The sequence below is a fragment of the Malaclemys terrapin genome, chromosome 23, assembly GCF_027887155.1.
Source record: "Malaclemys terrapin pileata isolate rMalTer1 chromosome 23, rMalTer1.hap1, whole genome shotgun sequence".
NCBI classification, from domain to species: domain Eukaryota; kingdom Metazoa; phylum Chordata; order Testudines; family Emydidae; genus Malaclemys; species Malaclemys terrapin.
Window position 1 is genome coordinate 15,880,628 of NC_071527.1, and position 71,412 is coordinate 15,952,039.

General features: G+C 48.1%; 1 protein-coding gene across 1 annotated transcript; it reads left to right on the plus strand.

Annotated features, from left to right (window-relative positions):
- Positions 1-3,938: 3,938 nt before the first annotated feature.
- On the plus strand, positions 3,939-59,297 carry LOC128828497 (venom factor-like). Its single transcript, XM_054013214.1, has 40 exons — positions 3,939-4,147; positions 6,522-6,714; positions 9,002-9,158; positions 10,931-11,001; positions 12,246-12,340; positions 13,591-13,673; positions 13,836-13,926; positions 14,580-14,682; positions 15,458-15,578; positions 15,797-15,912; positions 17,035-17,181; positions 18,364-18,576; positions 19,982-20,176; positions 20,604-20,765; positions 21,858-21,987; positions 22,785-22,856; positions 24,419-24,619; positions 24,997-25,108; positions 25,403-25,488; positions 25,677-25,816; positions 29,041-29,253; positions 31,264-31,324; positions 34,668-34,754; positions 35,396-35,599; positions 38,220-38,295; positions 39,444-39,603; positions 42,003-42,098; positions 42,784-42,934; positions 44,459-44,622; positions 46,435-46,593; positions 47,636-47,786; positions 50,269-50,320; positions 52,565-52,652; positions 53,375-53,464; positions 53,791-53,896; positions 55,245-55,334; positions 55,621-55,707; positions 57,735-57,818; positions 57,914-58,049; positions 58,972-59,297. Exons 1-40 carry the CDS (start codon positions 4,077-4,079, stop codon positions 59,111-59,113), a joined length of 4,956 nt encoding a protein of 1,651 aa, XP_053869189.1. The 5' UTR covers positions 3,939-4,076; the 3' UTR covers positions 59,114-59,297.
- Positions 59,298-71,412: the final 12,115 nt, after the last annotated feature.

Here is a 71,412-nt window from a genome sequence, read left to right on the forward strand (position 1 = left end):
TTTATTGTGTATATTTCTAGTTCCCCTGTTGGCGTTAATGCATTGCTTTAGGAATTTTGTCCATTGCCACATGCTTTTGATAGGTTTCCATTTTAACTTTGTATATCTTTTTTCCTGGTACTGGGGCTTAGACACGTCAAACCCTAAAACCCCAGGTTTAAGATTGCATTTCTTGCAAGGGTGCAGTACTCACAAACGAGACATATGTCCCCAATAAGTACAGGAAGGAACTGAAGAGAAACAGTCAAACAAAGAAGCCCCAGTTCCAGCCTCTGAAGGCAGACAATTAAAAATTGACACATTTTATAAGTATTTGTATTGAAGTGCAAGAAGTCTAGATACTAAGATAAGCAAAGTGGAATGCCTGGTATTAAATGAGGATATTGATATAATAGGCATTATAGAAACTGGAATGATAATCAATGGGGCACAGGAATACAGGATACAAATTGTGTAGGAATGACAGAGTAGGTTGTACTGGTGGAGGAGTGCACAGTATGTGATAGCAAGCATAAAGTCAAATATAGTAAAACTCTTAAATGAATCAAATAGTATCATAGGATCTCTGATAGAAATTCCTTGCTTGACCAGTAAGAGTGTACAGGAGGGAATATACTACTGACCATGATGGTGACGGTGATTGTGAAATGCTCAGGTTGGTTAGAGAGCTACAAAAACAGAAAACCCAATAATAATGGGGGATTTCAACTATCCCCCATATTGCCTGAGACCATGTCACCTTGGGACAGGATGCAGAGATAAAATATCTAGACATCATTAATGACTGCTTCTTAAAGCAGCTAGTCCTGGAACCCAGAAGGGGAGAGGCAAGTCTTGATTTAGACTGAAGTGTTGCACATAATCCGGTCTAAGAAGTGAATGTTGCTGAACCACTCGGTAATAGTGACCAGATGGGATAGCCTAATTTTGGCAATTAATTGATCCTTGATTATTAGCAGGTAAATATGCCCAATGATCTGTGATGGGGTGGGATCTGAGTTACTACAGAGAATTCTTTCCGGGTGCTGGCTGGTGAGTCTTGCCCACATGCTCAGGGTTTAACTGATTGCCATATTTGGGGTCAGGAAGGAATTTTTCTCCAGGGCAGATTGGCAGAGGCCCGGGAGGTTTTTCGCCTTCTTCTGCAGCGTGGGGCACGGGTCACTTGTTGGAGGATTTTCTGCACCTTGAGGTTTTTAAACCACGATTTGAGGACTTCAATAACTCAGACATAAGTTAGGGGTTTGTTACAGGAGTGGGTGGGTGAGATTCTGTGGCCTGCGTTGTGCAGGAGGTCGGACTAGATGATCATAATGGTCCCTTCTGACCTTAAAGTCTGAGTCTATAATGTAATTAAATTCAACATCCTTTTAGGGAGGAAAATTCCAAAGAAATGCTACTGTGGTGGGTTTAATTTTAAAAAGGGAGCTACATAAAAATGAGGCGGCTAATTAAACAGAAATTAAAAGGAACGGTCACAAAAGTGAAACGCCTGCAAGCTGCATGGAAACTTTAAAAAAAAACATAATAGAGGCATCGGTCTTCACTCCAAAGGATGTGAGGGAGATTCCCATACCTGAGCCATTCTGTTTAGGTGACAAATCTGAGGAATGGTCTCAGATCGAGATGTCAATCAAGAAGGTTTTGGAACAAATTGATAAGTGAAGCAGTAATAAGTCACCAGGACCAGGTGGTATTCACCCCAGCATTCTGAAGGAACTCAACTATAAATTGCAGAACTACTAACGGTGGTATGTCATGGGGGACATACCTACTGCTTGTATCATCCTCTGTTACCAGCTGACTGGTGAATGTTTAATATGATGCCGACTTTTAAAAAAGGCTCCAGAGATGTTCCTGACAAATACAGGCTGGTGAGCCTAACTTGGGTACCAGGCAAATTGATTGAAACTATAGTAAAGAGCAGAATTATGATCAGACACGTAGATGAACACGATTTGTTGGAAGAGTCAACACGGCTTTTGTAAAGGCAAATCATGCCTCATCGTATATTAGAATTCTTTGAGGGTGTCAACAAACATGTGGACAAGGGGGCTCCAGTTTATATAGTACATTTGGACTTTCAGAAAGCCTTTGACAAGGTCCCTCACCAAAGTCTCTTAAGCAAAGTAAGGGGTCATGGGATAAGACGGAAGATCTTCTCATGGATCGGTATCTGGTTATAAGATAAGAAACAAAGGGTAGGAATAAACTCAGTTTTCACAGTGGAGACAGGTACAAATAGTTGGGTCCCCCACTAAGTTGCTTCTAAGCTGCACAGCAGGCTACCAAGGGCCACACAGGCAGGGTGTGGCACCTCTCCCCCGATCCCAGCCCCAGAGCTGCCATAGCGAGCGAGAGCTGGGGAGAGTCCTATCTCCTGCCGCAACTTGCAGCCCAAACCCTCATCCCTGGCCCCACCCCAGAGCCTGCACCCCCAGACAGAGCCCTCATCCCCTTCCATACCACAACCCTGTGCCCTGTCCCACACTCCAAACCCTTTGGCCCCACCCCCACCACACATCACCTCCATATTAGTGCACATAACAAAATTCATTCTGCACATGGGTGTAAAAAATTAGAGGGAACATTGGTCCCCTAAGAATCTTGCAGCAACCTGTGCTGTTCAACATATTCATAAGTGATCTGGAAAAAAGGGGTAAACAGTGAGGTGACAAAGTTTGCAGACGATACAAATTTACTCAAGATAGTTAAGTCCAAAGCAGACTGTGAAGAGTTACTAAGGGAGCGCACAGAACTGTATGAATGGGCAAGAAAATGGCAGATGAAATTCAATGTTGATAAATGCAAAGTAATGCACATTGCAAAACATAATGCCAATTATGCATAGAAAACGATGGGGTTTAAATTAGCTGTTACCATCCAAGAAAGAGACCTTGGAGTCATTGTGGATTGTGCTATTAAAAACATCTGCTCAAGGTTCAGCGGCTGTCAAAAAATCGAACAGAATGTTAGAACTATTAGGAACTGGATGGATAAGACAACAGAAAATATCATAATGCCTCTGTATAAATCTATGGTACGCCCATTCCTTGAATGCTGCTTGCAGTTCTGGTCACCCCATCTCAAAAAAGATATATTAGAATTGGAAAGAAGAGGAACAGAAATGATTAGGAATATGGAACAGCTTCCGTATGAGACGAGATTAACAAGACTGGGACTGTTCATCTTAGAAAAGAGGTGACTGTGGGGTGGGGGGGAATATGATAAAGGCCTATAAAATCCTGACTGGGGTGGAGAAAGTGACTAAGGAAGTGTTATTTACCCCTTCACATAACAAAGGAACCAGGGGTCACCCAATGAAATTAAGAGGCAACAGGTTTAAAAGAAGGATAAGGAAGTATTTCTTCACACAATGCACAGTCAACCTGTGGAATTCATTACCAGAGGAGGTTGTGAAGGCCAAAAGTATAACTGGGCTCAAAAAAGAATGAGAGAACATGGAGGATATGTCCATCAATGGCTATTAGTGGCGCTTGGGGTGGGGGCAGCATGCAGAGCGGAGCCACCTGGCTGCCCTTACATCTAGGAGCAGAGCTGGGCCATGCCGCTGCTTCTGGGAGCTGTGTGGAGCAGCCCCTGACCCTGCTCCCAGGCTGGAGCGCCGGAGGGGGGCAGACCCTGCTCACCAGCGGGAGCTCGAGGGCTGACTTAAAACGGCTGGCGGGCTGCATCCGGCCTGCGGGCCATAGTTTGCTCACCCCCGTTCTATGATGAGGCAGTGGCAGAGACAGCGACGGCACTCAGGAGTCCTGACTCCTAATCCTTGTACTTGGTTCCCTGTGGAGATCTGAACAAGATGTGTTTTGATCAATTTCCCCATCCGTAGATTTGAGCCTGGCCATTCTTGGCTGTCACTAGCCTGAATAAATAACAGAACAAACATCAAACTAGCAGTCCAAATATCCCTCCTAGGTCTTCTATTAAGATGCAAAGCTGTCTTGGCTTCTTCCCAAAACTTAATAACTGCTCAGTGGTTTGCATAAGGGCTTGGTTTACATTGGACTCTGAATATAAATAACCCGGTAGGAGCTATTATTTCAACCCTCATCGCCATGGAGGGATGTATTCTCTACCTACTGGCCGTGTTTGGGTTCTGTTTCCCAGCCGTTTCTCACAGCCAACTGTAAGTACCTCCCGTGATTCTGAGCAGGTGAGGATATTAGCCTGGGGTTCGTTAGACTGTTCTGAGTGGAGCCTACCCTGAATTTTTCTTCCTTCGCTGAAATTCCGTGACAAGTGGAAGCCAGCTTCAGAAATTCTCTTTCCCGTTTGCTCTGATCTTTGTCAACCTCATTCATTTTCAAATTATTTCAGGATTGTAAAATTTGGAAGTGCTTTAACCTGAAAAGCAGAACTCTAGTGCCAAGTTTCTATAATCTGAGCATAAGGCAACCTTCCCATTGGGCAGAATTCTGCTCGCACTTCCAGCGTTGTAAATCAGGAATGACTGCATAGAAGTCAGCAGCGATGCACTGGTTTGAAACAGCTTTGAGATGAAAATCAGTGATTGAGACTTGGTAACAATTTTGCCTGTGGATTTGTACGTTCCTGTGAATTCAGATCTCAATAGTGAGATGTCTGCAGTAGGCATGGTTGGCTGCGTCTCTCCCGGTGAAGGGAGAACTTTGCTTGACCATGCTGTGTAAATCTTAGGGGTGGGCCAAGAGCTAGATTTCAAAAAACGATGTCCCATCCTGGAGATTTAGTTTGAGATTATTTCCAGTGAATGTGTTTATGGCTTGGCATCAACTTATGCAGCGTATCCAAAGGAGACTTCAGATATGACCCTTTGCTCCTTATTAGTAGCCACATAATATAGTTCCCAAATTCTGGTATTATGAAGCTACAAAAAGGCACCTTTAAACGAGTTAAAATTCCAACAGGCAAATAACACCCGAAGCAAAGCCACAAGCTAGGAAACATAGAGTTGTCCCATGGGAACCCTGTGAAGAAAGTTAAGTTAAGAAGAAAGAATTAGGTTGTCTAAGAATTAGGTTGCCTACCAGTGTCACATTTCTGACCTCGGTAGGCAACTGTTGACTTGCTAGAGGAATGGGGGGCGGTGTCTCAGAGAGACAGCAAGAGAGAAGGTGATTTATATGGGCCAATTGCATTCCTCTGTAATTCCTGGGCTTTGTGGTTTAGAGGTGGGCAGGGAGGGTATGACGCTCATTGGTGATGAAGAGGCAGGAGGCATGCTTGGGGAAGTGGGTGTCTCAGATGAAGTTTAAAATGTAGTACATAAGAACGGCCATACTGGGTCAGACCAAAGGTCCATCTAGCCCAGTATCCTATCTTCCAACAGTGGCCAATGCCAGGTGCCCCAGAGGAAATAAACAGCACAGGTAATCATCAAGTGATCCATCCCCTGTCGCTCATTCCCAGCTTCTGGCAAACAGAGGTTAGAGACAACATCCCTGCCCATCCTGGATAATAGCTATGGATGGACCTATCCTCCATGAACTTACCTAGTTCTTTTTTGAACACTGTTATAAACTTGGCCTTCACAACATCCTCTGGCAAAGAGTTCCACAGGTTGTCTGTGCGCTGTGTGAAAAAATACTTCCTTTTTGTTTGTTTTAAACCTGCTGCCTATTAATTTCATTTGGTGACCCCTAGTTCTTGTGTTATGAGAGAATAAATAACATTTCTTATTTACTTTCTCCACACCAGTCATGATTTTATAGACCTCTATCATATCTCCCTTTAGTCGTCTCTTTTCCAAGCTGACAAGGCCCAGTCTTATTAATCTCTTATTGCCGTTCCATACCCCTAGCCGTTTATGTTGCCCTTTTCTGAACCTTTTCCAAATCCTTTTCCAAGTCCCCTTGAGATGGGGCGACTACATCTGCATGCAGTAGTCAAGATATGAGCATACCATGGATTTATATACAGGCAATATGATATTTTCTGTCTTATTATCTATCCCTTTCTTAATGATTCCCAACATTGTTTGCTTTTTTGACTGCCGCTGCACATTGAGTGGATGTTTTCAGAGAACTATCCACAATGACTCCAAAATCTCTCTCTTGAGTGGTAACAGCTAACTTAGACCCCATCATTGTATATGTATAGTTGGGATTATGTTTTCCAATGTGCATTACAATATTGAATTTCATCTGCCATTTTGTTTGCCGGTCACCCAGTTTTGTGAGATCCTTCTGTAACTCTTCGCAGTCTGCTTGGGACTTAACTATCTTCAGTAGTTCTGTATCATCTGCAAATTTTGCCACCTCACTGTTTACCCCTTTTTCCAGATCATTTATGAATATGTTAAATAGGACTGGTCCCAGTACAGACCCTTTGGGGACACCACTATGTACCTCTCTCCATTCTGAAAACTGACCATTTATTCCTACCCTTTGTTTCCTATATTTTAACCAGTTACCAATCCATGAAAGGACCTTCCCTTTTATCCCATGACAGCTTACTTTGCTTAAGAACTTTGGTGAGGGACCTTGTCAAAGATTTTCTGTAAATGAATAAACATTTCATAGATACACTCTGATCACCCCTAATGTTCTGCGGGTGGAGAGCGAAGAGAATATCGTGGTAGAAGCACATGGCCTCACCACTCCAACCGAGGTGACAATCACCGTACAAGACTTCCCTCTGAAGAGGCTCATTTTATACCAAGTCAGAACCAACCTGAACGCTGACAATGGGATGATGGGCACAGCCATAATAAAGGTGCGTAAAACCCCAGCCTCGTATCGCTCAGCAAAACAAATGGTTAAACCATATCACAATATATATTTCAATGGTGCCAACCCCAGGTATTCAAAAACCATCAGTCAGGCATCAAAAAAATCACGAGATTGGCTTAAAAATCATGAGGGCTTTTTGCCTCTCCCCCTCTCCCCCCCCTCCCCGATCATTTTGTTTGTCTTCTGGCTTCTGGGCCGTTCGGGTGCACTTGGGTCATGTTTTCAAGCTTTTCTCTGCAACTATGAGAACTTCCTTGTTTAAAAACAGGAAAGCTGAGATTTGCACCTAATCACATGAATCCAGGAGCTGGAGCTTTGAGGAAAAATAATCACTATCGTGAGACTCTCAATAAAATCATGAGCGTTGGGAACACGGATGTTTTGGGGTAATTTCCACCAAAGAGGGAAAAAATAAATCACTTAGCCAGTTGGTTCAAATCCCCCAGTAGTCATTGTTCCTGTAGTCCTTTCTTTGCCTTTTGCATTGTCTAAATCAGGGGCAGGCCAACTTTTTGGGGCCGCATCGGGTTTCGGAAACTGTATGGAGGGCCGGTTAGGGGAGGGGGTCGTGGCCTGGACCCCCCCGGACTCCTGTCCCCTAAATTCATTATCATGGAAAGAGATGAGGGATGAGATCATCAGTTCTTTCACGGCCTCTTTACACCAGGTAAAAGGACCAAAGTGGCGTAAAGGGGCCCTAAAAGCCCCATATCTGGCCAGGGAGGATACCGTCAGGCCCAAGCACTGAGGGAATAACACTGCCTTCTGAGGATCCCTTCATTAGCCCAGGCATAGGAAGCACGCTGGAGTGGAGAGGCATATCTGGGCTGCAGCCCTAGTCAGGTCCCTGGGGCCGTCCAAATAAACTGGATGCCGGGGAGCAGCCCAGGATAAGGAGGGTGCAAAGGTGGTTTAAAGCTAAAACCCATTTGTGCCTTTGATACATGAAAAGGGAGATTTTACCTTTCACTGGCTCCCCCATCTACTTAGTTGTCAGAATTTCTGTTGTCTGGGTGGGATTTGCCCACCGCACCCAGGGAGAGGTTTTAAAAAAAATAGTAAAACATGATTGTAAATCACAAAAATTGGGAGGGGGCGAGGATCCAAGGCAGGGGTAGGAGCTGAAATTACTTTTAACTCATTCTTTTAATATCCGCTAGATTACACTTTCTTATGCCGGTGTCCAGAGGCCCTAAGCAAAGCCAAAGCTCCAATCTCTTAGGTATTGTACAAAGTCTACAAATCAGTCCCTGTCCTGAAGATCTTACCATTCAGACAGACCAGAAGTGAGCAAACTATGGCCCGCGGGCCACATCTGGCCTGCGGGACCCTGCTGCCCGGCCCTTGAGCTCCTGGCCTGGGAGGCTAGCCCCTGGCCCCTCCCCTGCTGTTCCCCCTCCCCTGCAGTCTCAGGGGGCAGGGAGCAGGGGGGTTGGATAGAGGGCAGGGGAGTTCGGGTTGGTGCAGTCAGGGGCAGGAGTCCCGGGGGCAGTTAGAGGACAGGGAGAAGGGGTGGTTGGATGGGGCAGGGGTCCCGGGGGGGAGTCAGGAAGGAGGGGGGGTTGGATGGGGCGATGGGGGGCAGTCAGGGGTTTCAGGGGACAGGGAGAAGGGCTGGCTGGCTGGGGCAGGGGTTCCGGGGGGGGAGTCAGGAAGGAGGGGGGGTTGGATGGGGCAGTGGGGCAGTCACGGGCAGGGGTTCCAGAGACAGGGAGAAGGGGTGGTTGGATGGGGCAGGGGTCCCAGGGGGCCATCAGGAATGAGAGGAGGGGTTGGATGGGGCAGTGGGGGGAAGGGGTTCTGGGGGCAGTTAGGGGACAGGGAGAAGGGGTGGTTGGATGGGGCAGGGGTCCGGGGGGGGAGTCGAGAAGGAAGGGGGGTTGGATGGGGTGGCGGGGGCAGTCAGGGGCGGGGGTGGTCAGGGGACAGGGAGCACGGGGGGGTGGATGGGGCAGGAGTCCCGGGGAGGGGCCGGGCTACCTAACCGACCCTCCATATTATTTCCATATAACCCTCCCCTAACCGGCCCTCCATATAATTTCCGAAACCCGATGCGGCCCTCAAGCCAAAAAGTTTGCCCGCCCCTGAGATAGATGGATCAAGGGGAAATTTATGACATAGGGTTTCTCATGGAGCTTTGTAACTTTTGTCAGGATTGCTAACATGATTTATGATTGAGTTTCACTGTTCCAGCATGGATACCTTATACATTGTGACTATTGACCTGGTGAACCAATAACTCCACACTGAATAATCTTATGTTCACTCAGGTTCCTACCAAAGACCTAAAGAAAGATGGCAAACAGTATGTGGCTATCCAAGCCAGAAGCCCACAATTCAACTTGGAGAAAGTGGTTCTGGTCACCTTCCACAGTGGCTACATCTTCATCCAGACAGATAAAACCATCTACACACCTGGATCTACAGGTACTGTCTTCTTCTGACCCCTTTTGGACATTGGGTGCACTGACTTCATTTTAGATCTACAGCAGGGCTGCAGGTTGCATAGTGTGGAGATTATTGTGTCTCTCATCTTCCGGTTTTAATTCTTCTGTATTTCATTAGTGGCTTCTTAAGTCTCCATCCCCAGGAGTATGTTACCATTCATTGGTACTTGACCATTTGCAGTACACTCCATGCAAGGGAACTGTCATATCTTCACACCTGATCATCTGCTGCCTTGCACCTTGGGTCAGCAGTCACACCTGTGCAAATCAGACCTAAATCGCTCCCAAAACAGAACTCTCCCCTCATGCCAGAGGTAGCATTTTACTCCACTCTGCCCTGGGGTAAATGATAACACAAATAGAGCTGCGTGAAATTTCTCAGACAAATAGTTTATGCTCCAAACAAATCAGTTTTGGGTTGACCAAAACTGTTCACAAATTCAGGTTGATTTTGGAGAATGGTTTTGACTGAAAAAAAGATGATTTTTTTAAAGTCAAAATGATTCATTTTGATGTTTTGGAAATACAACATTTTGACGTTTTGTTTGGAAATGATGTTCCATTTAGAAATTCAGCTAAATTTGCTTTTAAGTAAAAACCACCAGAAAACTCAACAAAATAAAACATTTTGTTTGACCTGAAACAAAATGTTTACCAATCATAATAGACTTCACGCAAGGGCATTGCCCTATCATAATAGATAATCATTTTTTGTTTTGGCAAGAAAAAACAAACAAACTTCTGTTTCGTGTTGATCCGGAACAAAAATTTGGGGGGGATTTTTCAGTTTGGCCGCTGAACCAAAAAAAAAAAAAATCATTCACTCAACTCTGGACACAAGGTACAAAACATTAGTGAATGATGCCTCAAGACGTTTCCATTGAGTGTTCAGAGCTTTAGATATCGATGGGGGAAGAGAGGAAGCATGGTCAAGTGGTTAGGGAACTAGTCTAAGTCTTGGAAGATTGGTGGTCAAGTTCCTGTTCTTCCACAAACTGTGTGTGACCTTGGGCAAGTTGCCTAGCCTCTCTGTACCTCAGTTCCCCTATCTGAACAATGGGGATAAAAGCACTGCCCTGCTTTGCAGATGTGTTGTGAAGATAAACACATTAAAGATTGTGAGGCACCCATATATTACAGAAAGGGGGGCCATATAAGCACCATAGACAGATTGGACCTGGATGGGAATGGGATATGGACCCCTTTCAGTTCCATTTTAGGTTGGTAGTGACACAGCCATTACATTTCACAGCTGTTATGTGGCCTATGGAAATAGAATCTTTTGATCTCCGCCTAACTCCTCATGGCGCAGACGCACGTAGTCACAAAGGCCTCATCAGAATGAACAGAACAGGGCAATTTCGAGTGATCCATCTTCCGTTGTCAAGTCCCAGCTCCTGGCAGTGAGAGTCTAGGGACACTTGAAGGAGATCCACCAATGGCTATTAGCCAAGATGGTCAATCTTCCATGAAATTAGCTCATTCTTTGTTGAAACCAGTTATACTTTTGGCCTTCACACAACATACCATGGCAATGAGTTCCACAAGTTGACTCTGTGTTGTGTGGCCAAGTTTTTCCTTTTGTTTGTTTTAAACACGCTGCCTATTAATTCCATCCTACCTTTTGTTTCCTATATTTTAACCTGTATACTCAGGATATCTCAGATTGCGCTCTGCTTAAAGTGAAATAAACCAACCAAAGGGCCTGGCAGAGCAATAAACCATTAATTTGCCTTCTGAATTTTTTTTCAGTCTATTGTCGAATCTTCTCTGTGGGTCATCAACTGGAACCAGTGTCGAAACCAGTTATCGTTGAATTTCATGTAAGACCATTTTCCTGTCCCTTCGTCACAATGGCTAGGTGTAAGAATTGAGTTTTGTAAACATAACTGTTTTAACTAGCATCACTGAATGTAAACACTCCAGCAGCAACATGAGACAGACAAGGTGGGTGGGATAATATCTTTTATTAGACCAACTTCTGTTGGTGGAAAGAGACGAGCTTTGAGCTCCACAGAGCTCTTCGTCAGGTCTGTGTGTCTGGAAAGTTCCTTTTCCATCAACAGAATAAAAGATATAACTTCACCCACCGTGTGTCTCATATCCTGGGACCAACACGGCTATAACAACACTGCAAACCTATAAAAACATGGTAAGGATAGGAGATGAGTTAATAGCTGATTGAAGCCTCACCTTGTAAACCTAATGCGTGGAAAGTTTCCTTCTGTCATTGACTAGGAAAGTTCTATGGTTCCGGAGGGGCAGCTGTGCTGTTTGGGAGGTTTCATGGTTCAGTTGGAGATGTTGTGTGTAGCATTGGAGCAAGGGTTTGGGAGCACTTTGGGAGGGTGGAAAGGTTATCGATAAGGGAGCTGTGCAGCCAGCATGGGTCTGAAGTGGAAGCTACGAATAGATCTGGTCTTTGGTGAAACAGTTTTCCACAAGAAAATGCCATTTTGACAAAGAGCAAAATTTTTCACAACGTTGATATGATTTTGATGAAATTTCTGCAAAAAAAATATTTTCAAAGTGGAAAAAGTTGTTTTGAGAAAGCATCCATGTTTTGTTTCAAATGTGTTTTTGTTTCAAAATATATTTATAATTATATTAGAATAATTATTTATATGTTATGTTTCTCTTATTTTTACATTATTTCATGACATGTCCATGAAGTGCATATTACGCCCTCCCCCAAACCTCCAGACATCTCTGGCTGGTGCGTGCTGAGCAATCTTGCAATGATTGAGTCTTGATAGGTTGCAAGCCTTGTAGATACCATACATGTTATCCCTCATGGATAAACACCCTGCAAGACGTGTGTTTGGTGTAGTAAGTTTGTCAGGTCTGAGGCAAGAGTTATTTGCAAAGAACAGGGGGTCCTTTTCCAAGGGGTCTCTGCATCACATCAACCAAAGCAGCCGAAGCAACTGACTGTTACATGCTGATTTATAAACCTCCGAATCTTTTATTAGGAAACCCACAAATTAAAACCACATGATCGTATTGGGCAGAACAATTCACGATGTTTTCTGACCTCTCTAAACTCTGACCTGATTTTACTTGCCAGACACCTGAGGGCATTATTGTGAAGAGGGAATCTGTATCGTCACCCAGCAAAGTCGGGATCTTCCCTATGAATCATCGCTTACCTGAAATTATCAGGTAAGTTGCCCTAAATGTCACCATATGCATATGTAATAAATAGGGCCCTACCAAAGTCATGGCTGTGAAAAACATGCCACGGACTGTGAAATAAGCCCTCCCCCATGAAATATAGCTATTGGAGGGGAAGGAGAGGGGCAGGGCAGGGGGCTCCCCAGGCTCCAGCTACTAGTCCCCAGGGCTGGGGAGGAACAGGACTTACACTTCTCCTGCCCAGCCACTCTCGGGGGGGGGGGGGGGGAAATCAGACCCACCTCCAGGTACCTCCTGAAGCTGCAGGAAGCCCAGCTATGAAGGCAGCATGGAAGTGAGGATGGCAATCCCACAACGCCCCTACAACAGCTTTGCAACCCCCACCCCCCACACAGCTGCCTTTTGGGTCGGGAACCCCATCGTTACAGCACTGTGAAATTTCAGATGTAAACATCTGAAAATGTGAAATTGACTAATTTTCAAATCCTATGGCTGAGAAATTGACCCGAATGGACCATGAATTTGGTAGGGCCTTAGTAATAAAGACCTACAGCGATCAGGCAGTGAAACGGAAGATTTATCTGTATGATTCATTAGCTGTTTCACCTTTCCTGGAGATAATAACCTCCTAAGCAGTGTTTAAAGCAGATGTGGACACATGGTGGCTGTTTTCCTATTGAGAGCGATCTATCCCCAGTAACACAGTGATTGTGACCTAGGAATTGCCAGAGTGGATCAGACTCAAGATCCATCTAGTCCAATGTTCTATGGCCAAAAGTGGTACCACCAGATGGTGCAGAGGACAGCGTAAGATCCTCTGAAGTAGGCAGATGTGGGATAATATCCCTATGACAGTGTCATCCTGATATTTAGAGACTGGCGTAAGCCCTGAAGCCTGAGGTTTAAGAACCCTTCCAGAATTGTCGTTAGCATTAACTGTTCTTATTCTTAGGAGCCATTTGAATGTCCAAACCCTTTTTGATTGGAGAACCCGTCCGAATTTGTCCTCCTACCCAACATGTTTCACTCCTGCCCCAAGGAGGGCAGATTTTGTTGGGCTCCCTATACCCCTCAAAATATGCAACCGTATGTTAGATTGCCAGAAGCTAAGATGGTGAACTGTCGTTTTTATTGACCTGAAGTCATCTTGGGATCAATGCATGGCTTAAATTTAGCATTACAGGCCAATAAAATTTCCTGGAGAAAGAAGAGGGAAAGTCAGACATAGCAAAATAAGTGCTAGGAGCATTCATTCGTCTTTTTATTTTCCCCTGTAGTTTGGGAACCTGGACTATTGTGGCTAAGTATGAAGATTCCCCAAAGCAGAGCTTCAGTGCGCAGTTTGACATTAAAGAGTATGGTAAGGATCCCCGCTATTGTCCTTCATCCATCCCAGAAAGCTCTCCTCTCTCTAATCTCCTGACCCCATCGTAGAGGAGACTTTTTATTCAATTTGGCTTTACAGACCGGCTGTACCATCCTATAAACTCAACGTTCTCTCCTTCCCCTCTCGTTTCTCCAGTGTTACCGAGTTTTGAAGTCACATTGGAGCCATCTGAGAAGTTTTTTTACATAGATGGCAATGAGGACCTCAGAATTCATATCAACGCGAGGTGAGTGTCTCTGTGAGCTGGTAGAGTGGAAGGAGAGGCGGTGCATCATGGGAGTCCCTGGCCATGGTGCATCATGGGAGATGCTGTGTGGCTGGGTGGCCTGGACCCAGAGAGGAGAATGGGCACATGAGACAACAGAACTACAACTCCCATGAGGCATTATGGCAGCATTCCCAAATTTAAATATTTTGGGCTTTCAGGCATTCCATTTTTTCAATTAAAAATAGATTTCTTTTTCCCCCCTATGGAAAGCAGACAGTTCTTACAGAAAAATTTGTTTGGTAAATAACCCAGTTTGCCATCGAAAAACAGTTTAGAGGGGAAACGTTCAGCAAGCTATTCTCCCAAAGTAAAGTTTCTTCTGGTGAGGAACTGAAACCTGGCTTGACCCATAAGCAAACTCCGTGGCTTCAGCTCAGTTCCTTCATCTACTATTTCTGCCATTACCTCCAGCTACCACATCAGAAAGAGGTTAATTGAAAACAAATGAGTTATTTTAGTTTGATCTGTGACTGGGCCACCTTCAACCAAGGGCACATGGTATCTTTCAAGAGACCACGATGGAAATTTCATTGGTATAACCCACAAGCCAGCACCACAGGTTCTCAGGAGGTTTCCGTGGGGCTTTTCTTACCCATCCCCTCCTCTTTCAGGTTCCTCTATGGGAAAGACTTACAGGGCACTGCCTTTGTCCTCTTTGGGGTGAAGATAGGCGATGAGAAGAAAAGCATCCCTCAGTCACTCAAGAGAATTGAGGTAACGTTCTCGGAGGGGAAATGCTGGGGAAGTGATGCGCCCTCACTAACGAAGTAGTTAAGAGCCTCCCCAAGTGTACATCACCTTAATCAGGCATTTACCTTCAATGCCACCAAGGGCTGTAGTCAAGGTCAGTGTGGGGTGGGGACAAGAGCTGGAGCAGAGCCAACTTGTGTGTCCCTACTAGATTCGCCCTATAATGCCGCACAAAGCCCCAATGTGCTCTTACGTATAAAGTGGTAGGTGGCTCCTTAAAAGCTGTCCACCTTCTCTCCCACCAGCTGGCTGTAGGTGCTACTCGCCTGTATAGGGCTTTGGGCTCAGGGAATAGTCCATTGGGTCAAGCTTCTCTGCTGCCATGACCCTCGCTGCCATGCCTGCTTCATGCAGCTCCCCCTGCAGCCACCGCAGAAGAGGAGTTAAAGGGACAGCATAGGGACTGCACCATTGCTCCCTATGGCGGGGTGGCCATATGTAGCTCTGCGATGGGTCACCCCACCACCCAAATACAGAGGGGCAGCAGCAGAGACTACAGAGCTCAGAGTTGTACGCTGGGACCTGTGGACACCAGGGCCTCCCCCCCCCCGACACTAATAACAAAGTGGGCTACAATCTATGCCATTCCGGGTGCAATCCTCTGACTCTGGGTAGAAGACCAACCTGAGGCATTCGGAGAAAGTTGCCCTCTGCTCTAAACCCATGGAAGTTTGGGAGCTGACGGCTGCACGCATACGTGTGTGCATGTGACATTAAGAAACCCTTTCTCTCTTTCTAGATAACTGACGGGAATGGGGAAGCGGAGCTAACCAGAGCAATGCTGCAAAGCCGTTTCGTCGACCTGAGGGAGCTCATCGGCCACTCAATCTATGTTACTGTGACGGTTTTGACGCAGTCTGGTGAGCAATTCAGGGCATAACTTTTGATCTATAAAGCCCTTTCATGGCTTAGGTCCCTTGTACCTTGGAAACACCAGGCCAGATCCTACTGTTAATTCCAATGGCATAAATATAGAGTGACCCCAGTAGATTTATTTCTGACTGACAGTGGGGAAGATGAGATCAGAATCTGTCCTGAAACAGCTTTTCTTAACCCATCCTGTGGCTTCTCTCTGCAGGCAGCGACATGGTGGAAGCAGAGAGAACCGGAATTAACATTGTGACCTCTCCCTATCAGATCCACTTCACAAAAACAGCCAAGTACTTCAAGCCGGGGATGCCCTTTGAACTCATGGTAATATCTCTTCTGCCCCTGGATCTAGGCCTTTTTTGGGGTATTAACGGGAGACAAAGGGCCGGGTTCTTATCTCAAGCCGGAGTCTCTCCATTGACATCAATTCATGCTGGGTGGTGAAACACTGGAATGCGTTACCTAGGGAGGTGGTGGAGTCTCCTTCCTTGGAGGTTTTTAAGGCCCGGCTTGACAAAGCCCTGGCTGGGATGATTTAGCTGGGAATTGGTCCTGCTTTGAGCAGGGGGTTGGACTAGATGACCTCTTGAGGTCCCTTCCAACTCTGATATTCTATGATTCTATGGTTCTATGATCTATGATCCTATGCTGATGTAACTGAGATCAGAATCTGGCTGACAGTCTATCTAGGAAGCGGTGCGGTGGCACTGGATACAAAATATGGCATGAGGTCACTCATACGCCTTAGGACAGTGCATGCTACTTCCTGGGCCTTGTACCAGTAACAAGCGCTTCGGGGTTCTAGACTCCTCCACTCTCCTAATGAGGCTGTATGCTGGGCCCGGTGCTCCAGGGCTGTTTGGCTCGGGTTACATGTCTACCCTGCAATCAGAGGTGTGACTGCAGCCCATGTAGACATACCTGAGCCAGCTTTGCTCTAGCTAGCTCCAATAGTGATAGCAGTGAAGCCACGGCAGGCTATATATTCCTGCCAGGGACCCTGGATGGGAACTCAAGCAACTAGCCCATGTTATTCCAGAGAGCTAAACCCAAGCTAGCTTGGGTATGTCTACACATGCTGTGGTCGCCCCTTTGATTGCAGTGTAGATATACCCTCAGTATGCAGCTAAATGTGTATTTGCTCCTGCATTGCAGCCTGAGGTTCAAATGCAGTAAGAAGAAAGGTTTGGGAGAGGCCAGGGTTGAGGGGTGGGGAGAGGTGGGGAATGGGTGAATGGTGGAGGAAGGGGAGAATTGGCAATCCACAGCCCTGGGGAGTAGGGGGCGCTAGTGTGGAACTGCAGAAGGCAGTGAAATTGGAGGGTGGGGCAGCCGTGGGATCATTCTCTCCTGTCTGTGTCTCCGTTGCTTAATGCACTCACAGAATCTCTAACCTAGTCCAACACCACGCTAGGCAGTAATCCCTTTGTCTCCCCTTGATCTCAGGTCTATGTTACAAACCCCGATGGCTCGCCAGCGGCCCGCGTTCCCGTTAAGGTGGATGGCTCCCAAGATTCTAGGCTGACTCAGGGAGATGGGACGGCAAAGCTGGTTATCAACACGCCTGGGGGGAAATCACAGTTAGACATCACTGTGAGTAACCTTCCGGTATCACGGGAGGCTGGGCACGAGGTGTGCACCCATTGGGCAGCTCCCTCTGGGCGACACCCTGGGCTTTGTACTGAGCCCTAAATCAGTCGTGGGAAACTCATGGATAATAGTGATGCAGTTTCAATATGACCATTATTTCCATCTCAGGCTGGCATAGCTCCTGAACACTCGTTGTGAGTTCAATCCTTGAGGGGGCCACTTAGGGATCTGGGGCAAAAATCAGTACTTGGTCCTGCTAGTGAAGGCAGGGGGCTGGACTCGATGACCTTTCAAGGTCCCATCCAGTTCTAGGAGATAGGATATCTCCATTAATTAAAAAAATTCTCCCTACGCTGGGTGAGATCAGGTCATTTCCAGCAGCCTGTGATTTGGATTTCACAAGGGGCAGAGTCTTGTGGGAAATGCACAGATAATCTGGCAAAGAGCTAAAGGAATTGACTGTATGGTTAATGAAAATGCAACAGCATGGAGGGCTGGCTGGTTGGGGGCTTGGAAAAGGGCACCAGAGAAGCCAATGATTGACTGAGCCGTAGAGACTAAACTTCCTTCTTAATACCAGAAGGGGCAGGGCTGAGATACAGTGATGTGGGGGCCAAGTGGGGAAGCTTCCCCTGCCAGAATCCATGCTGTGGTTGTCCTGTGGCTAGAGAGGCTTCAATCTCCTGGGCCTTTCAAAGCACTAAACTATATAAAGAAACTGAATGGACGCTTCTGAAACACTAAGAATACCTGAAGGGAAGCAATGCAGCTTTGTGCCTGGGGCTTAGGAGGCCTGGGTTCAAATCCTGGCTTTGCCACTGGTTTGCCATGCGATCTTCAGCATGTCACTTCCCCTCTCTGTGCCTCAGTTTCCACTGTGTAAACTAGGGAGCTCCTTTGTAGAGCTCTCGGAGAGCCAGGCATGAAAAGCACTAGTTGCTGCTATTAGAATAAGGACTGGAGGTCGTTAATTTTTCTTGGCTTAATGAACTAGTTTTTATTTATTTAAAGATTTAGGGTCCCGACTCTGCTTTTCATGAAAATGATGTAAATCTGAAGCAACGCTGAATTTACACCAGTGTAACTGAGAACAGAACCTGGCCCAGAGGGATGTGTTAAAGACTCTGTTTTCAGGCTCAAATTTAGTTTAACTGACACTGTTTTTTTTCCCCCTGAACCTTCCAGGTAAAAACTGACCGTAGGGACCTCCCAGAGAACCGCCAGGCCTGTAAGTCCATGGTGGCTGAAGCTTATCAGACCCAAGGAGGATCTAAAAATTATCTCCATCTGGCAGTCACTTCTACTGAAATCAAACCTGGAGACAACTTACTTGTGAACTTCCACCTGCAAACTAGTAGCCAAAGTATTGTGAACACGAACATGTACTTCACCTACCTGGTAAGTGTTGTGCTCCAAGGTAGTAGGTTCTCCTTTTACATCCAGGCACTGAAGACTCCAAAGTGACACAGAAGCAGGGCTTATATTCTTATAGAGTATTTCCCAGAGTCCCCCAGCCTGCTATAAAAACTCAAGGGAGGTTGAAAATATTTCCCGGAGAGCTCCGGCTGAATTTAAGCCCTGCATAGAAGCTTTATTACTCATGTCTATGTGGCCTGGAGTAGCCACCCAACACTGACTAAACCCCCAATGTCATCTTCTCAAGGTTGAACATAAACCGAGGCTGGATTATCTGGGAACAGGAGTCTGCTTTAGTTGCTCCCAAGTCCCGATTGGGAAATTGGAGGAGATTCAATGGCCGGTGACCCCACACCGCTCCAGGAAGCAGCCGGCTGCTGGCACGTCTCTGCGTGCCCCTGGCAGGGGTGGAGGTAGCTCCACACACTCCCTCTGCCCTGGGCAGTGCACGGAGACCCGCTGCCCCCCTCTCCCTAAGGGGTGCGCAGAGACGTGCCAGCAGCAGACCTGAAGTGGCTTCCTGCCCGCTCTGCCTCCCTCCCTCCTGGAAGTGGCTGGCATGTCCCTGCGGCCCCTGGCGGGAGTGGGGGGACAGAGGGTGTCTCTGCACTGATTCCACAGCTCCCATTGGCTGGAGGCAGCAGAGCACAGAGCTATCTTGGATAACCCCCCCTCCTCCCCCGCTTAGGAGCCGCTGTTGGAGGGGGGGGGTGTGCCGGTCGCTTTGGGAGCCGTGCTGCCCCCCTACCTGCCCCCCAACCCCAGCCCAGAGCCTGCACCCCACACCCAAACTTCCTCCCAGAGCCTGCACCCCTTCTCCCACACCCCTGCCCAGAGCCCACACCCTTCCTGCACCCCAACCCCCTGCCACAATCAAGGTACCTCACTTTATTTTCATTTACTTTATAATATAGGAGGAGGATGAAGAAAAAAAGAATGAAAAACAGGGGAGATAAGAGAATGTTCTTTTTCTTGGCTGGGTCCTGAAGGGGGGCCCCCCCGAAAATGAAGCCACTCACAGGGCCCCACTAACTCTAAATCCATCACTGACCCACAGTCCTTTGCTCTAACCGCTAGATCGCACTCCTACCAGAAGTAGAATCCAGGGGTCCAGACTCCCAGGCCTTTGCTCCAGCCAGTTCCTCGTCTAACCCATTCCAGTCATGAGGGATGGTCCTAAATTGGATGATGCTTGGATTTGGGAGTCTGAAGAGTATCTGAATACCAGACCCTCCATACCTCAGAGCCAGGTCCTGCAGTCCTCAACCAGTTCCATCAACTCTAGATCTTAATGCATATCTGAAACATTCCAAGTCTCTTGGTCTTGTCCAGGTGCATGATGAGGTTCATTGTCCTTCACAACCCATGTCTCATGTTTCCCTGTTAGATCCTGAATAAAGGGAAGATCATCCGTGCTGGAAGACAGGCCAAGCAGGCTGCACAAACTCTGGTGACCATGTCCATGCTCATCACTCCAGACCTCATCCCTTCATTCCGCATTGTGGCTTACTATCACATAGGAAATTCAGAGATTGTAGCAGACTCAGTCTGGGTGGACGTCCAGGACACCTGCATGGGAACGGTGGGTTGATTTTCTCTCTGGTCCTCTGGGTCTAGGCCTGTTAATACAAATTGACACTTGTCATAAAGCCATCACTATTATCCCCAATTTTCTTCTCGCTTCAAGGTTCAGACTTCTTTTTCCTCCTCCTTTAGCACAACGGAGACCAGGGCACCATTCAATCATGACTGGAGAGTCGAAACACACAAAAAGTCATTTTTAGGGATAATGGGACAGATGCAGCTCTCAGCATCTCCGGAGTCAATAGCACAATTAAGAGATTCCTTAGAGATGCAATAGAAAGATGGATAGAAATTAAGGTCTATAAATAGATTCCTTTGAAATCTAGAATCAGCTTCAGATTTACTCCTTTTTTTTCCTAAGAAAGGAAGTAAATGGCTTCCCTCTGCCACAAAATAATCCCCTTGCTTCGCCCTTTTCCAAATAGCTGGTGGTGAAAGGGGCCACCGAGGCGGACAATAGAATCCACAAGCCAGGGTCCTCAATGAAAATCAGAGTGGAAGGAGATGCTGGAGCGCGTGTCGGGCTGGTGGCTGTGGACAAGGGCGTCTACGTTCTGAACAAGAAACACAAGATTTCGCAAACAAAGGTGGGCCGTGAAAACATCGGGACATTGGCGGTGGCTGGTGGTGTTTTACGGGGTGGAAGGTACCGAGCTGAGATTTTGTTTGGTAATAGCAAGAATTTTTCGCTTGCGAGCATACTCCTTGGGGTGGGCTCTTCCTCGGACTCAATCAAAGCAGGGGTGGGCCAGTTCAGTCCTTGAATGGGAGACTTTAAAGGAAACCCAGGGAGCTGCAAGAAGTAGTTTTGGTGATTCAGAAGGAGGCCTTCCTCCATAGCCACGGGAACTAGGCGTGTGAGGGGTGCTGCAGCACCCCCAGATTTTACATGAGGCGGGGCTCCAGGCCTGGAGACCCGGCTGCCAGCTCCGCGCCCAGCCCCCTGCTCCTGGCCCTGTGCCAAGTGTCCCGACTGCCAGACCTGCACCCAGGACTCCACATCTATCCCCAGCTGTGGCCCCAGCCTTGGCCTCCTTATCCCGTCCCGTCCCCCCGCTCCCGGAGCCATGGTCCTGCTCCCGGCCCCAGCTCTAGGAGGTGGCAGGGGGCATGGACGGGGAGGAAGGGACGCATCTCCCCCACTCTAAAAAGTGTTCCAGCACCACAGCCTTACTCCCTCTGAGTCAGTTCTCACTCCAACACAATGCTAGAGGTGGCTCTGATCTTACATGGTACGTCTACACAGCATTTTGGAGCAAGCGGGAGCGAGCTTCCCAGCCCTAGTCGACACATGTGGACTAATGGGGCTCCTGCTAGCACTCTAAATATATAGATGGCGCCGAGGAAGGGGGGTGGGCTTCAGAGCCTGAGCTCCAACCTAAGCCACCACTTCACGGCACTGTCCATGCGGCTATTTGCAGAGGGCTAGCACACGCCCTGTTAGCTCAAGTCTGTCGACCTGCACCAGACACAAAACACTGTGTAGATTGAATGCTATGGATTAAAAATGCTCTAAGCGCAAAATCTAGTCTTCTGCTGGTAAAGTGCTTTGAGACCCTTCTGGCTGGGAGTCCAAAGGGACCAAGGGGAATTAGACCTCTGTGGAAGTCCAGGCCTATATAGGTGCAAAATTCCATGATTCATAATGATTTCCTATCATCTGTGCCCACTCGTCACAGATCTGGGACACCGTGGAGAAGAGCGACAGTGGGTGCACACCTGGCAGTGGCAAGGACAATAAGGGTGTGTTTGCAGATGCTGGACTGAGCCTGGAGACCAGCATTAAGATTTCAACACCCCCGAGATCAGGTATCACTGCATGGATCTGAAACTCCTTGCTTACCTCCCCATTCCACAACTTGCTTCACAGACTGGCTGATCTCTGGGTGGCTCGAGGTATTGATAACAGGGTTTCAAAACCATCCACCTCCAAGTCTTTGTTTGCCTGCCCCGGGACAGTGGCAATTGAAAGCCGGCCTCTTGGTGGTCTGTGCTGTGATGGTTTCAATCTGCCTCCCAGTGGACAAGCGTCCAGAGAAGACGGCTTGGCCTAGAACGGGGTAGTCAATAGGCGGACCACAGGCCAAATCCGGACTGCCAGATGCTTTTGAATGAACCCCGAAATCTTTCTATTTAGTCTGAGTCTGAACCCTGACTACACCTTGACTCAGAAATTTGGACCTTGGCAAAAAATAATTGACGACCCTTGGCCTAGAGTTTAGAGGGGGACAGGGAATCAGGACTCCTGGGTTCTGTTCCCAGCTCTTGGAGGTAGTGGGGTAGGTTAGGTGGTTGCAGTAGGATGTAGGATTCAGGAAGCCTAGATTCCATTTCGGACTCTGCCATTGGCGTGATTTTTTGGCGGACGTCATTTCACCTCTGCGTGTCTCAGCTTTGCCATCTACCAATTGGGGATAATGATATTTGCCTTTGTAACGTGTGTTGAGGTTCTTGGATTAAAGGGGCATAGACGTGCAGTGTGTGATTGTTACATCACAAAAGCCATCCCCACCCACTCAGCAGGGAGGCTAAGGACTGGTTGGGTCACAGAGACTCAGCTCCCCTCTGTCCAGGGCTTCATTTCTGTTTCTCTGCTCTTTCTGCAGATCCAGAGTGTCCCCGGCCCGCAAAACGCCGACGTCGCTCCGTTCAGCTCATTGAGTTTAAGGCAAACAAAAGTAGGTACCAGTGAGACTGGGGGAAAGGGTTTGTCATCCCTGGTCAAACCATCTGTCCAGCAAGGTGGATATCCTGCTTCCCAAGAGTGACCGACATCCGACGCTTTAGAGGAAGGCAAAATTCCCTCCCATGCCAATGCACCTGACCCCCTACTGCAGCATTTCTCAAACTGGGGTCTGCAAGGGTACTCCAAGGGGTCCATGAGCCCCACTGATCAACTCCTTCCCCTCCCTCCTCAGCAGGAGGCGCTGGGAGGGAGGGGAAGGAGTGAGGACAGGGTGTGCTCAGGGGAGGGGGCGGAAAGAACAGGGGGAAAGGAAGGGCAGGGGTGGGAAGAGGTGGGGTGGAGCGTTGGGGGAAGGGGTAGAGTGGGGGCGGGGCCTGGGGCTGAGCAGGGGGTTTGGGGGTCCACGAAAAATTTTAAATCAAAATGGGGGTCCTCAGGTTGCTAACGTTTGAGAAGCGCTGCCTCTGTACCGGAGAGATGAGGATGATGCCTGGGTGACTCAGTGGTGTCATGGAGGGTGGTGAAGCACTGGAACGGGTTCCCTAGGGAGGAGGTGGAGGAATCTCCTTCCTTAGAGATTTTTAAGGTCAGGCTTGATAAAGCCCTGGCTGGGATGATTTAGTTGGTGTTGGTCCTGCTTTGAGCAGGGGGTTGGACTAGATGACCTCCTGAGGTCCCTTCCAACCTTGAGATTCTATGATTCTATGTCCATAGTGGACAACTCCCCTGGTGGATGGGAATTCCCCATTAAATCAGCAAAGGCACATTTTGTGCCAGCCCCCCTGCTCCATCTCCAGTGTAGTCAGCTGCTCAAGGGGGGGAGGGAAGGACAACAAGGCAAGGAGAGACTGAAAGGGGGTATTCTGCTTTGCCAATCCTCTTCTGGGGTAAGGCCCGTCGGAACAATGGACCTAATGCTAGAAGCATAGGTTAGAACAACCCATAGGCTGCTGTATGCATCACTGGGAAAGATCCACCTACAGGATAAGGGCAGGGCCGGCTCCAGGCACCATGCAAGCAGGTGCTTGGGGCTGCCAAGGGGAAGGGGCAGCATGTCGGGCTCTTCCGCGGCGGGTCCCTCGGTCCCTCTTGGAGGGAAGGACCTGCCACCAAATTGCCACCAAAGAAGAAAGCGGCGCGGTGGAGCTTCCACCGAAGTGCCCCCGATCGTGGTGGTGGCGGCTTTTTTTTTTTTTTTTTTTCCCCCCCCTCGCCGCTTGGGGCGGCAAAAACCCTGGAGCCAGCCCTGGATAAGGGCACTGTAACTGAATCCCCGTTCAGATGCAGGGGAAAATCTGGACCCCAGTTTCAGGGGACCTAATTCAGGTGTGATGCGCAAGGGGGGGATGTGAGACGCACTGGTAGGTGAGTGTGAGCGTAAGGATGTCTATGTTGGGGTAACATACACTCTGTGCGGGCTGGGAGAAGGGGCAAGTTTCACCAGTTTGACTCTCCTCTGCCTTTCGCCCATCTCTACTAGAGAGTAAAGAGGACTGAGACATTGTGCGACACAACAGGCTCAGTAGGAGAGACCTTGTGGTTTGTACGTTTCAGCGGCAGATTACCAGGACCAGGCAGTGAAGAAATGCTGTGAAGACGGGATGTACGAGAACCCCATGGGGCACAGCTGCGAGAAGCGGGCCGGGTACATCCTGGATACAGCCGAGTGCAAGAAGGCCTTCCTCGACTGCTGCAACTATATCAAAACTCTACGGGACGAGCGGCAGCGGGAGCTCCACCTGGAACTGTCACGAAGCAAGTACCGGGGTTTTAATATCACTCAGAGGAGGGATGGTGGAAGAATATTGGACCACACGAGCCGGTGCTGCTCACGTTCCCTGGGTGAGATCCGTGTCCCAGAGTATGGACAGCTGGAAGAGGCTCACCATATGCAGAAGCAGCCAAAGAAGAAGAGCACGTCACTCTGGGATGTTGTGGGGGAGAGAGGCAACCAAATGTGGGTGGCTGGCACCTTCCCCCATCTAGCCACCCATCTGTGCTCCAACCCCAGAACATGGTGGCATCAAAACATAACAGTTTATGCCACGACATCACTGCCATCTCATTGAGTCTCAATGCAGGGCATTGAGGATGTCACAGCTCGGCTAACTACCTCTGATTTAACCTCCCAGGTGACATTGATGAAGGGTTCTTACAAGATGAAGATATTACCTCGAGGAGCCACTTTCCAGAGAGTTGGTTATGGCAAGTGGAACAGCTGCCCCAGCTGCCAAACAAAGATGGGTAAGAGCGTGTAGCTCTGCGGTTCTCACGGGACCAGATCCACAACGGGTGTAAATCAATAAATCTCTACTGACCTAGCCCATTGTTCCGTGCTATATTTTTACCCCAAAACCAAAGGGATGGCATAAGTGGGTCCAACCACTGCTGAAGTCAGTGTCTATAACTGGTTAGGATCTCACTGTCCGATCTCATTTAAGGATGGGTGGATTTGGGATTTAGACCCTTGGATTGAGAATGCCCGTGAGATCTAGCTTCTTCCTTCTGTCAATTAAAACTGCCTCTCTCTCCTTGTAGAGTTTCTTCCAAGACGCTGAATTTTTACCTGAAAGATTCCATCACTACCTGGGAGGTGCTGGCTGTGAGCCTCTCCGAGACCAAAGGTGAGGAACTCAGCCAGCTTGCTGAAGTGAGCCAATAGAAAATCAAATGTGGGGGGAAAGGGGCTCCAGGCAGCAACGGACCTTAAAAACCTCACCGTGAGATGGAACAATCCAGGCGATAACAAACAGGTTTCGATATTCAAGCGTAAACCCCATTGATCCTGACCCGGGGTCCTTTCCCACTGCAGGGATCTGTGTGGCTGACCCCTATGAGATAACAGTGATGAAGGACTTTTTCATCGACCTCCGGCTACCCTACTCGGTCGTGAGGAATGAGCAGGTGGAGATCCGGGCTATTCTCTACAACTATCAGAATGACAAACTCAAGGTAAACTCCCATCTAGCACCTAGATATTGCATTGCTAGTTACACTTCAGACAGGCCACTAGATCCAGGAGTGGCCAACTCGAGATCGCCATTCCACACAGAAAACTACAGCCCCAAGTTGCATGAGCAGTGGGTATAATAGGCCTGGGGAGGCGAAGCCCAAAACACGATGCGGCCCACCAACGCTCCGCCCTGAGGCCCGTTCCTGCGTTCCGCTCTTCCCCCGGGCCTTACCTACACTGCTCCTCTTCCCCCGAGGCCGCCCTGCCCGCCTCTCGTGCTGCCTTTTAATGGCTACTAGCCAGGATGGGTAAGGAATGGTGTCCCTAGCCTCTGTTTGTCAGAGGGTGGAGATGGATGGCAGGAGAGAGATCACTTGATCATTACCTGTTAGGTTCACTCCCTCTGGGGCACCTGGCATTGGTCACTGTTGGCAGACAGGATACTGGGCTGGATGGACCTTTGGTCTGACCCAGTACGGCCGTTCTTATGTTCTTATGTTCCCCCACGACCTCCCCACCCACCTGTCATGCCTCTCCGCACCCCCCTAAGTGTCCCCCACCCGCCTCTCGTGCCTTTTTACCCCCTCCCACACCCGCCACTTACACCTCTTCTAGAGAGACGAGGGTGGCAGGTGGGGGAGGAAGCAGAGAGAGGCGTGAGCAGTGGGGGGGCCCTCGGGGGAGGGGGCTGAGCAGGAGTGGGGCCTGGGGCGGAGTGGCAGTGGAGCATAGGTGGGGCCTCGGGGGGAGCAGGGGGCGGGGCCACAGTCCGGGTGCTGGTGGGCCCCCCTCCCACACACACACACACACACACTTCTAGGGAGCTTCCAACACTCAGGCCCCCACCCTTCCCCATCATGGGAGTCATGCATCACCCATGCCAAGCTGATTCTGTCCTGAAATAGACAAATCAAAGTGATCAGGTCAAACAGAACCCATTCCCAGTGTGTATTTACAGAAGGTCATTCCCAAAATGAGGGCTGCTTGTTGGTTACCATCTGACTAAAATGAGTTCACGGTTTCACTTCCGAATGGGACATATGTTTGTAATGTGGGCTTGAGTGTCCTCTAGTGGTAGTTCTGAATATACAGCCATGTTGGGTCAGAGCAGTGGGACAGCTAGCCCAGTACCCTGTCTTCCGACAGTGGCCGGTGCCTGGTGATTCAGAGGGCATGAACAGAACAGGGCAATTATCGAGTGATCCCTCCCCTGTCATCCAGTCCCGACTTCTGGCTGTCAGAGTTTTAGGGACACCCAGAGCATTGGTTTGCACCTGACCATGTTGGCTAATTCCATTGATGAACCGGTCCTCCATAAACTTAGCTAATGCTTTTTTGAACCCAATTATACTTTTGGATTTTACAAGATCCCCTGGCAAGGAGTTCCACAGGTTGACTGTGCAGTGCGTGAAGAAATACTTCCTTACATTTGTTTTAAATTTGCTGCCTATTAATTTTAATTGGATGACCCCTGGTTCCTGTGTTATGTGAAGGAGTAAATGACACTTCCTTATTCACTTTCCTGACACCATTCATAATTTTATAAATCTCTATTATACCCTTCCCACAGTCATCTAAGATTAACATTCCTAGTCTTTTTAATCTCTCCTCATATGGAAGTTGTTCCATCCCCTTAATCATTTTTGTTGCCCTTCTCTGTAGTTTTTCCAATTCTTGTACACCTCTACCCCGATATAACGCTGTCCTCCGGAGCCAAAAAATCTTACCACGTTATAGGTGAACCCGCGTTATATTGAACTTGTTTTGATCCGGCGTGCACAGCCCCGTCCCCCCCACCCCCCGGAGCGCTGCTTTACCGCGTTATATCCGAATTTGTGTTATATTGGGTCGCCTTATATCGGGGTAGAGGTGTATATGTTTTTTCAGATGGAGTGACCAGAACTGCAAGCGGTATTCAAGGTGTGGGCATACCATGGACTTATATAGAAAATATCATAATGCCACTGTCTCGTTATCTATCTAATTCCTAATTGTTCCAAACATTCTGTTCCCTTTTTTGACTGCTGCTGCACATTGATCAGATATTTTCAGAGAACTCTCCACAGTGACTCCAAGATCTCTATCTTGACTGGAAACAACTAATTTAGACCCATCATTTTATGCGTCTAGTTAGCATTATGTTGTCCAATATGCACTGCTTTGTACTTATCAACATTAAATTTCATCTGCCATTTTCTTGCCCAGTCACACAGGTTTGCAAGATCCCTTGGTAACTCTTTGCAGTCTGCTTTGGACTTCGCTATCTTGAGTAAATTTATGTTGTCTGCAAACTTTGTCACCTCATTGTTTATCCCCTTTTGCAGATCATTTATGATGATGTTGAAGAGAACAGGTCCCAATACAGATCCTTGGGGAACCCCGCTATTTACTTCTCAGCTGTGAAAACTGATCATTTATTAAAAAGAACAGGAATACTTGTGGCACCTTAGAGACTAACAGATTTATTAGAGCATAAGCTTTCGTGGACTACAGCCCACTTCTTCGGATGCATATCCATGAAAGCTTATGCTCTACTAAATCTGTTAGTCTCTAAGGTGCCACAAGTACTCCTATTCTTTTTGCGGATACAGACTAACACGGCTGCTACTCTGAAACCTGATCATTTATTGCTACCCTTGGTTTCCTATCTTTTATCCAGTTACTGATCCAGGAGAGGACCTTTCATCTTATCCCACGACTGCTTACTTTCCTCAAGAGCCTTTGGTTTGTGATCGTGTCAAAGCTTTTCTGAAAGTCCAAGTACGCTATATCCTCTGGATCACCCGTGTCCACATGCTTGCTGACCTCCTCCCCCCAGTTTCCTCATCACAAAGCCACGGTCCCGGTTAACGTTCATTGGCCTTCTTCCTGTCCATCTCAGCCGTCAGTCTAAAGATTCAATAGAGATGAATAGGCAGGCTTGCCCGCTTACTGCGTGTGCTGTCCCTGATCTGTGGACAAATGTGGTACTTGCGTTTCTAGAGGCTGCCAGTCTGGATCCTTCGGCTTCATTACTCATCAACCAGTGCTTTTTAGCCTCGTTATAGGACTTGTTTTTGGAGAAACGCTGCAAAACCTTGAGCTTGCTGGAGGCATTCAGCACCGGGCGGGACCGGACTCGCAGACCCCAGCCAGCAAAGCGGCCGTTTGTAACAGAGAGAACAGCTCCCCTCTGGTTACCGTATTTCTCTGGTTAAAAGCTGCCCCTGTGCTCTCTTCCCAGGTCCGATTGGAGCTGTTACACAATCCAGCTTTCTGCAGCGCGTCCTCTTCCAAAGCAAAATACCGGCAGATCCTGGAAATTGCGCCCATGTCTTCCAGGGCGGTGCCACTCGTGATCGTCCCGCTGGAGCTAGGGTTGCACGACGTTGAGGTGAAAGCAGCTGTGTGGGACTCGTACGTGTCCGACGGTGTGAAGAAGAAGCTGAAGGTCGTGGTACGTATCGGGTCACAGGCCCATCCCGTCTGGTCACAGGACAAGCAGCCAGTGGCCTGGCTAGGTTGTCTTTGGAATCTGGCCTTTACCTTACCTCAGAAGTTAGCACCTATGTCCTCGGCCCACTTCCTTCCCTCCACTGTGGTGACCACAGCAGCCTTGTTAATGGCCTCGTTGCTGCACGTAACTCTGCAAGGTGTCCCATGAGAGACCCGAGCTCAGGTGCTAAGCCCCCTAGTGTCTTGCTCCTTGGACCAGCACCCTCAGCGGGCTCCGTTTCTGCCGTAAAATTGTGGGAGGACATTTTAAAGATATTCTCGCACACTTCATGGAAAACGTTGCTGGTGTATCTCAAAGAATCATCTCACGAGCCCTCACTACACACGAAGGATGGTCCAGTGGTTAAAGTATTGACGTAGGAGACTTGGGTTTGATTCCCTGCTGTGCCACAGACGCCCTGTGTGACCTTGGGCAAGTCACTTAGTCTCTCTGCACTTCAATTATCCGTCTGTAAAATGGGGATGTTAGCGCTGCCCTACGTCCCGGGGGGGGTTGTGGGGATAGATCCATACAAGATCATGAAGCACTCAGATACTACAGTGATGAGGGCCAAGATAAACCCTCCTAAACTTCTTTAGGCTGACCCTGTGAACTGTGGTCTGATATTGGAGGACATGAGTCAGTTATATTTGAGAGCGAGGTGGGTCCAGAAGTACCAGAAGTGCCATTTGGCCTCTTAACGGGAGACTTCACTTGGGGATCAGGAGTCCTTCACTGAGAACTGCAAGAACATATAGCCGTGAGAACACGGATTCCTTACCCTGCTTGGTTCTAGGGGACGGATTCATTCCTGGTAGCGCTCCAGTGAAGTCAGTAGATGTACACCAGGGTGGCATTTGGCGCTGTGAATGGGGCTTCCCCCTTTTCTGTCCGAGATGCAGCCAGACCAGAAGGAAACATTCCTTCTCCAGTTTCTTTCTCCAGATCTGAGGGAGAGCTCTGAAGCTCGAAAGGCTTGTCCCTTCCACCAACAGAAGTTGGTCAATAAAAGATATTACCTGACCCCCTGCCCTTGTCTCTCTCTCTCTTATCCTGGGATGGGGGGGCCAAGGGATCATGGCCCTCCCACTTTTGCCATGGGACAAGCCCCCAGCCCTTCCTCTTCTCCCCCCCCCCCCCCCCAAGGCCCTGCCCCCTAGCCAGGCCGGAAGCTGGAGCCCGGCCCAGGTAAGAGTGGCCCAGGGAGCCTGGGCTGCTGTGGGGAGCCGCAGATCCTCCATCTGCCTGGGGGAGGGGCTGAGAGCAGCCCCTGGCCCATGTCCCCACCCCCTGGGGTTGGGGTAAGAGCTGCACGGGCAACTGTGGGGAGCCGCAGACCCTCCACCTGCCCTAGGTAGGGACGCGGGCTGGGAGCTGCTCTTAGGCCCTCTGACCCCGGGCAGGTGGTGCGCCCAGGGCTCCCCAGCTGGGCTCCAGCTGTCAGCTTGGCTGGGGGGGGGGTGGGACTTTGGGGGAAGAGGAGGGGCAGGGCCACAGAGGGCATGGGGCCTCATGGGCCCCCCACTTTTGAGAAGAATCCATTGCCCACAGGAGCCAACTTTTCAAAGAGCCGGGGGGTGCTCGACCCCAGGCCCCGCCCCCACTCCATCCTTTCTCCCAAGGCTCCACCCCCTCCCTGCCTCTTCCTGCCCCCTCCCCCGAGCGTGCCGTGTCCTCACTCATCCTCCCAGCCTCCTGCACGCCACGAAACAGCTGTTTGCAGTGAGCAAGAGGCGTGGGAAGGAGGGGGAGGCGCTGATCCGCGGGGCCAACCGGTGGGTGACAAACACTGGGAGGGACTACCGGTGGGAGCTCCGCCCCCACCATTTTTGTCCCGTGGGTGCTCCAGCCCCAGAGGACCCACGGAGTCGGTGCCTATGCCGTCACCCCTGTCCTGGGACCAACCCGCCTACAACACTGCAAATAACTTTTGTTACGCTTTGATCATGTGTTCTTGTTCTTCCCTCCTAGCCTGAAGGGATGAGAATATCACAGACTGTTCTATCCACTGTGCTGGATCCAGCTGCAGCAGGTGAGCAACCACAATGATTTGTCTTTACATAGCACCTTTCCTTCTGCAAGAGCCCAGTGAACACACAATGTGTAGACAAGTGAGGGTCTCATTTTTGGAGCCCTCGTATCTTTCACACACTTTGCCCAGTTTGCCTCAAACTCGCCAGAAAAATTCTGCACCTAGCATACGATCGTGCCTGCGGATTTTCAAATGGATTGCTTCAATTTGTGGTGACATGTGAGGCTGCCAGTGTCAAGCTGTCAATGGAAGACTTGCATCAGTTCCATGGAATGCCCCACACTTGTTTAAAATTTGTGTGAAATATTGACATTTCTTTGGTCCCTGTGTCTGCCTTACACAATCATGTAACACCACAGCATTATATCTGTCTGCGGTACTTACACATACCGTAGTAACTGAGTGTGACAGGTTAGACCCCCCACGTCCAGGGTGCCACCTGATGCACAGGGGTCCCACTGCATCTGTCCGTTCCACCAGCCTGGGCTTCCTCACCCTGCCCTTGCTGTGCCAGGCCCTCAAGCCTTCTCTGGCCCAGACACAGGTAAGACCACACCCAGCGGCAGACACAGACTGAAATCAGCTCTGTGTGGGAAGATTCAGCTCGGGGAGTTACCCAGCACTCCCACGCACACCTCATTTGGGGTGTGAACCCAAATTAATATTGTCTTGCTCTATATAGAGAGATAGATACAATGCAAGCTCATAAAAATCGCCCCCTTCCTCAATGTGGAGGGAGATATGCACAGCTTTTTGCCCACCCCTTCCCCCCAGATATGAATTGCACAAATTGGGTTTTGGAATGAACTAAAAACAATTTTATTAACTATAAAAAGGTAAATTTTAAGTGATTATAAGGGATAGCAAACAGAACAAAGCAGATTACTGAGTAAATAAAACAAAACATGCAAACTAAGCTTAATATACTAAAGAAACAGGTCACACATTGTAATTTCTCACCCTACATGTTGTTTTGGGCAGGTTGCCGAGTTTCTGCAGGTCAGAGTTCCAGTTATGTCTCTTTACAGGGTAAACCCCTGTTCTCAGCCTGGACTCAGCCCTTGCTTAGTTCCTTTTCCTTCAGATGTTTTTAGCAGTCTTTCTTCCTTGTACGGGAGGCAATGGAGAAAAGATCTGATTGTCTTACTTCCCAGCCTTAAACAGAATATACATAAGGCAGGAATCTTTTGTTTCCCAGTCTGACCCCCCCCAACCACCACCTCTTAATGGAAAAACACTGAAAGCCCAAGATGGGGATCTAGTACCAGGTGAGGTGATCACTTGACCCTGTAGTCTCAAAGCAGCAACCCCAGGAGTTTCTCAGGAAGGCGCTGAGATTAGTATCTTCTAAATCTTATTGTTCTTCCTAATGGCCCATTGAGGCTGATGGCCTATTGTCTGGTGGGCGTTCCCCCAAATACACACAGTTGTAATTGTTACATAGTCAATATTCCTAACCTCAGATACAGAAATGATACATGCATACAAATTGGATAAACACATTCAGTAGATCATAACCTTTCCAATGATACCTCACATGACCCATCTTACATAAAACATATCTTAGTTGTGCCATATTCAAATCATAACAATATTTCTATGAAGAATATGGGGTGCAGTGTCACACTGCGCTCCTCATGATCTTTAATGTACTTATCCTCACAACACACTTATGAGATAGGGAAATGTTTTTATCCCCATTTTACAGCTGGGGAAACTGAGGCACCAAGCTATTAACTACTAACCCAAAGGCATACAGGGAGTCTGCACCAGAGTAAGGAATGAGTCCAGGTTCTCAGTCCAAGGATAATGTCTTAGCCGGTGGACTAATGTTCTTCTCAAAGGAGAGAGACAGAAATCAAAACAGATTTTGGTCACACAATGTTGAGTACATTTATAAGCAGTGTGACAAAGCTCTGTCCTTGTCTCCGTGGGTCCTGCGTTTCCTGACGGATTTTGCTAGACTCAGGGGCTCACTGGGACCTTCCCCTTAACCCTTCTCTCTCTAGAGACAAGGGTCACAGTCTACGGAGCCATTTTCATCATAAGCCAGGGAGGAAGGGGAGGAGAAGCTATCCTCCCGCGCACAATCTCTGTTGTCTCCCAGTTTCAGTGATTAATCAGGGGGCAAAAGGGGGGGAGCCTGGGCCCGCCCTCTACTCCGGGCTCCAGCCCAGGGACCCTAATAGTATCAGCTTTGGTAGCTGACCTTTTAGGAAGAGGACACATACAATTCCCTGAACTACTTCCCCACAGCAACCCCCACTTCCTCAAGCTCCACTTCACCCCTTACCTCAGGGCCTCCTTCCTTGTGCCTGATATGGTATGTACTGCTCAGTCTCTCCAACAGCACGGCTTCCTCCTACTGCTCCTAACACACACGCCCACCTGACTAACTGGGAGGCTTTTTAACTAGTTTAAGCCAATCAGGAGCCCCAATCAACCTAGCAATCTCCACTGCCTTCTGGAAAGATCTTAATTGGCCCCAGGTGTCTTAATTGACCTGGAGCAGCTGCCATTTACTTATCCTGGTACCAGGGATTTGTTTAACCTGGGGCTAATATATCTGGCACCCACTACTTTTCTATAGCCCTCTGGCCTTGCCCCGTCACAGCAGTTAATAAAGGGTTTAAAATATTACTATATGTTATAAGTGGGGTGCAGACATGAGCAGTATATGTTGCAGATATCAATAGAAGGCGTTGTAGATGCTTATAAGCAACTTATTGATCTGCTGAACTCTAACAATCTATAACAATTGATTAGCCATCTATTAAAACATGTATTAAGAAGTTGTCAATCCTTTTATAAACTCTGTATAATCATACTTTTGAATATAAAGTGTGACACAGATTTTGCTGTTAGCTGATGCAACAGGGTAGAAGAGGAGAACATTTTAGAAAATGTTTGATTCCAAAACTAGACATGAATCTCCATCACTGGAGGCAACAGAGGAAAAACGGAGGCCCGGCCCTGGACTGGTGCCTCTGGGAACTACTGCAGTACAAATAATCATAATTAATAATAAGGTGAAAAGTAGTGGAGAATCAGGCCACTAATATTAATGTCTTTACCGTCACTTTAAATCAGCCGAATTCATGCCTGTGATCACACAGCTGGTTTGGCTTATTCGGAAGTCAGCAGTATGAATCCTGGGACACTCAGTTTGTACTGCAATGTCACCACCCCCCTCTCATCTTGGTACCTTCCTCCATCTCCCTCCACAAGACATCATTTCAGGTTCTGTTTGAAGGCAGGGATCCTGTAACCCTGGAGAAATAGCATCTGCAAAGCCCACAGGACGCTCATATTTTCACTGTGGATTCTTTTCTCCTTTTCACAGGTGGGGAACAGATAACAAAGGTGAAAGCTCCAGATATAAACGATATCGTTCCAAATACTGAACCAGAAACCAAAGTCTCCATCAGTGGTAAGTAAGAGCCTGTGATTGTGAAGTGCTTAGAAATCATACTGAGTGAAACTCAGAAGTTTGTAAGACTGTTAGGCCAGAGGTCAACAAATGGACCAAATGTTACACAGTCTTACAAGTTTTTTCCTAATGTGCGAGCGAGTTTTTAGTCGAGGAAGAAATATGGTGGTTGTGTTCTTTTTGTGAATTTTCTTTGGGGGAGCTATGGAAAGCAGCAGGAGCATTTGCTTTCATCTCTGTTACTAGAGTTGTTCCCTGGGATCTGAGAATTAGTGTTTGCGGCCAAGATCCCGGAGAGAGGGGACTGACCTGCATGCAGTATGCAACTCCCTCTGCTCCAGGACTGGTGTGCATAGTAAATGAAGTGCAGTGTAAATGAAACAAGTTGCACTGAAAATATACCCAGACTCAACGTCATTGATTTCTCTTCCAACCTGCAAGGTCCCAGCAGGGGTTTGGATCAACTGATCCAGTCTTAGGACCCAGTTCTACAGGGCAGTGGGTGCCCCAGACTTCAGGGTACATTGAGGCACATTTCAGAGTGTTAAGTCTACAGAACCCATTGATGGGTCACTTTCTCCCCATTCCCACAGGCCACCACTCCCATGCTTGAATTCACACCAGGTTCTTCTCTTGGCCAGGAAACCCCGTGGCTCAGATTATAGAAAACTCTATCGACGGGGCCAAGCTGGGGCATCTTATCGTGGTGCCTTATGGCTGTGTGGAACAGAACATGATCAGTTTGACCCCAACGGTCATTTCCACCTACTTCTTGGACAGCACCAACCAGTGGGAGAAGATGGGGGTGGATCGCCGGGCTGAAGCCATCAACCTGATCAGGAGAGGTAAGAAGCTTTCCTGGGTGACAACAGGTCCTTCTCCAGATTCCTGTTCATTAGTAGGTTATTCCTACATATGGCTATTGGGTGGGGGCCAGGATGGCTAAGGTGAGTGGTGTCAACCTATAGAATACTCCCGGGGGAATTCTGTGCACAAAACTTAAAAATTCTGCCACCATATTTTAAAATTCTGCAAAATTCAACATATTTGATTTGTCAAAATAACACAATATAATCACACCGGTTTCAATTATTTTGGTAGTTTATTGCAAAATACCTGTCAGCAAGTTTGTCTGTAACAATACAGACAACAAAAAAGATTCAGGAAATGTTTTTTGGCAAATAGATTCCTTACTAGGCATATTCCTACAAAACTCTGAGTAATAATTCATTTAAATTACAATACAGAAATTTATTTCCCACACCCCTCAGAAGCAGTGCAAAGGCTTGAGGGAGCCAGGGGTGAAGTCGAAGCTGAGGGAGAGGGTAGTAATGGCTGGGAAGGAGCCTTCATGTGAACTTGGAGGGTTGTTGGGTGTGGGTGGGAGAAGTATGGAATGTGGGGTTTTTTGGGTGGGGGGGATTGTTAGGAAGCCTCCCCCATACAGACCCTGGCTGACCTCTAGCCTTTCTCATTCAGTCAGGCACATCTGCCCCGTCCCCAAGTGTCCCTGTACCCCCAGTTCCCATGTGTCCCTGCACTTCCACTCAGCTCCTCCCCCTGTCCCCATATGGCCCTGCATCCCCACTCAGCCACCCCCTCCTGCCTCCCCCATGTGTCACTGCAACCCCCTCCCCGGTCCCCATGTGACCCTGCACCCCCTCTCAGCCATCCCTCCTCCCCCTGTGCCCCATGTCCCTTAACCCCCACTCAACCGCCCCTTTTCTGCCTGTCCCCATGTATCCCTGCACCTCCACTCCCATTCAGCCCCCACCCCAGTCTGTCCCTCCCACTAGCGGTCTTTGACACACACACCCAGCAGCCCCATGTACCCATGCTGTCCATCCCCCCATATCCCATGCCTCCTGACCTGGCCCCATGGGCAGAGCACTGAGGAACGCAGCCTCTTCTCTTCCCCTATCTGCAGCTGGGGCTGCACCCACCCAGAAGCAGCTACCCTCTGTTCTGGTGCCACTGCAGCCCCTGGTGGGTGAAAGGTGTAATTGCAGAACCTCTCTGGCTGAATGTTTTTTATGCAGACAAAAAAAATTCTGCATGGGACATGAATTCTGCCCATGCGCAGTGGCACAGAATTCCCCCAGGATTATAATAGAACCATTTTCCCATATGCTTCCAGCTCAGATCTGTTTCACCTCAACAATTAAATTGTTATTTTCTGGACTGGTAAGTCTTAGCCTACTTCCTAGTGGGAAAGATGTACATAGTTGATGGTTAAAATCTGTTCCATCTTGATAACAGCAAAAAAATTACTTAGGGACTGCTGTTTGGGGGTCTTTGTGAGCTCAATTGATGGATCTCAAGTCAGTTCCTAGCGGAACACATCAGTGTTACCAAAATCCAATCTGGGGGCGCCAGCAGGAGTGCCGGAACCTGGTTAGAAGTGTAGGGGGCACTGGCACCAGAACTGTGTCCCTGCCCCCTGCTCCTCCTCTTCCCCTTGGGGCCCCGCCTCCTGGCCAGGCCAGAAGCCAGAGCCAGGCAATGCTAAGAGCTGCCTATGGAGCCTGAGCTGCTGTGGGAAGCCCCGGACCTTCCACCTGCCCTGAGGAGAGGGCCTGGGTGCCCGAGAACAGCTCCCAGCCCATGTCCCCACCACCTGGGGCACACCACTGCTGGTGGGACCCAGGGGCAGGGGCTCCAGTCCAGCCTCCTGCCCCCTCCAGGGGCAGGGCCTCAGGTGGAAGGGATGAGTGGGGGGTTGGCCTCCCCGAGCTGGTGGTTCACCCACCGCCTGTGACACCACTCCTCCTGTCGCCCCTGGCCCTAAGCTTGCAGTTTGAGGGGGCAACGCCTCCCCTGTTCTCCCAAATTACGCCCATGCCACTGCTCCACGCCTGACCGAGGCTACTCCACCCATGTTAAAAACTGGGTGGGCATGACCTTGCACTTTTAAAAGTGGGGGGGGGGCTGGCCTCCCTAGCCCCCCCCCTGTTCTGGCACCCCTGGGCCCACGAGGTGTGGTGGGCCCAAATGTTCTTTGTGCCCAGGGCCCCAACAAATCTTAATCTGCTTCTGCCAAAATCCTCGCCACATCTGACCCAGGACATCTTGCAGCTGTCTCTATAGAGTGGCCAAAGTATGAATGTGTCAATTACCTGTGCTGCCTCTTCGGTTTCCTCCTATCTGATATCTGTGCCGTGCTCGGCTCACGGCTCTGTGTGCGCTAGGAGCAGCATTTAGATGTGATGAGCGCATTAGCCTGAGCCAGCATGAAAGTGACTTGGATCCTGGTCTCTGGAGTGCTCAGTTTAGTTGCTTCAATGGCCAGTCAAACTGACTGCTGCTAACAAACACAGAATGGAGGCAGGCAGGTAGCTGAGGGTAGAGATGGTGCTTTGCAAAGAGGAAGGAGAGAAGGAGAAAGGGGAGAGGGATAACAGGTGGGAGGGATAAGGCAGGAGAAGTGCACAACACATTTCAAAGACCTTTCTTTCTCCTTTTCAGGTTACACACAGCAACTGGCATATAAGAAACCCAACCACTCCTATGCAGCCTATTCAAGGTCACTCTCAAGCACATGGTAAAGGCAGCTTTTCTATAACGCTCTGCTGAGTTGTGTTGAGCTTCCCCTTTGTAAACCAGTCCTCTGGAAGACATGAGCCAGACCAATCTAGTCCCCTGGCTACACTGAATGGACAAAGTTAATGTGTAGAACTGGATATTTAGAAAAATACACCAGGGGAGTAAAAACAGAGGGGACTTGACAGCATCAGAGATTGGTAATGGAACACAGATCCTTGCCTGGTTGCTGACACCAAGTGGCCTAGATCAGTAGAGGTCTAACACATGTTCGTTAGATCATGATGGCATGTGTGAAATGAATTTGGTGGGTTTCAGGCCAGTTCCCAGTGGGAAGGTGTCCATGGCACACAAAAATTCTATAATCACAGCTCTACTGGTCATGATCCCAACACATTTCACGCTAAGCAAAGTAAGACTCAGGGGCGCCGGTGGGTGCTCGACACCCCCTCTCCCCCATCCCGACTCCCCCCCTGCCCCGCCCCCATTCCAACCCATTCCCCAAAGTCTCCGCCCCTCCCTGCCCCTATTGGACTCCTTCCCCAAATCCCCGGCCCCGCCTTTTCCCTGCCGAGCGCGCTGCGTTCCCGCTCTTCCTCCCTCCCTCCCACAGCTTGTTACACCTCACGCTGGGAGGAGAAGCAGGGATGTGGCGCGCTCAGGGGAGGAGGCAGAGCGGAGGCAGAGGTGAGCTGGAGCAGGGCGGGGAACTTGGCTACCGGTGGGTGAAAAGCACCCACCAATTTTTCTAGCCCTGGAGCACCCACAGAGTCGGCGCCTATGGTAAGACTTGGTTAGTACTTGGATGGTGGAATGCCAGTGAAAACCCAGTTACTGCAGGAAGTTTGCACCATACACTCAAGGATTTCTAAGCATTCATGTGTTTCTAAGCTCACCCCTCTCTCTCTCTCTCTCTCTCTCTCCTCTGCTTATTTGTGGGCACGGTAATCAAGTTACTACAACTGATTTACTAGCTTGATCCACACAAAACCTGTCCCGACACCAATTATTGGTGAAGTTTTCATACACGTTTAACTCATCCATCAGCACAGATGGTAACACTTTGGCTCAAACATCTGTGTCAAGGAGAATTTCAGGAAGGCAGGAGTGACCTTCTGACCTGATTGATTCTGCGTGTTAACCCCTCAGGCTGACGGCATACATAGCGAAGGTCTTTGCCCTGGCTAGCAAGCTAGTGCCCATAGAATCTCAAGTTATCTGCGGAGCTGTGAAATGGCTGATCCTAGAAAAGCAGAAACCTGATGGTGTCTTTCAGGAAAATGCTCCTGTGATAGCTAAAAGTATGATGGTAAGTTTAACCTTAGTTCCCATAATACCTCAGACCGTCCCCATTCTATTCAGCCTAGCAGCTTGACACTTCCTAAATCAGCACTTTGACTCACTAAGCCAGATCCCAAAGTCTTTACTCTTTCTCACTGGATCCTTACCCAGGCAAAACCTCTGTTGAAGTCAATGGGAATTTTATCTGAAGCAGAAGTGAGTAAAATATTTGGTTTGGCCCAGTGTCTGTGTAATTGCGTCCCCCTGAGTAAGCATGGGTTATATTTATAGCTACCTCTGGCATTTCTGAGCCTGCTTAAACAGGGACATAACATACTTCTGGGGGAATTCTGTGCCAAAAAATTAAGAATTCTGCGCACAAAATTCTGCATATTTTATTTGTCAAAATAACACAATATAATCATGCCAGTTTAAATTATTTTGGTAATTTATTTCAAAATTTCTGTCAGCAAGTATGTCTATAACAATATAGACCAAAAAAAAGATTCTTGCAATGTTTTTTGACACATAGATTCCTTACTAGGCATATTAATACAGAACTTTGAGTAATTTGTTTAAATGACAATAGAGAACTATATTTCTTGCACCTGTCAGAAGCAGTGCAAAGGCTTGGGGAAGTCAGGGGTAATGGAGGAGCTGAAGGAGAGGGAAGGAGCTTAGAGTGAACCAGGCTGGAGGGCTGTTGGATATGGGTGGGAGAAACATGGAACAGGTTTTTTCGGGGGGCGGGGCAGGATTGCTAAGGAGTTGGGGAGCCTCCCCCATGTAGATCCTGGTCCAAGCCCTCTCCCATTCAGTCAGGCACATCTGCCCCTGTCCCTACACCTCCCATCCCCATGGGTTTCTGCAGCCTCCTCGCCCATCCCCATGAAGGATGTGGAAAAATTGGAAAGAGTCCAGCAGAGAGCAACAAAAATGACTAGGGGGCTGGAGCACATGACTTATGAGGAGAGGCTGAGGCAACTGGGATTGTTTAGTCTGCAGAAGAGAAGAATGAGGGGGGATTTGATAGCTGCTTTCAACTACCTGAAAGGGGGTTCCAAAGAGGATCGCTCTAGACTGTTCTCAGTGGTACTAGATGACAGAACAAGGAGTAATGGTCTCAGGTTGCAGTGAGGGAGGTTTAGGTTGGATATTAGGAAAAACTTTTTCACTAGAAGGGTGGTGAAGCACTGGAATGGGTTCCCTAGGGAGGTGGTGGAATCTCCTTCCTTAGAGGTTTTTAAGGTCAGGCTTGACAAAGCCCTGGCTGGGATGATTTAGTTGGGGATTGGCCCTGCTTTGAGCAGGGGGTTGGACTAGATACCTCCTGAGGTCCCTTCCAACCCTGATATTCCATGATTCTGTGTCCCTGCAGCTCCCCTCCCCCATCCCCAGGCTCAACAATGTCAGCCCACTAGTTCCTGCCCCAGTCTGTCCCCCAGTAGCTATTCTGAACCCCAGCCTGTGTACCCCCCCCCAGCAGCCCTGTGTGCCCCACTCTGTCCTAACCTGGCTCCACAGGCAGGTACTGTGATCATTTCTACTCCTGGGGGACCACTGGGCATGCACAGAATTTTTTCCCCCACCGAAAATACATTCTGCCCCAAAAAGAAGAACAGGAGTACTTGTGGCACCTTAGAGACTAACAAATTTATTAGAGCATAAGCTTTCGTGGACTACAGCCCACTTCTTCGGATGCATCCGAAGAAGTGGGCTGTAGTCCACGAAAGCTTATGCTCTAATAAATTTGTTAGTCTCTAAGGTGCCACAAGTACTCCTGTTCTTTTTGCGGATACAGACTAACACGGCTGTTACTCTGAAATCTGAATTCTGCCCCAGAAGCGCTGCAGTTCTGCCTTTTGCCCACCAGAGGCTGCTGTGGCACCCGAACAACCAACTGCATTCATGCTGCGGGCTGTTCTGGTGCCATAGTGGCCTCTAGTGAGCGAAAGGTGGAACTGCAGCACTTCTTGCGCAGAAATGTATTTTCTCCAGGGAAAAAAATTCTGCAGGACACATTAATTCTGCGCATCTGCAGCGGCACAGAATTTCCCCAGGAGTAATAACATTTGACACTGCCATGGAGATAGCGGCTGTAAGCTGGACCATGGAGGATGTAGGAAGCAGATAAATAAACAGAGAGGGTGTGTACGGGGATGGATGGATGGTGTTTATGTGGGGATAGGTAGATAGATCATTTCTTTTTGGGGCTGGCACACTGTGACATTGCATTTGATGCAGGACCGTGACGGTGTGACATCAGAACATTGCAATACTATTACTGTAATTGGTGCCCTGATACTGTAGTGATGAGGGGATTAAGAATGCAGAGCTAAATCTTGTCAATAGATTCGGTAGAATAGAGAGGTAGGTAGATAATGTCATGAATCTGTTCCTGAGGTTTGTTCTTTGTTTCCCCCTTAGGGAGGGTACCAGGGTGCTGAGCCTGAGGCATCTCTAACGGCTTTCGTTCTTGTTGCCTTGCTGGAGTCTAAAGACATTTGTGACAATCATGTCCCGGTGAGTATGTCTGTCATGTATCTTCATCTAGTCGCATGATTTGCCTTTCCAGATGTGGTGCCTGAACATGTGGTGGAAAGAATTTGGCCTAAAGGAATGAATAGAGTTGCCAGATTTGAGTACACATGTCAAACTGGGCTGTGGGGCCAGACTCCACGTCCTCCAGAGATCTCAGCACAATCCTCCAGGAGCTTAGATTTATATTGTAATAACAAAAAGAAGAACAGGAGTACTTGTGGCACCTTAGAGACTAACAAATTTATTAGAGCATAAGCTTTCGTGGACTACAGCCCACTTCAAAAGTTTTTTAGTTCTCCTATGGGAAGTGAATTGTGGAAGGAGAGTGTGTCTGTACAGTTCTTGACAGACAGGTGTCTAGATCACAAAACCCACCCTCCTGGTTGGTCCCCATGTTAGTAGTTTCACCAGGGGAACCAAGGCTCAAGTGGTCCATGGAGGATGCACTCCCCTCTCTAACCTCTAGGGGAGCCCCTCTAGGTCAAAGGTAAGGCACAGTGGTGGAAGGGTGTGTGCGGAGAGAATGAAATTCACCCACAATACAATTCAATGAATTGTGGGTTTTTTTTAAAACTATGTAATGTAAAAATATATAAATTAATAGCATTTCAGCCTGATCTGTGGGTTTGGTTTCTTGATGTGTTTTTGGGTTTTTTTGACCTCCCAGAGTCTGAAGAATGGCATTAACAAAGCTGGGGAATACTTAGCCAGAAGGTATCCATCTCTGAGAAGACCTTACACGGTGGCTCTCACATCCTATGCCTTAGCCCTGATGGGGGAACTGGACAGCGAGAAAGTGCTTATGAGTGCTTCAACAGGTAGATTATTGGCAGGTACTCAGTACCAGAAAGATGTGGCCAACTTGGGAGGGAGCTCATGGGGAGTAGGGGAGGAGGGAAGTGATCAAAGGGCTAGCGAGATCTACAACAGCTGAGAGTTTGGTGTGGTTTTGTTTAACAGTGAGTATTGTCTAGTTGGCCTGATATTATTCTAATCTGTTCTACAATGACATCCAACCCAGATCAGGGCCCCTTTTTGCTAGGCACATGGCAAGAGACAGTCCCTATCCCACAATGCTTAAAGTCTAGTTCAAAGGCGCCTATTCAAATTCATTAGGCCCAACGGGAGTGGGTTGCTTACTTCTTTCAGGCTGCTTTGAAAAATCACAGTTTACATAGACAAGGCAGACTGATGGGGAAACTAAGACCCAGAGTGTCTACACTGCCATAAAAGACAGCCTGGCTCAGCTGATCTGGGCTTGCAGGGCTTGGGGAATGGGGCTAGAAACCTGCAGCATGGTCACTCAAACTTGGGCTCTGAGACCCTGCTGGGACTTCCCAGAGTGGGGGCTTCAGCCCAAGCTCAAATGTATACTGCAATTTTATAGTCCCACAGCCCGATCCCCAGGAGCTCAAGTCAGCTGACCCGGGCCAGCTGCAGCTGTGCCATGGGTCTTTTATCGCAGTAGACATGTACCCTATGCAACTTGTGTCATGGACTTGGGGGCAATTCGGTGGCGGGGGTTCCTTCTGCCCCGGGACTCGCTGCTGAAGACCCCAGGCCCCCTGAATCCTCTGGGCGGCCCTAATACCCCGTGACTCTCAGCCAACCAGTAAAACAGAAGGTTTATTTAGATGACAGGAACACAGTCCCAGACAGGTCTTGCAGGTACAGACAACAGAACACCCCTCAGTTAAGTCCATCTTGGGGGGGGGCCCAGGGAGGCCAGAGCCCCATCTGGGCTCCTCCCCTTTTTCACAGCCAGCTCCAAACGGAAACTCTCCAGCCCCGCCTCTCTGGCCTTTGTCTCTTTCCCGGGCCAGGAGGTCACCTGATCTCTTTGTTCTCCAACACCTTCAGTTGGCATCTTTGCAGAGGAGGGGCCCAGGCCATTAGTTGCCAGGAGACAGAGTGCCGGCCATTCTCTGTGCAGACAGTATCACAGGGGCCTTCTTGGGCTCTGCAACAATCATACACCCTGATCCCCCCCCCACCTACATACCTAAGAAATGCATAGGGGAAACTGAGGCACCCACATAGTATTCAGAGAAAACATTAAGAACATTCCCACTTCGTCACAACTTGTCCAAAATAGCTTGTTGCAGAGCTGGGAACTGAGCCCCGATCCGAGTCCTAAGCCAGCATCTGAACCGCAAGACCAGTCATCCTTTCTGTAGCACTTAGATATTTTCTGTGGGAAGATCTATGTAGCTATGGATTTGCATCACACTGACCATTCTTCCCATGGGTATGGTTCAAGAGGTGGGATTTTCCATTTGGAGCTGTGCTGTTCGGTGTCCTGGTGAAGATTATTCTAGTTCTCGTTCTTTTATGGCATTTAGAGGGAAATCGCTGGGAAGACACGAACGCCCTCACCTACAGCATTGAGGCCACCTCGTACGCTTTGCTGGCCTTGCTGCGCGCGAAGAAGTACGAATTGGTCAGACCCATAGTCAGATGGCTGTCAGAGCAGAAATTCTATGAAGGGGGGTATGGATCTACCCAAGTGAGTATAATCTTTGGCAGACATAATATGTTTTGTAGGAAGGTCTCCCAGTAGAAGGAATGGAAACCCCATCACTTGATCCACTGAGATGGAGACTCCACCGTAGGGAACAACCGTGTGTTGGTCCAGGAGGTGGACATGATAACCTAATATAAATTCATAGTTTCCAAGATCAGAAGGGACTGTTGTGAGCATCCGTTCTCACCTCATGTATAACACAGCCCATAGAGCTTCCCCAGTCTAATTCCTTTTTTAACAATATCAGAGCTTTTAGAAAAACATCCAATCTCGATTTTAAAAATTGCCCGGGCTGGAGAATCCACCATGACTCTTCCCAAATTGTTCCAACGGTTAATGATCCTCACTGTTACACAGACTTCATATGTAACTTTTTATGTGTATAAATTGCCACTAATTTTATGCCCCATACAGTTGAGACATGGCTCCTGTTAATCCTAGAATTATAAAAATATAGTGCACGATGGGCCCTCACTAGGTCATCTAGTCCAGTGGCTCTCAACCTTTCCAGGCGACTGTACCCCTTCCAGGAGTCTGATTTATCTTGTGTACCCCCACGTTTCACCTCGCTTAAAAACGACTTGCTTACAAACCCAGACATAAAAATACAAATTTCACATAAACTATCACTAAAAAATTGCTGAGTTTCTCATTTTTACCATACAATTATAATAATAAATGGAGATATCCCATCTCCTAGAACTGGAAGGGACCTTGAAAGGTCATTGAGTCCAGCCCCCTGCCTTCACAAGCAGGACCAAGTACTGATTTTGCCCCAGATCCCCAAGTGGCCCCCTCAAGGATTTAACTCACAAGGCTGGGTTTAGCAGGCCAATGCTCAAACCACTGAGCTATCCCTCCCCCCGTATATTTTATTGATATAAAATTAATCAATTGGATTATAAACATTGTACTTACATTTCAGTGTATAGAATATAGATCACTGTAACCAGGTCATGGTATGAAATTTGAGTTTGTCCGGACTTCGCTAGTTCTTTTTATGTCGCCTGTTGTAAAACTATCAAGATGAGTTGATGTAACCCCTGAAAGACCCCGTGTATCCACAGGGTAACATATACCCCTGGTTGAGAACCACTGATCTAGTCCAGTCCCCTGCACTGAGGTAGGACAAAGTATTACCTAAATCATCCCTGACAGGGTTTGTCTAACCTGTTCTTAAGAAACACCAATGACGGAGATTCCACAACCTCCCTAGGTAATTTGTTCCAGTACTTAACTATCGGTACAGTTAAAAAGTTTTTCCTAATGTGTAACCTAAACATAAGGCCTATAGTGGTCTATAGCGGATGGATAACCCTTTCCCCATGAGCCTCTGCTACTGGGCTGGCTCATATCTGTGTTAATGACTATATGTTAATCACCGCACAAAAATATACCTCCTGCTATCCTGTGTAACATCTAACGCTGAGAGTTAACTGTTGTATTTTCAGTTCCTGTTCATTAAACAGTCAGGGTTGGATTCTGATCTCATTCACGGGCCACTGGGGTAATTCAGGAGCAAAAAGGATGCAGGCCCTTGGTTTGTGGCAATAGGACAATCTTTTTGCCGCCCCAAACACGGCAGGCAGGCTGCCTTTGGCGGGAGGTCCCTGGTCCCGCGGATTCGGCGGCCTGCCTGCGGGAGGTCCGCCGGTCCCGCGGCTTTGGCGTACCCGCCGCCGAATTGCCGCCGAATCCACGGGACCAAGCGCCCCACGCTTGGAGTGCTGGTGCCTGGAACCGCTGCTGAGGACAATAAGGTGTAACACTCTTGTCTTTTTCCTGGTCTTCCAGGCTATCGTCATGGCATTCCAGGCTCTTGCGCAGTACCAGATAGACATCCCCCAACACGAGGAGCTGAATTTAGATGTTTCTGTTCTTCTGCCTGGCCGGACTAAACCCGTCACTTACAGGATTGAGTATGAGACTGCTATGGTGCTCAGAACGGCAGAGGTACTGTTTTTCCTGCTGCCACAGATCCTACTGTGTGCCCCTTCCTGACCATGCGCTAGGACGGCTGTGAGGGAAATCCAAGCGTCTCTGCTCTGGATGCCCAGGGTGCTTCATGCTCCTGCAGTCTGAAAGGAGTCCAGCCACTGCACAATCTCGGGGTCCTTAGGCACCACAGACGCTGACTTCTTTCTTTTTCCCAGCCCCGCCCTCGCTCCATTTACATTTGCTCCAGTGAGAGTCGTCATTTATGAAAAGTGGAACCACTCGAACTGGAAAGCTTGAGAAAGCCCTTTAGGAGAATATCCCATAGCCCAGTGGCTAGGACACCCTGGTGCAATATGGGAGACCCCAACGCAAAACCCTTCACCACAGGCCGAGGGGAATTGAACAAGGGTCTCCGATATCCCAGGCCACTGATCTAAGGGTCACAAGCAGAGCACTACCTTTTCCTGCTGCTCTTTTGTGAAGCTACCTCTTAACAAAGGCTTCTTTCCACCCAAAATGGATTATTATTTTTTTTTTTGATTTGCCAAAATTTTTTGTAATTTTAAGATTTGGTTTGGGTTGAACCTTTTTTTTTTTTTTTTGCCAATTTTTTGGACCTGCCAGCAAACCGAAAGATCAGTTATTCACCCAGCTCTGTAGTTATTTGCCCTTAGTTATTTGCCCAGCTCTGATGGCATTACCATCAGATGGTTGTTTACTGTCCTGCATGAGATGAGTTGAGAGGTCTCCGTTCACTGATGGTGAATCCCCATCACGCTGGTTGACAGGCTCAGCAGAGACACTAACGGCTGAAGGGGTGAATGAGAGTGAACTCCCTTCTGTAATAAGACTTAGCATTTATATACTGCTTTATAAGAACAAATGAAAGCCCATTAAGGGGCAGTAGGCGTGTATGAAGCTCGCCCTTCACCTGTTTGGCATATAGAGAACATCAGAAATCTTGCAGGCTATCAGTCTGGCAGGTTTCATCGGCACTGGCCTATTTTAAAATTAAGAAATGTAAGAGTCACCCAATCTGACTGAGGATTCTTTACAGACTAGGCTGAATAAAGACTTCGTTGTGAGCGCGAGAGGCACCGGACAAGGAACCTTGACCGTGGTAACTGTTTACAATGCAAAGATACCGGAGGATACATCTCAATGTAAGAACTTTGACTTGAAGGTGTCTGTCAGGGAAGCCCAGAATGGTAAGTTCCCTTCTGACCGGTTAAATTAAGTTTGCTGTCGCTACCCAAACACCTACACAAGTATTTAACTTTACACACATGAGAAGTCCCACTGAAGTTAAAGAAGCATAAAATCAAAGATGTGCATAAATGTTTTCAGAATTGCAGCCTAAATTAAGACCAGGAGAACAGGATGCACAGAGTGGAAGGACCAGAATAGAAATATTAGTATTAGAGCAGGACCTAGAGACTTCAACCGAGATCAAGGACATATTGTGCCAGGTGCTGTACATACAAATGGTAAGAGACAGTCCCTGCCCCAAAGAGCTTCCAATCTAACCAGCCAAAGGGAGGCGTCTTATTCCCATTTTACACAGGGGAAACAGAGCATTTCAGTTACTTTCCTCTGGAGTTTGGGTCAAAGCCAGGAACTGTGTGTGAACCACCGGACCAGTGCAGAGTTGAGTGGAGTGTAAAGTAATAATGAGGTCAGGGCAGGTAGATTAGCAAATGCAGCAATGTTTATTAGTGGACAGAGCATTGGCCTGGTACTCAGGACATCCGGGTTCTGTTCCCTTTTTGCCACTGGCCTGCTGGGTGACCTTGGACAACTTGCTTCACCTTTCTGTATCTCAGTCTCCCCAGCTGTAAAATGGGGATAATGACACTGTAAAATGAAAAATACTATTGAGCTAGGTATTATTAATAATAATAATAATTAATAAGTCTTTTTTATTTTGCTACTATTACTGTTCTCACTAGGCACTACATGTTCCGACACAGGGTCAGTCCAGCTGAAGGACAGCATGCTGTCATCATGACACCTGTGATCAGCAGGCTTAGAACGCCTCATGATCCTACAATCCAATATGGATGAAAAGTCAGGCACGGGACTCGCTCCCTCTAAAGGAGAGATGAGTCTGAACCAAGTTTAGAACCGGGTCTACACTTCTCCCAAGGGTTGGGGGCTCAGATCTAGGGCTCAGTTCAGCTTGCTAGAGATATAAGGGTCTAAAGTTTGGGAGCATTCGTGTCGCCTCGTAGGTAGAATCATCACACTTGTCAGAGGGCTCGGACTTACAGCCAGGGCCGACGAGAGGTGAGGGAAGCCGGTACAAATTATAGGGGCCCGGCGGTCGGGAAGGGGGCCCAGCTTCCCCGTCCCTCCCTCCCCCCCACCCCCATTGGCCCTGTTTAGCCGGTCCGCCCTTGCTGGGGGGGTCTGAAAAGAAATTTTCACCGGGGCCCGAATCCACTCTCGGCGGCCCTGCTTCCAGCCATCAGCACTGAAAAATGTGACCTGTTGCTTCTTTAGCTAATAACTTGGCTGACTAAACTGGCTGCTGTTCTTGATATGAGCCACTAGATGGAGACATGAGCACACACACTTAGGTTATGTCAGTGGTTCACAAACTTTTGTACTGGTGACCCCTTTTCACATAGCAAACCTCTGAGTGCGACCCCCCCCCTTATAAATTAAAAACACTTTTTATCTATTTAACACCATTATAAATGCTGGATGCATCAGGGTTTGGGATGGAGGCTGACAGCTCGCGACTCCCCATGTAATAAAATGGTAAACATCCCCCCCCCCGGGGTCCTGCCCCAGTTTGAGAACCCCTGGGCCATGTGCACACTGAAGGCTAGGGGTTCTCACTTACCCACGCAAGCACACATCTAGCTAGCATGAGTATAAATAGTGATGTCGCTGCCGTGCCATGGGTAAGGCAACAGAGGCACGGCTTAGCCCCGCTGAGTACTGATTGCATCAACACTACTGTTTATACCCTTGATGAGAGCTAGCATGAGCCGGGGAATCACACCCTAGCGCGTCGTGTAGATGTAACCTGTAACAGAGCCAGGATCTTGTCTTGGCCTGTTGGAGAGATCAAGGCCAGCCAGGAGTTTTGGATCAAGTTCTGAACTTTCCAAAGTTCAAGGGAGTTCAGATCCGAGATTCTGATTCAGGCCTCTCTCTCCTGCTAACACAAAACCACATTTCTGTGGGAGAGGCTTTTTTACTATTGCCAAACTCGAGCATTCAAAACCCATTAGTCATGTCCCCAAAAAACAATGACATCCGCTTAAAATCATGAGATTTAAAAAAATAATATATTTGGGGTTCGTTTTCTTAGCCTTCTGATTTCTGAGTCTTTCAGTTGCTCCCACTTCACGAAAGCTTTTCTCCACAAGCTCAAGGCCTAGAAAAGGACTTTTGTGCTAAGTGAAAGCTGAGATTCTCGTGTGATCTTTTGGTTCCAGGAGCTGGGGCATAAAGAAACACATCAAAAATCTTAAGACTTACCACAAGAGTTGGCAATGCTGTTTTTTAGCTTGTGTGTCAGGTATCCTTCAGGGTGGCTGGTTCCTTTGGGGGGGGTTTCACCCCAGTTCTAGGATCTATTTGATTAAAGTGCTGAGTTTCCAAGTTTTGGGGCTTGCTACAAAACAAAAATGAAACTTACACCAAAAAATATTTTTTCCTCTTTTGAAACATTTCTAGCTAAGAAGCCGGAAGGAGCCCTGCGTTCAGTCTTCATCAAAATCTGCACCAGGTGACAACACTGACCTTTAATGATAATGTTGGAGTTGAAGCTAGACAAATTCAAATTTACAAATACGGTGTAAATTTTTAACAGCCAGGGTAACTAACCATCGGAACAATTTACCAAGGAGTGTGGCAGATTCTCCATCACAGGCCATTTTAAAATCAAAATGGGGAGGTTTTCTGGAAGATATGTGCTAGCTCAAACAGGAATTATTTGGGGGCAGTTCTATGGCCCGTGTTATACACGAGGTCAGAGCAGATGATCACAATGGTTCCTTCTGGCCTTAGAACCTATGAATATTGCTACACAGGACACACTTCCATAGAATAAGGATCAGTATTACTGAATAACTATTATGAGCCCCAGCTCTTATCTAGCCCTTGTCATTAGGAGCTAACAAAGTGCTTTATAAAGGAAAACAGTATCATGACCCCGATTTTACAAGTGGGGAAACTGAGGCACAGAGCAGTGCTGTGACTTGCCTAACGTCACCCGGGAGGCTTGGGGCAGAGCTAGGAATAGAAGATAGGTCTCCTGAGTTCCAGTCCAGTGCTCTGTGCACTAGACCACACTGCAACACAGCTGGATTTGTTGCTGGTCTACATGGAAGGATCCTAGCCCAGCATGCACTGGTCTTGTATAAATCCTGTGATGGCATCCTCAAGGAAAGTCTCTGGTTGGCATGCTTTAAATAAAGACCTGGTCAGGAATAGGGGCTAGGCCCTGCTGTGATGACAGCCATATAAGTACCTTATGTAAGTTTCCACAAAGCTACCTCACTGCCCCTCTAATCTTGTCTTTAAACGCTCCTTTGCTTTGATGGCCACACAAAAAAATTGACAACGGTTAGGCAGCGGGTGAGCTGAGGCCAATGCCCATCATGTTGGCCAATATTGTCTCATTGTTTCTTTGGGCTCTCCCATCAGTCTGTATCCACCAGTTAGATCTGGCCTTCTCCTTAGACTGTAAGATCTTCGGGGCAGGGAACGTCTTTTGGGTCTATGTTTTTACAGTGCCCAGCACAATGCCTGGAGACCGAGGCACTACAATAATTAATAATACCTAGCGAGAGAGAGAGGCAGATAAATAGACTTTATAGCTAATTCCCAGCATTGCCGTGGAACCGTTCTGGCTAGAAACTTCCACGTAACTACTTCACCCTCTTAATCCAGGCTACTTCAACAAATGAGAACTTCCGTTGAATTTCTGTCCAAATGGCCAGTTCCACAAGCGAGATTTTTTCCCCAGTGCCTGTTGATTTTCAGCCCCGACGTGTTTGAAAAGGATGCATTTTCCACGCCGATAAGGAAGGAAGGCCCCTATTGGAGTGTAAAAATGCTACCCGTTGCCCTGTTTTCTTTCCCATGCAAATCGACTTGGGTTTTTTTTTTTAATTTTGAAAATTTGAATCAAATTGCAAAGACTATTCGGTTTTGAGGTTTTTCATTTTTTACTGTCCCTCATTGGGGGAGGGATAGCTCAGTGGTTTGAGCATTGGCCTACTAAACCCAGGGTTGTGAGTTCAATCCTTGAGGGGGCCACTTGGGAATCTGGGGCAAAATCAGTACTTGGTCCTGCTAGTGAAGGCAGGGGGCTGGACTCGATGACCTTTCAAGGTCCCTTCCAGTTCTAGGAGATGGGATATCTCCATTACAACTAGAGCATCTAAGCAAGGAAAAGGCCCCAGAGCTACAAAAGTATTTAAATGGCCTAAAAATGCAGATAGGTGCCTAGTGGGGAGTTAAGTGAGATAAGTGACTAACTCTCATTGACGTTCAGTGGGAGTTAGGTACCTGATCTGCTTTGGTAAAACTCTTTCGGTGCTGAAATACCTTAGTAAATCTAGCCCTAAATGCCTCCGACAGATGTGCTTTACCGCTTAATACCATACAGTGTTGGTGGGAGCTTCAGAAATGTATGGATACTGTGGGGAGAGATAGAGGAATGTATGTAGGATGACCAGATGTCCCGATTTTATAGGGACAGTCCCGATTTTTGGGTCTTTTGCTTATATAGGCTCCTATTACCCCTCACGCCCTGTCCTGATTTTTCACATTTGCTGTCTGGTCACCCTAGGTGTATGTGGGGACAGAGAGATAGATAGATGGGGGTATATGGGGATGAATGCTCATGGGCTATAGATTTTCCTAGAGGACAGCAGAAAAAAATATTAAGAGCTGGCAAGTCAATATCAAAATGGGTTTCTCAGTGTTAAATTTTGATGCAAGGGCATTTTCTTTTCCTCGCTAGGTACCTCCGTGAAGTTGATGCCACAATGTCAATCCTCGATGTCTCCATGCTCACGGGCTTCTCGCCAGATGTGGAAGATCTGACCAGAGTACGTTGGCATCATCCGAACTATTCAGTAGAACATGAAGGCCCAGGCTAAACAGAGCTTAAAGCTCGAGCTGGGGGAGGTTCTTCCCACTGTCTGAGATGTGGAAGCTACACGAGGAGGTTAGAGGCTGGATGGCTCAAGGAATCAGGCCATGGAGCCTTCCAGTTGTAGGAGAGCAGGTCTCCTCTGGTCAGCAATGGAAACTCATTACCATCAGGCCTATGTGAAATAGGTCCCCATCCATACAGAAATCGTGATCGTCAGTGAGGATGGTACCTGGGACCTTTAGCCCTACCCTCTTGCACTTGACCTAAAGCAGGGGCTCTCAAACTGGAGGTTGGGACCCCTCAGGGGGTCGCGAGGTTATTACATGGGGGGGTCATGAACTGTCAACCTCCACCCCAAACCCCGCTTTGCCTCCAGCATTTATAATGGTATTAAATATATAAAAACGTGTTTTTAATTTCTAAGAGGGGTTGTACTCAGACTTGCTATGTGAAAGGGGTCACCAGTAAAAAAGTTTGAGAGCCACTGACCTAAAGCAATAACTCTTTCAGCTCGAAATAGGGTCAGGCTTTATACAGGCCTGCCACTAGAGGGAGTTATGATCACATCCATATTGTACGGCTTAGTAGTGGGGATTGACTCATTTGGGTGCAGCTTCAGGATTTTGCGTCCCTGCCTTACCGTGATGCCTCTTGCTTTTCCTTCGTTGTGTTTAGCTTTCCAAAGGGGTTGACAGATACATTTCCAAGTATGAAATTGACCGATCCCCTTCGGACAGAAGCACCCTCATCATCTACCTGGACAAGGTAAGACTTTACAAGGGCGTTCTCTGATCTTGTGTTAAATTCAGGACCAACGGCTGCAGGCTCCCGCTTTAGCCAATTTGCACACCCAGGTGTCCCCAGAGATGCCCAGGTATAACTGGTGGCAGAATCGCCCGCAGGATAAATTGTGCACAGGTCCCATGGTCTTTAATGGGAGATGCCCCAGCTAACACCAACGGCTGAATCTGATCCCCCGTGTATCACTCTTTCTCCTTCAACCTTTCTCTCTTTCATGCCTTTTTGTCTCCTCTGCCATTTCTTCCTTTCCAAAGACCTAAGCATTCCTTTTCTGTTCTCTCCTCACCCAGGTGTCACATATGGAGGAGGAATGCCTGCAGTTTAAAGCTCACCAGTTTTTCGAAGTTGGTCTCATTCAGCCGGGCTCTGTCAAAGTCTATGAGTATTACTCTTTAGGTAATCTTTTCTCATCACTGGGGTCACCCCCAATATGTCCCTTTCTCCCAGACACTCAGAAGAGCTTTCTCAGGTGCATGAATAAGGAAAGCACCAGGAGTGACCGTAGCTAGAATGAAAGTGACAAGAGTTCTCATTCTTCATGCATCAAAGCATGAGCTGATCACCAGTCGGGAGCAGGAAAGAACAGACAAGCCATGTGGCACAATAAGGTGCATTTCATGCCTCCCTATGTAGTATCTGGCCTCGGTCTCTGTCTAAGAGAGGATACAAGAATCTAATAAAGGTGAGTCAGGAAATTTAGATCCAGATCCAAACTTCCACAGAGCTTGGCCTGCTCAGAAGTTGAGGGCAATAAATCATTGGAACGTGCGACCGCGGGAAATCTCTTGATGTCGTCATGGAATCAAAAAGACAAGGTGGGAGAGGGAATGTATGTTATGGGACCAACTTCTGCTGGTGAGAGAGACAAGCTTTCGAGACACACACAGCTCTTCTTCAGGCCTGGGAAAGGTACTCCGAGCGTCACAGCTAAAGGCAAGGTGGGACAGATTGGTCGGCATAAGTCGTTTAACATTTAGTTTGGCCTTAAAAGCTCTCAATCTATGAAAAGAAGATACAAGATTTGATTCAGGATCATCTCTAGATAAAATGGCCAGTTGGTCTCTTCTAGGGCCCAGCACCACCTAGGTCTCCCCAAGAGACTCAAGACATTAAAATCTCTCACTGCTCGAGTTGGTTCCAGATCTTAGTCGTGACTCTCACTTCGCTCAGTCAATGCTCTGGCAATGACCTCAGTGAGACTTTGGGTTGAGTAAGGACTTCAGGGTTGTCCCCTAGGAGCTCCAATTTGTTAATGGGTATCAATCTGCATGAAGGGTAATGCTTCCCATCAGGAGCGGCGGAAGCTTCCTGAAAGTGGGCTGACTGCCGGTGCCCGAACTGTGGCCCTGCCCCCTGAAGCCCTGACCCCGCGCTGCATCTTCTCCCCGAGCCTCCCGCCCTCAGCCCGCCCCTTCTCCCCGAGCCCTGCTTCCGCACCGCTTCTTCCCTCAAAGACCCTGCCCCTCCCTCCTTTCTGCCCCTCCTCCCTGTTGCTCACCCTTACGGCCGGTAAAAAGTGATGGGGCCACGGCCCCCCTGACCTCCCCAGTTCCGGCGCCCCTGCTTCCCATCTCTGGATGTCTTTCTAAACAACAGAGCCTGGCTCAATCACAAGATATGGGCTTGATGCGGGTATGGCGGGTGAAATTCTATAGTCTGTGTGATGCAAGGGGTCAGGCGAGATCCCAATGGTGCCTTGAGTCCTTAAAATCTACTAATCTGTGATTCTCTGCTCATTCTGTAGTTGACCAATGCACTATGTTCTACCGCCTGCCTAAAGAGAGCGGCTTTCTCAATAAGATCTGTCACGGGGACGTGTGTCGGTGTGCGGAGGGTAAGGATGGTCCTGTTTCTGCTTACACCAGGGCAGGCTAGGATACAGGTTCTTGGAGCATGTAATGACCCAGCCTAGCTCTCCTATAGAGCTTTTAATGTTTAGATATTTCAGAATTTGGGGAGGGGACGTTCATAAACAATTTGGCGAATTTGACACACATTCGCACAATGTTTCAGTATTGCTGATTCTGCCTTTTGTGCTGAATGAATTGTGGTTGAAAAATTTCACCCAGCTCTACTTGAATGTCTTCCCTGGTGACTCCCTCCTTCCTCTTCCCCTCCAGAAAACTGTTTCCTGCAGCACAAGATGACGGGTCCCATCAACCTGAACAGACGAATTGAGTTGGCATGTGAACCTGGAGTCGATTATGGTAAAACTGCTCTTTGGATCTGCAGAGTTTTACATTTTGAGAGTAGAGACACGGTCCAGATTTACAGCTGGATCTGAGCTTGAACTAAGGGTAGGTTTTGGATTTATCAGTACAAAAGACTCGTGAGATTTTTGGGTCCCCAAAATGGCAGAAATCTCACCAAATCAGCTGTTTGCACGAGATCTCGCCTGCTTTACCAACAAGATCTGGAAAATAGACCTCTTCTGCTTTGGAACCCAACCCAGAGCCAAAACCAGAGGTTCTAAGAATTCAAATCCAACCTCTTGCACGGAAATATTCAGATTGAGATCGGATGCTCTATCTTTGGCCCAGGGCCTGCAATTCTCCATTTTGACCCAAATAGAAGGCTTACAGTATCAATCTGGAGTCTCCATTGGCCACCCTGGCCACTCACTCTGTGAACCCCAGTTTAGGTGCAGCTCTTGAAGTTATAAATGCAAAGTAATGCACATTGGAAAACATAATCCCAACTATACATATACAATGATGGGGTCTAAATTAGCTGTTACCACTCAAGAAAGAGATCTTGGAGTCATTGTGGTCTAGTTCTCTGAAAACATCCACTCAATGTGCAGTGGCAGTCAAAAAAGCGACCAGAATGTTGGGGATCATTAAGAAAGGGATAGATAATAAGACAGAAAATATCATGTTGCCTCTATATAAATCCATGGTGCGCCCACATCTTGAATAGTGCATGCAGATGTGGTCGCCCCATCTCAAAAAAGATATATTGGAATTGGAAAAAGTTCAGAAAAGGGCAACACAAATGATTAGGGGTATGGAACGGCTTCCAGATGTGGAGAGATTAATAAGACTGGGACTTTTCAGCTTGGAAAAGAGACGACTAAGGAGGGATATGATAGAGGTCATAGGTGCCAACTTTTCCTGGCGCCAGTGGGTGCTTGACACCTCCCCGCCCTGACTCCACCCCGGCCCTGCCCCTGCCCCATCCCCATTCCAATCCCTTCGCCAAAGTCCCCACCCCAACTCTGCCCCCTCCCTGCCCCTATTGGATTCCTTCCCCAAATCCCCGCCCCAGCCCCACCTCTTCCCCGAACGCGCCACATTCCCCCTCCACCCTCTCCCTCCCAGCGCTTGCTACCGCAAAACAACTATTTCGCAGAGGGAAGTGCTGGGAGCTAGGGGGAAAAGCGGGGACGCGGCGGGCTCAGGGGAGGAGGCGGAGGTGGAGGTGAGCTGGGGCGGGGCAGGGAGCTACCGGTAGGTGCAGAGCACCCACCAATTTTTCCCCATGGGTGCCCCAGCCCCGGAGCACCCACAGAGTTGACACCTATGATAGAGGTCTATAAAATCATGACTGATGTGGAGAAAATAAATAAGGAAATGTTTATTTACTCCTTCTCATAACACAAGAACTAGGGGTCACCAAATGAAATTAATAGGCAGCAGGTTTAAAACAAACAAAAGGAAGTATTTTTTCACACAGCGCACAGTCAACCTGTGGAACTCCTTGCCAGAGGATGTTGTGAAGGCCAAGACTATAACAGGGTTCAAAAAAGAACTAGATAAGTTCATGGAGGATAGAGCCATCCATGGCTATTAGGCAGGATGGGCAGAGATGGTGTCCCTAGCCTCTGTTTGCCAGAAGTTGGGATTGGGCCACAGGACATGGATCACTGAATGATTATCTGTTCTGTTCATTCCCTCTGGGGCACCTGGCATTGGCCACTGTCGGAAGACAGGATACTGGGCTAGATGGACCTTTGGTCTGACCCAGTCTGGCTGTGCTTATGACAAGCTGCCAAAATGTCCCTTGACGAAACTGTCTGTCTACCATGTATGTCACTATTATCAACACCAGATCAAAAAAATGATGTGAAACTCCTAATCCAAGCCCTGGAGGAATCTTAGAACAAATGGAATGGATCAAGGTCTACTACCCTGTTTGCTTAATTCTCTCTGCCTCTCCGTGAGTTGACCACACACCAGTTTCCCTACAGAAAACTGCTACAGTCTTTAACCAGTGTCACTTTCTCCCCCCTCAGTGTATAAAGCCGGGCTGGTTAGAATTGAAGAATCAAACAGTCATGACAACTACAAGATGAACATTTTGCGAGTCATTAAAGCAGGTAAGAGCTCCCCCTTCCGGACACTAATAAACAAGCTAATAAACTGGCTCCCCTACCTGGAACAGCTAAATGACCATCTTTCTTCTCTTCCCCAGGGACTGATGAAAATCCACTAGGACAAACCCGCCCGTTCATCAGCCATGTGAAGTGCAGGGAGTCTCTGAGATTGGAACCTAACAAGGACTACTTGATCTGGGGACTCAGCAGTGACTTGTGGGACTTGAAAACTGAGTAAGTAACCTACCCTCCAAACGTCTTCAGGTCTGTGCTGTCGGGCTGGAGATTGCAGGTGCCGTTTCGCCCTGCTCTGAAGGCAGTGCAGAAGTAAGGGTGGCAATACCATGACCCTGCCCCCACCACAATACCCCAGATTTCACAATGAAGACCAGATTTCACGGTCTGTGACTCATTTTTCATGGGCCATGAATGTGTAGGGCCCTACCTATTAGCAATGTTGGGTCAGATTCTTGGGGGGACTTGTTAGGATCTGACATGATGGGACAATAGTCAGGGACACCCCCTGATGATAGAAAATGACCAGAGGAGAGGGCCTCTTTAGGATGTGTGACCTGAAACAGTTGCCCTTTTGTCTAGTTTATCCAATATCTTCAACTGAGCTTCCTTATTGAGTTGTTCTCCAGGGTAGCCCAGGGTCCTCCAAGCCCATAACCAGGGAGTTCCAAAATGGGGCCTTCCTCTTTAACAAGGAGGGTGCTGCCTCTTCAGAGACTTCCGTCCTAATACATGTGTGGCTGAATGCAGAGTATTGCATGCTGGGAACTGTAGTCTCTGGCTAGACTCCACCTCCATATTAAAGATCAACAGGGATGCAGTCAGTTCAATTCTTACGCAAGTCAGATGTGCTCCTCAGACTCCGGCCAATGCTACATCAGGATCCTGGATGAGTTGACGATGTCATGGGTTGAAGCGGGGACCTCTGGAACTTAAAGCAGGAGCCTCTATTGCCTGAGCTAAAAGACCCATCTCCGTCAGCCAAGGCTGTAACAGACACCACTGGATGCGGCCCAGCCTGCCCCAGTGCGGGTGTGAGCTATGCCAACAGGGCAAAGCCTGGACAGCCTCGAGGAGCCACACAGGTAGATTACTCAGTAAATCCTGAGCTCAAAGGCACAAACCTTCTTCTCCATTCCAGGATCACTTACATCATTAGCAAGGACACCTGGATCGAGAAGTTGCCCAATGAGGACGAATGCCAGGAGGAGGAATTCCAGACCCTGTGCGAGGAATTCGAAGAGTTCTCCCAAGCCATGACCATGGTCGGCTGCCCGACTTAAAGGCGGAACCGGCACTCGCGGCGAGAGTCCAGATGGGAGGGTCTGAGCTCAGCTGCAGCGTCACGCAAGGCTGAGACACCTTCATTCCGACATTCCTATGGTGTAATATCCCCTACCCTGCTTGTGCTTCCTCTCCTGCCCCCTTACCAATCATTTCCGTAGATATAAAATGCCTGACTTCTTACACGGTTCTCTTGTGGTGGATTTTTACAACTATCACATCATCTAATGCTACAATATTGGCTAATAATGAGGGCCATGAATGCACTCAATTAGGTTAATGTATAAAAACCTTCATAGGGAGGAAATGCCAGGTACTAAAAGGTTCGTTAATGTTCTTATATTATTTATTTATTTATTTTATTTGTATCACCCTAGCTTGGCCCTACCCAACCTTGGGGTTGGGAGAAGAAGCTGGTGATGATTACTGTAGCGCCTAAGGGGCCTCATCAGAGACCAGGACCCCACCGTGCCAGGTGCTGTACAATCACAGAGCAAAAAGACTGTCCCTACCCCCCACCCCCCTCCGAGGGCCTTACACTCAAAGAATAAGACAAGAGCGAACAGATGGATATAGACCGATCGGGGAGTGCAAGGAAACAGATATTGGTCAGCATGATGGGTGGTGGTCACTCCACACTAGCAGCCGAACTGTTGTCGAGTTTTTTTGAGGAGGGATTTGAAGGGGGGAGAATGAGGCAGATTTGCAGATATTTGTGGCACCATGGGCCAATCGGAGGCAAGCGGTGACGGCTCTGTAATGAATGAGAGGGGATAGGTCAGGTGGCAAAACCTAGCAGCAAAAGGTATAATAAGAACCAAAGGCTGGAAGTTAAAGCCAGATCAATTCAAATTAGAAATAAGGAACCAGTTTTTAATAGCGAGGACGATTAACCACAAGAACAAACTCCCAAGGGAAGCGGTGGATTGTCCGCCTCTTGATGTCTTCAAATCAAGACTGGATATACTTTAGTCCAGCACAGGTTCTTGGGCTCAATACAGGGGTAAGTGGGTGAAATTCTCCGGCCGGTGTTATACAGGAGGTGAGGCTAGATGATCTAATGGTCTCTGTTGGACTAACACTCTGTGAATCAGGTTCAAGGGAAGAGTAAAAGTCCAGAGTAAAGTAGTGAGGAATTCGATGTGTGCAATTTGTCATGTACACCTTGTACACGGTAGGTTGCAGGACTGTGACTAGTAGGTCAGGCTTCTGTGCCAGATATGGACTGACGGAAGAGCTTTTCTCAGAGAGAGACTCCAGATGTGTTTGCTTATACCGTCCTTTAATGCACTGCTAGGAACAGCTGTTAGGAGCTTAAGTAATGTATGTTGCGCATGGCGCCACACATTGGCTGAACAGTATAATCCAGTTTAACATTCAATTACTTCTTCCCCTTGGTTTTACATTCCTACCATTTACAGGATCACGCACGGGTGGCACATAATGGAGGCTGTGGGAGGCTAAGCCTCCCGAAACCTCGTGCTGCTGGAGGCAGGGGACCGTGGCGGATTTGGGGCCACCGGAAAAATCTCCCCCTGCCATGGCATCAGGGCTGGCAGGCACAGAGCTTTTCTGGCCTCCGGGCCGCAGTGGGGGTATGGGAAAGGAGTGAGTGGGGGACGGGGCCTCGGTGGGGAACAGGTGGAGTTGGGGTGGAATGGGGGTGGGGCCACAGGGGAAGGGGTGGAATGGGTGGGGCCATGGACGGAAGGGGCGGAACGGGGGAGGGGCTCCAGGCTCGGCGCTCCAGCCAGAGCCGAGAGCTCCACTGCGGTCCCAGACGAGGCCATGGGGTGAGGGGCTGGTCTCTCAGCGCCCCTCCCCACCCCCCGGCTGGGGCCATGCGGGGGGCAGAGAGCAGCAAACAGGGGCCTGGCCTTGATCGGAAGAGGTAGGGCAGTGGGCTAGCCTCCCCAAGGGGAAGTTTCACCCGCCACCCATGCGATCACGCTATCTTTAAAGTTCAGTCTGGCTCACTCTCTTGAGTGTCTCTGAATCATACTGGTCTTCTGATTACACGACCCAAACATGTCACAACTTGGCCATCTGGCTGTCCCACTGTCTCTGGTTGGTTTGGAATCTGTGAGGTGTCATCATCTTGGACTGCATCCACCCTCTGTAGAGTTGGCTCTGTTGATTTTTCTTTAGATGTCAAAGGTTTCTGTTGAACTTCTCCACTATCGGTCTCGACCACATGTGATCTGGGCGATGACGTCTTTTTCTTCATGGTAGCTGGAGTTCTCCATCCTTTTTCTCCAGCCAGTTTGACACAAAAATACACTCACCAAGTTGTAGACCCGGCAGATCTCTAACTTAGTGACATGTTATAAAAGTGTTTGTAAGCTCTTGTTGCCTTTTTATCTGATTTGGCTACTCTTCATGTCAGGCCACTTTGGAGACCGATTATTTCCCAGAGCCAGAACTGTAGTTCTGAGTTGTCATCCCATCAGGAGTTGTACTGGACTATATCTGGTAGCTGCTGTTGGTGTTGATCCATAGCTCAGAAGAGCAAGGAATGGATTTTTCCTGCTGTAGGATTTTCTTGGCTGTCTGTACAGCTCTCTCAGCCTCTCCATTTGCTTGTGAATAATGTGGGCTGCTGGTAATATGATCAAAATCATATTTCGTTTGGAATTATTTAAATTCTGCTGTGGTGAATTGAGGTCCGTTGTCCGTCACTAGTGGTCCTGGAATGAACAAAAGTGCACTTCGGTTTCTCAATAACACTGCCATATGTTATGTCTTTCAAGTACATTCCTTTGAGATGCCTGGAAAAATAGCCAACTAAGACCAGGTACTGATGTTCTCTGAATTTGCATAAATCTGCAGCTAGTCTCTTCCAGGGTCTGTGCGGTGGAGATGTTTGGACATGAGATGGTTCAGCAGCGTCTCTTGAGGTTATTTGTACAGGAGCTCCTTTCAAAAATCACCAAATTCTCTGTCGTGTTCTTGCACCTTTCTCACTCGGCCCATCATGGCTATTATGTTGCAGCTGAGAAGGTTGTTGGTCTTTGATCTTTTGACCACATGCACTCTGAATGCCAACGTTTTGTCTTTGTAGGTTGTTTTTGTGGTGCACTGTTCCATTCTAAATACCCCTTCATGGCTGTGATAGGTGATTTCAGCTCTGGGAGTGGTTGAAGATGATTGTAAGGCCCTTCTGAGATGACAGTCACATCTGCTCCTGAGTCCATTTTAAAATCAGGAGTTTTCCATGAATATTCAGTTTCGCTGTCCAGGCTTGCCCTGTTTCATCACACATGATAGATCCCAGAAACAATGGCTCTTGATTGTCAGCAAACATCTGCAAAAATGTCCATATTTTGTGCATTACATGTCACTGTTAGCTGGACACACGTCTTGAGCTAGGAAATTTTTCACATCTTGTGCATTTAGTCTGAAATGCTTTGTAGTTAGCCTCAGAGCCTCAGGGCTTTTTATGGCGCTGTGTGTTTACAGCATCTAAGCTAGTTTCAGGTGTTTCCGTTTGCTCCTGCCTTTTATTCTGCTGTTTGACTAGTTCAGACTTATCTGTATAGCTGACGGTAGGCTTGTCTGTCTTTAATGGTAGATGCTGTGAAAGGTTCTTTTCTGCTAACCCAATAACCCAAAACCTGTCTTTGATATTTTCAGGTTTTGCCATCCCAAAAGCAGTTTTCAACCCATGCATGCAAAGCTCTTATAAAAGCTTCAACGTGCTCTCTTAGTTCCTGAATTCTCTAGTGAAAATATGTTCTTTCATAAACCACATTTCTTTGAGGTATAAATTATGCATCAAACATAGCCAAAACCCTTTCATGCTCATCTTGTGACCATCTTCAGGAAAGGTAAAAGATTTAAAGATATGGTCTGCCTGCTTCCCCATAGCATCAATGAAAGATGATAACTGGATATCTTCACTTTCCTTATGAAATTTTGTAGCAATGTAAAATCATGCAAAATGTTGCTTCCAGTCTGTCCATTCCAAAAGTCTATCAAAGCTGAAGTTCTCTGGGGCACTGAAGATCTTACAACCTTTGGTGCTTTGTTTCTTCTGTTTGCAACCTTCATTGCTGTTTTCCTTCCGTTTCTGGTCTCCTGTGGCACCAGTTAGGGTACCTTTACTTCTGACACCATGTCATGTCGTGCTTGTACACGGTAGGTTGCAGGACAGACTGTTGTACAGGTATGGACTGGCTACAGCGCTTCCGTCTCAGAGAGACGCACCAGATGTGTTCACTAGAAAATCCTTTAATACACCGCCAGGAAATGTTGTGACCTTAAGTATGTTACATATGGCTCCACCTAGTGTCTGAACAGTATAGTACAGCTTTAACATTTAACAAGCTACGTATGAGTCAACAATGTAACAGTCTTGCAAAAAAAGCAAACGTCGTTCTGGGATGTATTAGCAGGAGCATTGTAAGCAAGACACGAGAAGTAATTCTTCTGCTCTACTCCACGCTGATTAGGCCTCAACTGGAGTATTGTGCCCAGTTCTGGGCACCACATTTCAGGACAGAGGTAGACAAATGTAGATATTAGGAAACACTGTTTCACTAGGAGGGTGGTGAAACGTTGGAATGGGTTACCTAGGGAGGTGGTGGAATCTCCTTCCATAGAGGTTTTTAAGGTCCGGCTTGATAAAGCCCTGGCTGGGATAATTTAGTTGGGGTTGGTCCCCCTTTGAGCAGGGGGTTGGACTAGATGACTTCCTGAGGTCTCTTTCAACCCCAATCTTCTATCATTCTGTGAAATTGGAGGAAGTCCAGAGGAGAGCAACAAAAATGATTACAGGTCTAGAAAACATGACCTATGAGGGAAGACTGAAAAAAATGGCTCTGTTTAGTCTGGAGAAGAGAAGACCGGGAGGGGACATAACAATGTTCAACTACATAAAGGGTTGTTACAAGGAGGAGGGAGAAAAATTGTTCTTCTTAACCTCTGAAGATAAGACAAGAAGCAATGGGCTTTAATTGCAGCGAGGGCAGTTTAGGTTAGACATTAGGAAAAACTTCCTGGCTAAGCACTGGAATAAATTGCCTAGGGAGGTTGTGGAATCTCAATCATTGGAGATTTTTAAGAGCAGGTTAGACAAACACTTGTCAAGGATGGTCTAGATAATACTTAGTCCTGCCTTGAGTGCAGGGGACTGGACTAGTTGACCTCTCAAGGTCCCTTCCAGTCCTATGATTCTATGATTCTGTTACTCAGTTTATACCTTGGTTACTTTCTAAACAATGTGTCATGAACAGAGAATCCAGGTAGGCTGGAGAGTTTGAAATTCAGAAAGCTTTCTGCATAGCTAAAAACCACTCCTCTCCTGGGCCCTGAGTAAGCAGTCCCTCGCTACTCTCAGCAAAGCACTTATTATTATTGATTATTCATAATGCGGACATGTCTAGGGCCCACTCACTCATGGATTAGGGCTCCGTGTGCTAGGTGCTGTACAAACACCCAACAAAAAGATGGTCCCTGTCTCTTCAACACATCCTAATGGGACTTAGGCGTGCGCTTAAAGTTATACATGTGCTTGACTGAATGGGGATGGACTTCAGTACATGACTAAACACTCTGCTGAATCAGGGACCTAGTTAGCATGTCTTCCAAAGAATTACTTAGGCACAAGGTAGCACTGTCTTCTGGTGGATAAATTGAAGAACTTTGTCTCAGAAGTTTAAACCACTAAAGGCCAGAGTTTCCAAGTTATTTGGGCTCCTAATGGGATTTTCAGAAGTGCCCAGGCCTGTGCTTCATCTGCTTGGGCACTTTTGAAAATCCCACTAGATACCTTTATCTTTAGCTGCCTAAATACCTGTGAAAATCTGCCGCAGGGCCAACATTTTCAAACCAGGGTCCCTAACGTTATGCTTTTGAATCCATATTGCAGCTCTGGAAATAAGGAGACTGATTTTCCAAGTCCACGCTCTCCCAGTGATTCGTGCAGGAACTGAGAATGCTCCGCACCTTTGAAAATCAGGCCGCTCATTTTCAGAGCCTAAAGGGGCCACCCTGTAGATGCCCTGGTTTGAAAATTTGGGCCAAAGCAGCAGCAGGAGGAGAAGTGAGTGAGTGAATGAACGCACAGCCTCTTGAGTATCTCTTCCTCTTGCACGTTCTCAGCAGCCGGCTTTGCTTAACTGGGGGATGCTGACCGGGGTGTGATCTTTGGGGCTGGGAGCTCACAGCCCAGTGGGGTGGGGGGCAAACACCCCCTCCTAGAGTGGATGCTCACAGCCTTACCGCCTCTTAATGGAGTTTCCTGCACACCCTGCTCTAGAGTGGGGTAAAACCCCCTTGCCTGACAGGCATTCCACCTGCGCGGCGGTGAGACAGCACCCAGCTGTAGCACGGCCAGGGGGCACGGGCAGAGCTGAACCTCTGACTCAGATGGTTTCCTCATTTCAGTATAAGCTCCCCTCTCTTCCCCTGATGTGGCTAGGTGCTCACATAAACTTCCTTCTCAACTCACTCTGTTCCCATCATGTGGCGTTCTCTGCCCGGCCTGCCCAACCACAGGTGATATTCACTGACAGCAGCGGAGCTGAAGGCTCTCTGCTGTATGTGGGCAGGAAGGGCATCAAGCTAGCGCTGGTGAGGGGGGCGAAGCGGAGTGGGGGTTGTATCCGGTCAGTGTGGTGCAGCACAGTAAAACAAAACCCTCCATCACGTCAGGGGATAAACAAGTGTCACGGACGAGCGCTGAGAAACCTCAGTGGCTTTGTGGGGGAGATCGCTGTCTTTGTTACCGGTGTGCATCTGGGCTGGGACATACGGGCAGCTTTCCCATAATGCCTCAGCTGCTGGTGCAGTGCACGGCAGCTATTTTCCCACCCGCTGCGGTGCGTGTTGGGATAGCCTCCTTCACGGAGGCCTGGGAGATGGGAGGGTTGAATCAACCCAGTTACACGGCCAATCAGTGATTGAATGAAGGGGGTCACAAGGGGACTCCTGTGTGGAGTCATCTTGTTACAGACTTGAGGTCTATCTGTGGCAGATGAATCTAACCCATTGTTCAGCACGTGTTATGCAATCTCCTCTAGTGAGCGGTTCACCTGGGATGTGTGTGGTGTAGTGAAAACGGCGTTCAAATGACAAGGTATCACTTTACATTTGTGAGGGGTTGCCTGGTCCTTCTTGGAAGGCCAGAGGCTCTGTAGGGAAGCATATGATCTGGGTCTTTCAGCAGTCAGTCTGCAGAAAGCCAGCCTACCGCAATATGGGTTGAGTTGTGTCTTTCTATCTTAGGAAACAACCTCTCTGTCTTTTGGTTCTTGTGCCTTAGGGGTCTGGATTCTAAGACATAAAGTGGTTTTATGTTGCAACCTTCCAACAAGAATATTTTAGGTTTTTATCTAACTTCTCTGTGCGTTTGCCTTGAACGTAACCGTCTGAATGCTATAACTGAAGGCCGGCGGGCTTAGCTGCTTATCTCAAGCTGTAGCGTCTTATGCTCTGGGAAGCCGGAGTGCAGTTCCTGGTGATGATCGAATTATTACACAAACTCCCGCTGAAGTCATCGAGAGTTTGAAGAAGGCCCTTGGGTTTTTCTTTTGGGCCCTGGTTAAAAATCTACAGCCTTCACACCCCTGTCTGGGGAATTCCAGTCCTACTCACTCTGGTCATAGCTCACCCAGTACAGGCCATGGTATGAGTCAGGCACCCCCAGAAGCTTCAGAACTCCTGACATGGTGGGGAAGGAGAAGACACCTGCTGGTGAGAACGTGAATAAGCAGCTTCCACCAGAACCACAGATCCTGATGAGATAACAGGCCTCTTGGGGCTAGCAATAGTGGGGCTGGTGAGGAAGTGACTGTGGGCGTGCAAGAGGAGGCGATGAGATACCATACAGAGATGACTCCTGCACAACCACCAACAGGTTGTTACAGAGGGTCCCACTATCCAGATTCAACCAGTCAGGCTTCTGAAAGTAACCAACACAGCTGCCCTGGAGAATGAATTTCCACCAGCTGTGTCATTTGGTGCCTTAAGGAAGAAAGCAGTCATCTGAACCCCCTTCCGCAGGCTAGGAGTTCAATTCCTGCCTGGGATAGATTTCTAAGAACATCTGGTGCGTGTTGCTGTTCTCACCCTGCTTTCTTTCACAGGATGTGGGCTGGAGGCAGGCACCACTGGGTGAAATCTTCTGGCCTGTCCTATGCAGGAGGGTAGACTAGATCAGGGGTAGGCAACCTATGGCACATGTGCCAAAGATGGCACACGAGCTGATCTTCAGTGGCACTCACACTGCCTGCGTCCTGGCCACCGGTCCAGGGGGCTCTGCAATTTAATTTTAAATTAAGCTACTTAAACATTTTAAAAATCTTATTTACTTTACATACAACAATAGTTTCGTTATATATTATAGACTTATAGAAAGATCCCTTCTAAAAATGTTAAAATGTATGACTGGCACGCGAAACCTTAAATAAGAGTGAATAAATGAAGACTCGGCACACCACTTCTGAAAGGTTGCCGACCCCTGGACTAGATGATCAGTATGGTCCCTTCTGGTCTTAACAACAGGGAATCCTGCCTTCCCAACAGGGATCCCATGTGTTTCCCCAATCCATGCTTGCAGTGCCCAGCAGGTGACGGTACTCCTGTGATAACATCTCTCCTTTGGTTGGTTTCTGAGCCTGCGTTTGCCCACTGGCCTCAGAATGGGTTCATTGTAAAAGACCAGCCCGGTGGCTTATTGGGACTGCTGGACTTACATTGCAGCTGATCCTGCAATCCTGCTGGACCCAAACTGCTCATTGATGCAATACCATCATTGCAGCTACGCCAGTAGATTAGGTGGCAGCCTCCTTCTGCAGTGTGAAGACACTGAGTCGTTGGCGCTGCTCGAGTCACACGGCAGATATTTTCCTCTTCACTGAACATCTCTGCATTCTCAGCTGCTGCTGCTTTTTTAATTCCTGGGACAGATGCAGCGTTGGGACATAAAGTGGTGCTGTTTGGGTCTTAGGCCATTGGCAGGGCGTTTTCTTTCTGCCTTTCATGTTGCTTTCCACAGTACATACGTTGGGCCATGATACCTGCATTCGCAGTCCGTGTCTCTCTCTCCTGCCTCCTGGGTTCCTCTGGCTTGAACCTGCGTATTTATTCTGTGCAAGTGGCTGTCATAGTTTTGATCCTTTCCCTGAACAGTTCAGCTGCCCTTGCTATTTGGATGCATTTCCCTAGGATGAGCTCTGGATCTCTCAACCATCTCGCTTGTAAGCTGGAATCAGATGTTCCACCAACATTTTTGTGGGGAATCTTTAATGACTCCAAAGTTACATGTGGACTCTGGAGTTTTCAGCTCTGTAATGTAAGTGTCTCTTCCATCTTTCCGCTTCCTGGATTTGAGTTTAAAAAAAAGTTTCTCTGGACAGTCTGCTTGTGCCTGGCCTCCTTGCACTCACCAACACCATTATCAGATGTTCCAACAGTTTGGGCTTTATTCCTGACCACAGTGTCTCACTCACTTCTTGTCCTTTTCCTCCCAAAGAGATGGTATAAAATCTTTACCTTCTTTTTCTCATCTTTACATCCGTGATCAGCTTTGTACACAGACTCAGTGCTTGTTTCTACTGCTTCCATGCTTGTGCAAAGTTTTTTGTCCAGAAATCCAGCATTTCCTCCATGCTGCCTTTTTGCTCTATTTTTAGACCCACATTCTGTTCCTTGCCGTGGGTCTCGCTAAAATGACCACAGCTGCCATTTTTCATGTGCCTCATACTGGCTAATAACCAGGAAGGATTCATGTTTCTAAAACTAAACTCTTTATTAAAAGAGCTGTTTATATAAAGAGGTGTTGCAACTGTGGCTAGCATTCTAGCCATGGGCACACAGACTGACTTCCTGTGGTCTTCTCCAAACTCTCTTCCCTCCTACAACCTGTGCCCTGCCTCCCACTTCTATGCAAGTTGCTGCACTCCCCGCAGATGCTCCTAAGTCTACAGGAGACATCTTAGAGGGTGAGAAGAAATATCCATGTCCCCTTCAATCCTTGGCTTTTCTGTTGAAACCGCTACCAAGGTAGGCCCAATTTAGCACAAAACTATGGGTGGGTTTTTATGACATCCTGGAACTGGACTGAGACCCAGCAAACTCATTTCAAACCAGGACCATTCAACAGCTACTAAATTGGAATGACTATTGGTCATTTGGGATGACTTAGGTTGGTTTGACCCAGTGACCTCAGGAGACAGGCTCTCTGAGCCTGTTCCAATGCCCAGTGAAGTCAATGGAAAGACTACTACTGACATCAATGGGCTTTGGATCTGAGTACATCTTTATGCTTCTTTCTAAATACAGATCAGAAATAATTATTGAGCACTTCTGTCTTTTCAGTATCATTATTAACAATTTCACCAGTGCCAGAACATCTAGTAGTGGGCCTGTACCATTGCTAGGGTTTTTTTTTGTTCCTAACATATTTAAAAAACCCTCCTCTTTTTGTCCTTAACCCTGCCAGCCATAGATTTCCCCCCCCCCCAAGGTCTTTAGCTTCCCTTATCAATATTCTATATTTAATAACTTCCCATTTATATTGATTGCTATCTATTTCCCCCTTTTTCCATTTTTTATATATTGATTTTTTTATTTCTAATTGGCCTTCACTTTGCCACTGAACCACGATGGACTTTTCTGCCAAAATTGCCCCCTTTTTTGATTGTGGAACTATGGCCTTTTGGCCACCTAATAAACTCTTCTTAAAGAACTCCCAATTTTCATTCACATTTTTCTATCTAACTTTTTCCCTTCTGATCAATTTTGTTTATAATTTTTCTCAGTTTTGGGAAACCAGCCCTTTTGAGGGACCAAGTATGTAAAACTCTGCAAATCCGCAGCTATCTGCTTTATATCCACGAATGCAGATATCCATGAACCATTTTTGCAGATCGTGGCTCGGATGCGGATACAAATTTCGTATCCGCACAGGGCTCTACAAGTATCTGTATTACTGGTCAGGACTGTCCTCTGTTTGTCCATACTGAATGTAATCAGGTCATGATCACTGGTCCCGCACCACCATCTTCCAATCCAGTGATTATTTCATCTTTATATGACATAATGAGGTCCAAAATAGTTGCCTCATATCGGGGGCAATACTTTTCGTGTTAGAAAATGATCATCTATGACTTTTAGAATTTCGAATGATGTTTTCCTCCTGGCTGTCTGAGACCTCCAATATATGTCTGCCATAAGAACACAATTTTTATTTCCATGCCTTGCAGGCAGGAGTTTAAGGAGTAACTCATCCTGTTCTCTGGTTGGATCCGGGGAGCTGTAACAGACCCCCACCAGTACCCGGTCCAGGGCTTTGTTAGTGAGCGCATTCACATAGACTCGCAGGATCTTGAATGTGTGAGTTATCAATAGCTCAAAAACAAGCGATTTGTGTCTTTAATACTGAGTGCCACCTCCCCCACACTCCTGTTTTACCCACTCCATCCTTCCTGAACCAGAGATTTTAACATTCCAGTCATGCAAATCGTTCCGCCGCCGCGTTTCAGTAATGCCAGCTATATCAAATGTCATCTCCTCCATGGGCGTTTCCAATTCCTCTTGTTGGTTACCAACGCCTCTAGCGTTAGCACATCGGCCGCTGAACAATGTTCTCACGTTCTGCGTCGTATCTGCTCACTTTGCTCACGGAATTTGTACCACGTTTGCCTCCTAAGCACCCTCCCCTCATGTTATTATTCTAATGTCCTCCTGGCTGCTCCGGCTAGCACCGGCGCTGACTCCGTGGGTGCTCCGGGGCTGAAGCACCCACGGGGAAAAAATGGTGGGTGCTGAGCACCCACCAGCAACACCCCGATCAGCATCCCCCCCCCCAGCCCCGGCATCTCCCACCCACCGGTGTGCAGGAGGCTCTGGGGAGGAGGGGAAAGGAGCAGGGGTGGGAAGAGGTGGGGTAGGGCCTTGGGGGAAGGGGTGGAGTCGGGATGGGGCCTGGGGCCTGGGGCCAAGCCAGGGGTCGAGCATCCCCCAGCATATTGGAAAGTCGGCACCTGTGCCAGCTTGTCTCCAGCCAAGGAGATTAGCCCCCTGCCTGTGAGATGCAGGCCATCCCATTCCTAGAGCCACTTCTCCCCTGAAGTGTGGCCCAATGTTCCACAAAACATTCAGCTTCCCGCCGGTCGTGCAGCCGATGGGTCACCTCCAGTATTTTCGGCCTTGTCCTGTCTCTCACTCGGAGCCAGAAGGATCTCCGAGAAGATAACTTGGACTTTCCTCTTCTTCACCTCCTTTCCCACATCCCTGAAGTGTTCTTTATCTGTGTAGTTCCACATGAGCCCAAGTCCATGGTTCCCATGGAGAG

Excerpts from the sequence above, each read along its gene's own strand:
- LOC128828497 (XM_054013214.1), top strand. The coding sequence starts at position 4,077 with ATGGAGGGATGTATTCTCTACCTACTGGCCGTGTTTGGGTTCTGTTTC. Across the intron at positions 42,935-44,458 it reads GCTTATGAGTGCTTCAACAG|AGGGAAATCGCTGGGAAGAC; the intron begins GTAGATTATTGG and ends TATGGCATTTAG. Across the intron at positions 53,897-55,244 it reads CTATGAGTATTACTCTTTAG|TTGACCAATGCACTATGTTC; the intron begins GTAATCTTTTCT and ends CTCATTCTGTAG.